Here is a 67,478-nt window from a genome sequence, read left to right on the forward strand (position 1 = left end):
CATCAAGTATTTGGTGTTTCAGGTACGTCGTTCAACCTTCTTCTAAATTAGGGTATGTACATCTTTAAAATGTTTCTAATTCATCTTGTATGGAATTCATGTAGTTGCTTAATGGCCTCGACTATCTACACTCTTCCAACATCATTCATCGGGATTTGAAGCCGGGGAATCTCCTAGTAAACGCTAAGTGGGACCTGAAGATATGCGATTTTGGACTAGCAACAACCACCAAAGGCTCACCCCAATCCCAGCCAGTAACGGAATACGTCGTAACACGTTGGTATAGAGCACCAGAACTACTCCTCCAATGTCAAACCTACGGACCCGCCATAGATATCTGGTCCGTGGGTTGCATATTCGCTGAATTACTTGGCGGAAATCCCCTCTTCCCTGGAAAAAACCAAGTGGACCAGCTGATCAAAATTATCTGTATTTTGGGAACACAAAATAACTCAAATCTGGGGTTCTGAACAAGTTGGGAGGCACTAAATCTACTGAAATCATGGCCTTATACACCAGGGATCACCTTCGAGTCGTTGTTCCCGTATGCCGATCAAGAGGGGTTGGACTTGCTAAACAAAATGTTGCAGTTTGATCCAAGAAAAAGGATAACGGCTGCAGAGGCTTTACAACACCCTTACATGCGAAGTATGTATTATTCCCTTACAAGCCAACCGACTCCATATCCATGTACGGTTGACGTGGACGCTGACGTTGGAGTCGATAAGATCAGGAAAATGATATGGGATGATGATGTTCTTATACCATATTGAGGCTGCTTTTCGATAGTTAATCATCAAAACAATATACTCAGTATTTGCCTGTAATTGTAATTATTCTGTTTGGGTTTCAGTACAATTGGCAGTTAAACTCTATTAATGTACTCCGTAAGGGTTTATTCAGTTTTTTGAGAATTACCATCTGGGGAGTGCAGTCAATTCATTTTATTACCATTTGTTGGTTTCTTTCTTTCTGGAGTGGTTTGTATTTTTTTTTTGTAAGTATGCCAATTACTCGTAAGACTTCTGTAATGATCATTATTTGTAATTAAGTATATTCAAGGTGCCAATTTTTGAGTCCACTGTCATGATTTCCTTCACTATATATGTACATGCCCATTTGCAGATGCCAAGTGCAGTGGAGTATAATGTATATCCACCTGAATTAAACTCTCCCTGACTCCCTCCTACAAACACTGAAACACATGATATGATTTGGTTTATCCGTGATAAATTTGTTTAAAACAGAGGATGTACTTTATCTGTCTTAAGTTTAAGATGGATGATGAAATAGTATTGAATAAGAAAAAAGCATAATGTTTAGAGAAATGCAGAAGATTTGTCTTAAATCTTCATTTCAAATGATATTTGATCCTTTTAATATTAAGACGGATGACTAATTGTATGTTGTATCCCTCCTTATAAGAGTACCCAAATAGAGAGGATTGAGCCTCCTCTTAACCCTCTCTCTCCTCTAAGAGGACATCCTCTCTATTGTGGGAACTATATTGGGTGTCCTCTTGTATAGAGGAAGATGGTGCTTCCTCTACTTTTAGAGGAAAGTAGAGGAAAGAAGACATAGGCCCTTGTGCCCACAAGCTAATGTTTATTTGCCGTATGGATAATATTTTAATTAAAAATTTTTATTTATTATGGAAAAAAAATTACTCAATATACTTTTAATTGTTATGTACATTCATATTTGTTCGTACATATATGGACTATATTTCAAGGCTCGAACATAAACAAAAATATGCATTTACAATTTAATGTTAACTTTCATGTATTTTGTTTTATGAATTTTATATCTTACCTTGTATTATGAATTTGATGTATTTTGTTTTAAGAATTTTGTATGTTATTTAATTTAGCAACCCAAACTTTTTTTAAAATTAGCTTTATTAATTTGTATAATAAGAAAAGTAATATGAGAGGATCCTCTCTATTGTGAAGGAAAAAAGATGTGGTAGAAATGAAGAGGATGTAAATAGTGAAAAACTAGTTTGGATGCCCGTGCGTTGCAACGGGGTAATTAACTTAACAAAAAAAAATTGGTTATAAGGTCTTAATATTTACATTTTATGTCTAATCATTTATTTAGATATGATCAAAAGTCAAAACATCTTATTTAAGAGACGCAAAAGATGTTAGGTTGATACCTAAGTTCCAAGGATGTCTCATGTTTATAATCATAAGAGACGCAAAAGATGTTAGGTTGATACCTAAGTTCCAATGATGCCTCATATTTATAATCATAAGACTGCTACATCTTATGTTAATCTTTCGATGTGGGACAATTCAATTATTTTTATATAATCCTACATTATTTTTCAATGTGGGACATATAACTTACTAAGAAATACACAATTTTATATATGTACAAATTATATGAAATCTATACGCTAATGATATCATTTTTACCACGAATCAAATTATGTTATTTTCATAATTTTCTTAACGATATTTTTTTGCCAAATGAAATGTAAAATTTTTTATATAAAAATTAGAAACATCACTTGAATATAATATAGAAAATAAATATTATAATAATTAAAAGATTCTCCACTTTAGTTTTTACATCAAAAAATATTATTTTTGATACTTTCCTAAATTAATTTTTAAGATCACCCACCTTATGATAATTTTCTGATGTGGGACAATTCAACTATTTATATGTAGTATATTTACCACACCTCCATTATTTTTCAATGTGGGACAAATAACACACGAAAAAGTACACCATCTTTTTTGCACCTATTTCGATATCCAACCCGATTTAATAATGAGAAATATTATACTATCTATTTATATTCGTATGTTTTTTTTCCATTTTTTGTCATAATTAAAATATGTACAAATGATATGATTTAAATTACATTTTTTTTCTAACACGACTTTTAAGATGTAATTGAGGGAGCAATCAAATGTATAAACAAATGCGAGAATATTTTCTTTTTAAGTGCGATTTTGATTAATAGTTAAAAACTATGATGTGTACTTTAGTTACTCAAATTTAATGAGGCATGATAATTACCTATATTTGAAAGTTAAAAAGATTTAATTCTACTATTTATCAAAGTAAAAAAGCTTATTATTGATTTGTTTCTGGATTCAAGATCTTTTTATGCAACACTTGATTGTATTATAATTCATAAATTTTCTATTTTATTGCCGAGATTATCATTATATGACACATTAATAACCAATTTATGTATATTTAGCACCATTTTATTTTTTAATTATGATTTTGTCTTAAATAAAGTTATTATACTATCGATTGTCTTAAAATAAACATTATAATATCACTAATATAGTAATATATAATCGCTTTTATAAATTTTTACGTGGTTAATATTTGTATAGTATTGTTGTAACTAAGGTTTAATTTGCCGCTAATACAAACTCTTATAAGAACTTTCTAAGATAATTTTTAAGCGATTCAAAAGATTTTGGGTTGATACCCCTACGTTTCAAATATAACTCATATTTATAATCATGTGATACCTCACCTCATGATAATCTTCGAATGTGGGATAATTCAACTATTTATATATAATATATTTACCACAGCTACATTATTTTTCAATGTGGGATAAACAATATACTTTGAAATACACTATCTTTTTCGTACCTAATTCGACATCTAACCCAGTTTAATAATAATAAGCAAATATTATACTATTTATTAATATTCGTATAGTATATTTTTTTTAATTTCTTATCGTAATTAAAATACGTGCAAATAATATGATACTATATTCTAATCCTAGCATTTATTTACCACGAATCTAATTATATAATTTTTCAAAAAAAAAAAATATGTTACTTTAATTTGCTAAATGAGATGTATAAGTTTTTATATAAAAATTATAAACATCACTTGGACATAATATAAAAAAATATATATATCATATCGTGGAGATAATGATATAAACTCTTAAGAGTTCTCCATGACAATGCTTAAGATACTCAGAAGGTTATGGGTTTGTTTTTAGGTTCTAAGGATGTCTTCTATTTATAATCATATGATCACCCATCTTATGCTAAACTTTCGATGTGGGACAATTCTATTATTTATATGTAATATATTCACCACACTAACATATTTTTCAATGTGAGACAAATAACATACTTAGAAATACACCATCTTTTTCGCACATAATTCGACATCTAACCCGGGTTAATAATAATGAGCAAATACTATACTCCCTCGATTCAAGACCTAATACAACATTCCTTTTTTTACACTATTTATGAACGAATAGAATCTTTATGATTCCTTGCAATACGTAGGACAAAAATATGGTCATGTGGGATCTTATTTGATTCATCTATAAAGTACAATGAAAATATCAATTTTTTAAATTTTTTATAATGTAAACTTAAAGATATTTACGTTGTAATTTGTGTCTTGGCAAGTGTATAAATGACAATGTTGTATTTGGTCTTGAATGGAGGGAGTACTATTTATTAATATTCGTACGTTTTTTTTTCTAATACTTTTTTGGCAAATGAGATGTATAAGTTTTTATATAAAGATTATAAATATCACTTGAATATAATACATAACATAGAAAAAATATGTATATATCATGCTCTGAAGATAATGATATAAACTCTTATAAGAGCTCTCCAAAACAATACTTAAGAGACTCAATAAGTTTTTGGTTGGTATATAGATTCCAATAATGACTCCTATTTATAATTATAGGATCACCCACCTTATGTTAATCTTTCGATGTGGGACAATTCTATAATTTATACATATTATAATCACCACACTAACATTGTTTTTCAATGTGGGACATATAACATATTAAAAAAAGTACACCATCTTTAATACTCGTATGTGCAAATCATATGAAATCTATACTCTAATGAACGCATTTTTTACCACGAATCTAATTATGTTATCTTCATAATTTTTATAACAACATTTTTTTGCCAAATGAAATGTCAAAGTTTTTATATAAAAATTATAAACTTCTCATGAATATAAAATAGGAAATATAGATATTATAATAATTAAAAGATTCTCCACTTTATTTTTTATGTGGAAAATATTATTTATAAAACTTTCCTAAATAAATTTTTGATGATGTGGACGCTCTAGAATCGCTCGAAAAAACTCTCTTTTATATATATACTAGATGAGGTGGATGAAAGAGGGAATGAGGTGTCAAAATAATACGGAGTAGAAAGAAAGAGAAAAAATAAGAGGATAGATAGATAATGTTAGAGCTGGCCAACAACACGGACCAGCCCGGCCAAGGCCCGACCCGCCCTCAGCCCACCATCCCCAAACGGCCCACTTGGCCTGCCCTTGACCAGCCTAGCCCGCTCCTTCTTCCTGGCCCGGCCCGGGTTCCATTTTCCCAGCCTGGCCCATCTATTTTAGGAAAAATAAAAAAAATTAGGTTAGACTTGCGGCCCGCCCTGCCTCGGGCCTGGGCCCGGGTCATGCATGTCCCGGCCAACCCCTGCATGTCCAAGCCCGCCCCTCCACCTGGCCTGGCTCGGGTCTGACCAGAAGAGCCCGGCCCGGCCCTAGCCCAGCCCGAATACAGGTCTAGATAATGTGAAACAGTATTATATAAGAATTGTTGAACATTTAAATATAACGAATAATAACTTTCCAAATTTACTTTCACGGTTCGCTAATGTACTATTCCGTATATATGTAGCTCAATTGTGGAAGTTGAGTGGATGTACATAATCATTAAACAAAATATTCTAATATTACCAAAAAATACATGTTTCCTAATTCTTATCTGATTCTGCTGTGGTACCAGACTACCAGTATAAGAGTTTCCTATGCGTCTCCCAACTTTTAAGCTACAACAAAATATAAGGAATAATAACCTGCAACGTATCGTCTATAGACTCGAGAATTTGATTTCTAAAAAGATTGTTTTTCTGCAATAATGTATTCAGAAGACGAAGAAGAAATATACCCTGAAGACGAAGATATATATTCTGAAGACGAGGATATATACTCTGAACACGAAGACTGCTACGAAACTGACAGCGAATTCGACACCAGCGATTTAGCAGCGGATGCCATCTTCAAGAAAAGTTACAGAATCTTACAAGAGGCTGATGTCCAAGAGCTCCTAGACAATGTAGTTGGACATGTTTCCTCTACTCTCTGTATCTCCGAAGATGAAGCAATCAAAGTGCTTTACCATTATAAGTGGAAGGATTCGTTGCTACTCGACGAGTGGTTCTCCAATGAAGAAAAGGTTCGAGAGAATGTCGGCTTGCCGATCTCCCATGCCCGGTTCAGCTGTTCAGGACAATTGACTGCTTGTGGGATTTGTCTCGAGTCCTTTCCTATTGATAATCACCACTTTTATCCCATACTGTGTGGGCATCTCTATTGTGTAATGTGTTGGAAAGATTACCTTAGTATATCGATAAAAGACGGCCCTGGATGCTTGTCATTGAGATGCCCGGATCCTGCGTGCCGTGCTGCTGTTGTCGGTCAAGATATGGTTGATAAACTTGCATCAGACGAAGAGAGAAAAAAATATGTGCATTATTTATTTCGGTCATATGTCGAACAAAACAAGAAGATGAAATGGTGTCCAGGTCCCGGATGTGAGAATGCCGTGGAATTTGAGTTTGGAAGCGAGGGCGTTTATAACGTAACCTGCCTTTGTTCACACGCTTTCTGTTGGAACTGTATCGAGGAGGACCACCGGCCTGTGGATTGTGACACGGTGGTAAAGTGGACCCTGAAGAACAAGTCGCAATCTCAAAATACAAACTGGATTGCTGCCAACTCAAAACCGTGTCCAAAGTGCAAGCGCCCGATCCAGAAGAACCAAGGTTGTATGCATATGACATGCAGCAAGCCCTGCCTTTATGAATTCTGCTGGCTATGCCTTGAACCATGGTCGAACCACGGTGAAAATACCGGGGGATACTATCAATGTAATATATACAACTCTGCAAAAAAAAGTGGCAAGTATGATGATGAAGAAGAAAAGAGAAAAACGGCGGAAAAAACTTTACAGAAATACCTGCATCATTATGAAAGATGGATAAGTAACCATAATTCAAGACAAAGGGCTATTGACGATTTGAGCAAGACGAAAACTGATTTAAATAAGCTTAGTGACAAGTTTAAGATTACCGATACTGAACTCGTGTTTATGATAGAAGCTTGGGAACAAATTGTAGAGTGCAGGCGAGTTTTAAAGTGGACTTATGCATATGGTTTTTATTTACAAGACCGTTTAGTTGCCAAGAAAACCTTGTTCGAGTGCTTACAAGGTCAGGCCGAGGCTTGTCTTGAAAGGCTTCATCAATGTGTAGAAGAGGAGCTATCGGTTTTGCTTAAAGATGACGAAGAAGTAAAAAATCAGGAAGAAGAAGACGATTCTAGAAGATTTTTCAAGGGAAATGGAAGGGAAGAGTTAGAAAAGAAGCAGAAGGTAGAAGCGGAAATTAGAGGATTACGACCCAAGCTGAGTAAAATAACCAGTGTAACGCGGTCATATTTTGACAATTTGGTTAAGGCACTGGTGAATGATTTGTCGGAAGTTAAACCAACATATAAGAAGAAGGCGAACGAGCAGGCAAAGGAAAAACAACGATTTAATAAGGATAGGTATTACAATCGAAACGTTAGATCACAAAGGTAATACTACTCTGTCAATCAAAATGTTGTAACAAATGGTTTCAGATTACAATTCTGTCAACATATTTTTAAGCTTATTATCAATAAAATTAGATTTATATGCATACATCATGGAATCGGAAAGAATGGTAAAACTGAGATAGAAACCGTAAATTTTACCTTCAGGGACGGGTAGGCACTGCTGTTCACTTCAGGAATTGCTGATATCTGTCCTCAAACAAAGCACAGAATCTGCTGAGTGAAATAGTCATAGTAAATTCCGTCAATCGAACCGTTTCTGAAATTTAGTTATTGTTAGTTAAAGTTCGACACCTTCCCGCCTATTGCTTTCACAAAACATATAAATAGAAAGGTTTTTGAAAACAGAGAGCTAAATGAATTGGCTATGGAGTCCAATTGAAATGAAGTGTATCTCTCTACTACCGGAAACACCAAAGCGGCCGATCGCTCCTTCAAATCCACAGTTTCATCGTCGGCAACAATCTCAATACTAACCTTAATGAGTTGGCTATGGAGTCCAATTGAACTACCGGAAACACCAAAGCGGCCGATCGCTCCTTCAAATCCACGGTTTTATCGTCCGCAACAATCTCAATACTAACCTTAATGAGTTAATGGGGTTTGTTCGGGATATTTACATGTTTTTGTTCTTGTCGAAATCTTGTTGCTCAAATTTGTACAAATGGGAAGGGAAACAGTTGCATAGTCGGTTAATTAGAAGTGGGTTTTGTTCGGATTTGTTTGTCTCGACGTCGATGGAGGGTATGTATGCTAAAGTGTGTGATATGGGGTCTGCACGGAAGGTGTTTGATGAAATGCCTAACAGAAGTGTGGTGTCGATGTGCTGATGTGGGTATGCTAAATAAGGGATATTTTCAATGCGAGGAAGTGTTTTGATGAGATGCCTGATAAGGATGTAGCAGCACAGTAGTTATCACCCCATTGTTGGACTTGACAAACAGAGAATGGTCAGCATGAGATTTAGAAAAACCAAATTGCATCAAGGACTGAGATAGTTTAGCAAACCCCTAGGAGCCTGTTTAAGGCCATATAGGGACTTTTTAAGCTTACACACTTGATTAAAATGTGTGTTGGAAACAGCTTGATTTAAAGGGGAGATGCTTTGTTGCAGTTAAAAGAACTTCGGAAATGTTTTCTGCCACTTTTGGTCTTATGCCTAATCCCTCCAAAACTAGTACTCCCTCTAATCTCCTATTTTCTTCCCATTTGATGTGGGCACACGGATTAAGGGTGGAGTATTATTATATTGATAAAGGACATAGGTGGGATTTGGTGATAGGAAAGAGGGATAAATAATTAGAAGTTAAATAATGAATTGTGGCCACAAACATTAAAGTAAGTAATAAAATAGGAGTAAAAGAGCCAACCTGCTAAACATTGTCGACATTTTACTAATTATCTTCGACATTTTTTAATGACTTTCATAATCTACCCCCACTCTAAACCTTCCATATTTTAACATCTTTTTTTTCAAATACGACATTTCCGTCACCACCGCTTCAATTCCGCCACCAAATTCAAGGAATCGACGACAACTAATCTAAACTAGTTTAATTTTTTAAAAATTTGTAATTAGTTAGTAATTTTACGTGGTTTAGAATAGAATCGTTATTGTTAGAACGAATTAGTGATTATCGCGACAAAATTTAATCTAAGTTAGAAAATGATGTTTTATTTCGGACTCAAAACATTTTCGTCCAGATGTAGGTCCAGACGAAAATATTTTTAGTCCGGACGAAAATGTATTTTTAAAACCGTTACTAACTTGATTGTTGCTACCGTATGTTTAAAACCGTTTTAATCGAAAAGTTTGTAAATTAAATTACGATTTTTTTCCAAAAAAATCTTTTTTGTTTTTGTTTTAGAAAGATTAGGGAGAGAGACAAGGGGAAGTTAATGGGAGGGCAAAATTGGGAAGATTTGTGGGGTTTGGTGATAGAAGAAAGGCATGAATAAAATAAGAGTAAAAAGTTATCAAAAATAAAAAGAGAAAAAAACTTGAATCATCTGTTTTAGGAAACACAAAATCTCATTGAAGACTGCGATATCCGTCACAAGCTTGTGACGGATACCGTTTCCTCTCACAAAATACCCATGAGAGGTGAGTGGAGAAGCATATGGGGAATACCCCACCTTATCCCCTCTCCCTTTTTGTAAGAGATCTTCCGCTTGTGACGGATTAGCCCGTCACAAGCAAGACGCTTTGTTTAGGAAATAGAGAAGAATATAGAGAATTGGAGGGAGTATGTATTTTGGAGAAGTTTCAGAGGATGTTAAAAGAAACATGTTGAAGTGTACTCTATAATTGAGTGGGAGTTTCCATTTAAATTAGACCTGATTTTGGGGTTTATTCAAAAATAATAATAATAATAATAATAATAATAATAATAATAATAATAATAATAATAATAATAATAATGTATTAGACTCAAACGTTTAAATATTATAATAATAACTTTCCAAATTTAATTCCACGGTTCTCTAATGAGGAACTACATACATAACCAAACAAAATCTTCTAAAATTACCAACGTAAAAACTACTGTATAAAATACGCGTTTCCTAATTCTGACCTGATTCTGCTTTGGTATAGTATAAGGAGTTTCCCTATGCGTGTCCCAACTTTTAACCTACAACAGAATTAGATCTTCCGTTTTCGTGTTAAAGGAGCTACAAGGGCGTTGCAAATACAAGCCGAAAAAAATTCAAACCTGCAATGTATCGTCCACGGTCCACAGACGCGAGAATTTGATTTTGTTTTCCGCAACAATGTATTCTGAAGACGAAGATATATATTCTGAAGACGAAGACAACTATGAAACTGACAGCGAATTTGACACCAGCGATTTTGCAGCGAATGACATGTTTCATAAAAGTTACAGAGTCTTGCAGGAGGCTGATGTCCGAGAGCTCCTAGACAATGTAGTTGGACATGTTTCCTCTGCTCTCTTTATCTCCGAAGATGAAGCAATCAAAGTGCTTTATCACTATTAAGTGGAATGACTCGTTGCTACTCGACGAGTGGTTCTCCAATGAAGAACGGGTTTGAGAGAAGTGGAATTAAGACTTTTTCAAAAACCATTCATTTTATTGTTTTTAGACTTTTTATTGCTTTTGTGTGCGCGAGACTTCGCATTTTAATAAGTTTGCTTAGGATTTTAAATGCTTTAGACTGTTGCTTTGGGTTTTGCGCAATTTTGGGCGCGTTATTATGTGTATTTGCAGGTTTATAGACCATGTTGGCTCAATTTATTGAGCTAATTCGAAGAAATCAGAAGTTACAGCAGGTATTTCAGTCGATCGACTGGCCAGTATGGTCGATCGACTGAGCTGCGAATTTCAGGAGCTTCTGTTCCTGTTCACTCTGGTCGATCGACCATGTTCGCTGCTGTACCTGTTTTCGATCATTCCCCTGCTGTGTTTAATTGATTTGCGGAGTTGAGGGAGTCTTTTCTCCACTTTATTCTCCGCTTCATTTCTGTTTTCTTCTGTTTTTCTCATTTTACACATAATGTTGCGTTTAATTAATTTTTTTCTCGGATTTATGCGTGGTACTTTTGCTTCTTTTCAGGTACCTATGGTAGCACTGCTGGCTACTAAAACCTCCTAGCTCACGCTGGTTTGGGGAGGTTTCCTTTTGCTGCGCTTAAAGTCTTGTGAGTTTCCGAGTTCCTCTTCATGTCTTATTTAGTTAATTTTATCGCAAATTCCCGTTTCCCTTTTATTTCATTAGGGACATTGTGTGATTTGGTTTGGGGAAGGGTTTTGCATTGCATTCACATATTTTATTGCATTTCTGTTTCACGTTTATTGCATTTCAGTTTGCATTGTTTATTTCATTTTCTATATATATACAGAAAATTCAAAAATAAAAATGAAAAATTTCAAAAAAAAAAATTCAAAAAATATCACGTTTATTTTAGCATATAGGTCGAGTCGGAACGGTAGTATTTCAATGATGACATTGCATTTTCATCCGTTTATGCCTAAACCTTGCTAATTGACATGTTATTAGTAGAATTATTTGCATAGTCTACGAATTTTCGTTAATTTACTTGCTGGACTTGAGACTTGACTTAGATTTTTGGCAAACTACATCATTTTCTGAGTTTTAGAGCTTATAACTGGTGTCATTCATGACCAGTTTATCTAGGATTGAGAGTAGTACTCCTTATGAGACATGTTACATAAATTTGCATAAATATGATCTTAATCTGCTTAATACCTGTATGCATTCGGTTTGTGGTTTGTTGACACATGTGGAAGAGGTTTCCTTTATTCTTTTTGCTCATAAGCTCCACACTGCCAAAAATAGCCTTTTTGTCCCGTTACTACATCCTACATTTAGCCTGCCCTTGTCAAACTAGTAGTTTATGTTCTTGGGATTGTTACTTCATTTTTGGTTGCATATGCTCTTTTGAGATGATGTTGGGAAGATGAAAAAGGAAAGAAAGAAAGAAAAAAAATAGAATTGAAAAGAAGAGGAAAAAAAGAAAAAGAAAACGCGTGCTGTACTGTAGAGGGCGGTCGATCGACTGCCCATCTTGGTCGATCGACTGAAGCCCGAGAAAAAAAGAGAAATCAAAATCACATGGTTGGAGTTTTGATTAGTTGGTGATTTTATTCCCATGCTTTATTATCATCATTTGGGGAATTACAATTATATCGGAGATTGTGAGATTTGTCCTTGATAATTAGCACCCGTTTTATTGTTAAACTTGAGCAAGAAGTTGGATGTTGTTATAATTTGGTTCCCTTAGTTACTAGCTTGGTTTTTAACTCTGTTTTTATCCAAATTTATTTTAGCCTCTTCTTACCCATTACCTCACATATCCATATTTACCTCGGCATGTGTCATGGTCATCTGTTTGGTTGGAATGCATATGTACGGTTGTAGAGATTATTTTCATATTAGATTGCAGGCATGTTCTTATAGGTCGTAGTTAGGTGAGTGTCACTACAAAATGAATTCTTTCTATCTTTACATATATTCACCTTGTGCTTATTTGAGTGATTTGAGCGACCCGTGAGAGTCCAATTTGATAAGTCTCTAAAGTTGACGGTTCAGCTGTTTTTAATGACTACATAACTCGTTTGCATGATTCATATTGCTAATTGATTGTTAGTTGTTGCATTAAATTGGTTTAGGCTATTCGGTTTGCATTTCGCTCTGAGATTGAACTCGTTCCATTAGGTTTTAGGATCGAGTCTAGTTCTTGCTTGGGGACAAGCAAGGATTTGGTTTGGGGAAGTTTTATGCGTGTCCTAAATATGATGTTTTACACCTCATTTTACACGCATTTCAGAGCTCATTTATGTAGTTTATGCTACTATTCTCCCTATTTCCGTCTACTTTCGTGTTTTTGTACATTATTGTAGAAATGTGAAGAATCCAGCGGAAATCAAGCCGAATCCGTCCCCGAGTACCTTGCATTGCATTTGACGTGAAGTATTTACTCAAGAAACGAACTTGGTGCGCGTTTCGAGGCCCGAAAGATGAATTCACGAAGCTTTTGGAGCCAAGTACCAGCTACTTCAGTCGATCGACTGACCTCCATGGTCGATCGACCAGAGCGCGACTTACATAAGCTACTGTTCAGTGCAGACCAGTCGATCGACTGCCTTGCATGGTCGATCGACCATCACACGAGGTGGCGCTAAAATTAAAGAAATAGAACGAGAATTCCAAAGCCCATTGTATATTAGGTTTAGGAATAAGGTTACGTTATATTCCTATATAACTTAACCTGACATTATCAAGTTTTTATCATATTTTTATCATAGAAAACTTTAAGGAAATAATTAGGGTTTGCATTCAAGTTTACATTCATTCAATACAATTTACTTTTCGTTCGTGCTTTCCGATTCTCCTTACTTCCATTCGGTATTTTTCTGTTCTTTAGTTCAGTTTCGTTACTTTGTTCGTTCATAGTATAGAATTGCTAGGTTAGATCTCCGGAAGCCAAATTATCGTTTTATGCTAGTCTTTTGTTCAGTTAATTTAAGCATGAATTCGAATGTTTTAATTGTTAAGTTTATTGTTGTTATTATTTCCAGTATGAGTAGCTAAACCCCTTGTGCTAGGATGTAGGGAACCTGTAGTATAGGCGGCATTAGAATAGGAAGACCTAGAACGCGCCATGGCCGATCGACTGGGTTCCCTGGTCGATCGACTGGCCACGTGAGATTAGCTTCGTTTTAATTAATTTGATTGTTATATTTGACGAATCGAGTGCACGCGACTAGTTGAATGCTTAGGAATTGACCGACCCAGTAAGATCGAAAGATAGGGGAGGGAAATAGACTGCCTAATTAAGACGACTAAATTAATAAGATCGAAAGATAAGTTAATTTAGACTTTTAAATCACTTTTCAGGACGAAAGTTAGCATTAGTGATATTAGGAACCCGTAGCGAGATCGAAAGATGCTACCTGTTAAGAATGGACCGAGAGGACTTCTTATTTTCCCGTCTCACGTGTTAGTTTTAGACCTACCTAGTATTGTAACACCCCCATACTCCAAGTGCCTTACCAGGACCACTCAGGTATAAGGATGCTACCATCTCGGTTACCCGAGGCATGATAATCATAAGACAGTGAAGAAACATACTTTACTAAACAGATTAAGTGATTACATAACAAAACCAACTGTAAGCAAAATACAACTGCTCTCAAACTATAAACCAACTGAAAGGAACTGTCTTAACAAACACAGCGGAAGACTAAAGACTCTGATATGTGATGACTCCATCCCCAGCTAGATCCCACGCGTATCCAAGATATACCTGCCAAGCACTGCTCACCACCCCCGAATGGATCACTACAGTTTTTAAAACATTTAAACGGGGTCAGTACTAATCACACAATTCACCATATATATATATATATACAATAAGATAAACAGACAGCTTAACCGTCACACATACACAACCAACCAACTCCAATCATCTCAATCACTGACTGTCCACTGGACCAACCCTGCCAGTGGGGGACCGCAGCCGTACCCACCAAATCCCCGCTCCACATAGTGAGCGATAACCCTGTCCATTAATGTGCACATCCCCTTCCGTGGCGGGTTCCACGAAGGGCGAAACTAGGGCGTGAAGCCACTCCCGCAAGTGACTCCACTCAGCCGAGAACGCATCTCGAGAACCATAGGCAACCAATCACAATCACAATATCAACAACCGTCTGAATCTATCAACAGTTTACAATCATAATCACAGCCGTCACAATACAATTACTATATCAAACAATCTATCTCAACACATCAACAATCATCCCATTATGGGACTAATACTGAGTAGGAAATCCTACCTGGAAAGCAACACAATCATCAGACGATCTAGCAGCTGTCTCAAAACCTCTCCTTTACAAATCCTTCTCCTATCACATAATCACATAATCACAATCTAACCTTAACAAATCATAAAAACCCCCAATCCCAAAATTAGGGTTTAACGAAACTTGACGAAATACTATAAAATTGGTATGCAGATCTTACCCTCGACGCAAGGATCACAAAGGTATAAAGAACGATGGAATCCGACCTCTCAAGCTCCGGGATTTTTCAACAATGCGATTAGGATTAAGAACGTACTTGCCTTCTCTCTTAAACAGTAAATTAGGTTTTGCAAAAGTGATTTAGAAACAATGACGGAAGGTTATATATCTTAATCGAATAATTAACAAAACCCGAGAAAAACTCCCCAGAAGCGGCTACTCGATCGAGTACCCAAGGCTACTCGATCGAGTACCCCTTACTCGATCGAGTACCCTAGTTACTCGATCGAGTACCCAACAGTCGAAACTATTTTATTTCGCAAAACTCCCTTACTCGACAGAGTAAGGCCTACTCGATAGAGTACCCCAGGACTCATAAATACGGAGTATTACAGTCTTCCCTTCTTAAAAAGAACTTCGTCCCCGAAGTTCAACCCATACATAAAAACAAACATACTAACTCGATCAAGACACAACAACGTGGCTAAGAACTCAAAACAAAACTCCAACCCAAACATGAACTCGTAACACCAACTCCACTAACTATTCCTACCTCCACAACATGGCTCACGATATCGTATCAACTCCATTATATCTCTCTCAACACTAACTCCATACCCTACCAAAATACTCATAACATCAAACGGAATGTTACATTCTACCACCCTTAAAAGGAACTTCGTCCTCGAAGTTTACTCACACTCATAAACATCCTCATCCAACTGCCAAGACTATCGAACTCATAACCATCATCATCCAACTGTCAACACTATCCAAATATTCTCACACTCCTAAACATCGAACTACTACCAGTACGGTCATGACCTTTAACAAAATTAACCACAACACGAATCAACCTTTTATTCGACATCAAGACTCAAACTTCCAAATATATTACCATATGCACACCCATCAAAATCTCTTTTATCACATCCTACTCCTCTTAAGATAAATGTTACGTCCTCGTAACTCACTAATACTAAATCCTAGATACATCTCATTACCCTCTTTACCACCACATGTGCAAGATAACCGTTTATAAACCAAACACTCACCATTCTTATATTCAAGGCTCCCATACATAAACATTTCTCATTCCTCAACTCATTCGGCATAGCACCTAACCTATACCATAAACTCGTAGCAAAATCACCATACTAACTCTCCATTATTACTGCAAAACAACATACCTCTCTATGTAAAGCACCTACCTCCCAAACGCATAACTCACGATCCCCACTCGTTACGTACACTCACACTAGATCCTCAAGTTCTTTCATTCATTACCGCAAGACTCATACATAACTTAACACGACACTTATTATTCAACACCCTACACTCACTGTCTCAACAAAGGATTATGAACCACCTGCATATATCAGATCATTACCACACATGTTCTACGAATCACTTGCCATTATCATGTCCACTAAAGCCTTATTTAGAACAAGATCAAAATTATCAGTAACAACCTCTCACAACCGTGTTACATTAATGAGAATATCACTATACCATGACAACAACGAAGACATATACAACTCTATTCCATATCATACTCTACCCTCATTCTCAAACTTAACACGATAAAGAAAACACCAATGATCAAGACGAATGTCTATCTGTCCAAACTGAAACTCACAGGAAACAACAACAAACGAAACAACAATCTATGTATAATTGGTATGTACTTTCGAAACTCGAATCATAATCATCCCGCCTACTCCATCACAACCGGTGACGGCATCACAACACCGCCACCAACAGCCCACACGCAGATGACGAAAATACCCGCATCACAACACTAAATATCGTGCCCGGATCACCACCCGAGGCACCACAACCGCATCGATAGACATCACAACATACACAATCCCATAAGTACTGACTCAACATAACTTCTTGAACAAGAAAAACTTACTCAAATCCACTTTGCTAAATCACAAAGCAACATATTATATGAATTAAACAAATAATAACCTCATGAATATCATCCCCTTACCGCATCACGGAATCAACATATATCATGAATACATACAAGTATAACCAGTCATGCCAGATCAATCAAATTATTACCCTTTTGAATATCATTCAATTAAATTACCGTGTTCAACATATGTTGCAGAACATTCAGATAACAACATTATAACTATCACACCATACCATTTCTTGTGAGGTCAGAACCTCACACAAACATTTATATATAACATAGACCCATAATCACATCCAACCAATCAATCCTGATCACGTAAGTTACCACTCAACAAAGGTTACCTGTCACCCGAGCTTAACTCGCATGCCCCTCATCACATTCTTCCATTCGCATACCCAACACCTTTTGCCATACATAACCATACAGCTAACACTCATTATGAGAAACTTGACCTCCCAAGACTATGTCTTATACTTCCTCACAACCATACTTATCAATGCAGTCTCTACCAAAATCAGCCTCTTTAGAATTACCATCTCTCTAACATACCGTCACCCTTAACCACTAGTCATAAACCATAACACTACCACTTTGTCCAGGACATCAAACCTCTTCACTCATCTCTAAACATCACGATTTCTTTCCTATCTTTGGTTAACATCCCAAACAACGAACATCAAATCCATCAACAAAATTACCTCAACATTATTCCCAATACTATCTTATTTGTATTGTCATCCAACTCTCCACCAAATATCTCGTATCGTTCCAATACTCCACCAACTTCTTACTCCCTTAGTTCCTCGAAACTCATTATCAATCATGTTGTCCTGAAACTCCTATATAACCATTAGCTAACATCCTCGTGATACTATCACCCATTTCGATGATTCCTTACTTTTATATCACATAACTCCGGTGAACATTTTTCTCAGCTTACTTTTATCCTTTCTTTCTCTTTACACCCAATAATACCAATTAATAGTTCAACTCCTTATTCCTTCTACCTAACTCTTTAGTAAACCAGTTACCCCCCCCCCCCCTTTTTTTTTTTGTTGCTCCAAAACTCAATTTCCCTCATTTCATATTAATACCATCTCACTCTTTCTTACCATCAATCTTTTCTTATCCTGCTCTTACTCACACTTAACATAAATCAGTCCAGACCACCTCATGCTATTACTCACCCTGATCTCTCATGACTTACTTGCTCAAGGAAGTCACACATTAGTTTCGTTTCTTAATGAACCAAATCTCCCAAACTCACTCACTATCTCCAAATCTACGTCGCGACATGCCTCCATTAAGTTCGCTATATACCACTCTTCTCAATTCCTCTAAAACGACCTTTCATTACATATATTCTTACTCAACTCTATTTCTAACCATCTCCCTCCATAATTCGTTATACATCTCCGGTTGCTACTATCCACATCCTTTCTTTCAATCTTTTCATTCTCACGTTCCTTAAACTTGCATCACTCTTTGCCCACATTCACTTATTCTTACATTACTCAACACACAATCATATCACTCATCCCGTCTCACAAAACATGCTCTATGCCTCAATTAAGCCATACCAATCTCCCTTTTCTTTTTCCACTATCTATCACAACACATAGAACTCATGTCCTCCCACCGAACTCCTACTCACCACAGGTGCCACTCACTACACCATAAGATTGGGTAACTTACGCATCAGGATCAATATACATATAAAACGGTGCATAAAGAAGCAAAATATTACCTTTGAATTAAACATAATATGCAACAAATGTCAAAAGATAAGCATATGACCCAAAACAGGGGTCACTAGATCGAGTACAGGCCACTCGATCGAGTAAGGGACTTACTCGATCGAGTAGGTGAAGATCAAAAGCACGTAAAACAAATTACCAGGGACACTCGATCGAGTAAGCGACGTACTCGATCGAGTACCCTACTCGATCGAGTACCAAGGCTACTCGATCGAGTACCTACGCATTTCTCAAAGACTTTGTCCGTTTTCGTAGAAACAGTCATAACTCACTCATTACTTGGTCGTTTTGGGCGCGTGACCTATCGTTAGAATCGTAAAAGGACAAGCTATCACCTCCAATTGGAATAACATCAAAATCATTTATGCATCTCAATTTATAACAGTTTAAAGACAACTTTGCTGTAATCAGACGACGTAACTATTTGATTTTTACTTCCAAATAGCTTAAACAACAACCAAGCAAGCAAAACCAGTCCAAAACTCATAAAACCAGTATTCATAATCATATGTTACTATTTTCAAAAGCCAAGCAACAACATTCATCATGCACATAATTTATCTAACTTGCCAATTATGACTTACCCACATGTTTTTATTCTATCACTTTTCCGTAAACAAAATCAGAAATACATGACATCAAGTCCCCTATTCACATGTTACTAGCATAACAACATTATAAAATAACTTTCATTATATAACATGCTTAATCGGAACCATGTTACCATACCACGATGATTCATCTTTTTCCACTAATTCATCCATCATACCACATATTTATCCACCATATTCGTTCAACATATTCACCCATCACATGTTCAATTCACACTCCCAACCTTCTGTACTTTTACTCAACACGACAACAACAACATGTATACTTACACATCGCTTTATATATATATATATAGACAAAACACTTTTCCTTACATAATTATAACATGTCAAATTACATGTATCAATAATTATACTTTCATGCTTTACAATCAACCAACATACAATTCACGTCATTATCATCTTTCATCCATCAATTCATACAACATACTACTACATAGATACACACAGCACACAATAAGCACATAACGATCCCGACACATATCCCATGGTGATCGGTTCAAAATTGTAGGGCGAGTTCGTGACTTTAGGACGTCTCCCAAGTCTTTGCATTAGCTCCTACAACCTTTACCCCGGGTTCATTTTAGTTGACTCCCTAGATTCATTAGATTCATTGGTTACAGGTTTCAGGATCGTCTCTCTGATACCATTTGTAACACCCCCATACTCCAAGTGCCTTACCAGGACCACTCAGGTATAAGGATGCTACCATCTCGGTTACCCGAGGCATGATAATCATAAGACAGTGAAGAAACATACTTTACTAAACAGATTAAGTGATTACATAACAAAACCAACTGTAAGCAAAATACAACTGCTCTCAAACTATAAACCAACTGAAAGGAACTGTCCTAACAAACACAGCGGAAGACTAAAGACTCTGATATGTGATGACTCCATCCCCAGCTAGATCCCACGCGTATCCAAGATATACCTGCCAAGCACTTTCGCTCACCACCCCGAATGGATCACCACAGTTTTTAAAACATTTAAACGGGTCAGTACTAATCACACAATTCACCATATATATATACAATAAGATAAACAGATGCCTTAACCGTCACACATACACAACCAACCAACTCCAATCATCTCAATCACCGATCGTCCACTGGACCAGACCCCACGCGAGTGGGGGACCGTAGCCGTACCCACCAAATCCCCGCTCCACATAGTGAGCGATAACCCTGTCCATTAATGTGCACATCCCCTTCCGTGGCGGGTTCCACGAAGGGCGAAACTAGGGCGTGAAGCCACTCCCGCAAGTGACTCCACTCAGCCGAGAACGCATCTCGAGAACCATAGGCAACCAATCACAATCACAATATCAACAACCTTCTGAATCTATCAACAGTTTACAATCACAATCACAGCCGTCACAATACAATTACTATATCAAACAATCTATCTCAACACATCAACAATCATCCCATTATGGGACTAATACTGAGTAGGAAATCCCCCGGAAAGCAACACAATCATCGACGATCTAGCAAATTTGTCTCAAAACCTCTCCTTTACAAATCCTTCTCCTATCACATAATCACATAATCACAATCTAACCTTAACAAATCATAAAAACCCCCAATCCCAAAATTAGGGTTTAACGAAACTTGACGAAATACTATAAAATTGGTATGCAGATCTTACCCTCGACGCAAGGATCACAAAGGTATAAAGAACGATGGAATCCGACTTCTCAAGCTCCGGGATTTGTCAACAATGCGCTTAGGATTAAGAACGTTCTTGCCTTCTCTCTTAAACAGTAAATTAGGTTTTGCAAAAGTGATTTAGAAACAATGACGGAAGGTTATATATCTTAATCGAATAATTAACAAAACCCGAGAAAAACTCCCCGTAAATTGGCTACTCGATCGAGTACCCAAGGCTACTCGATCGAGTACCCCCTTACTCGATCGAATACCCTAGTTACTCGATCGAGTACCCAACAGGTCAGAAACTATTTTGTTTCGCAAAACTCCCTTACTCGACAGAGTAAGGCCTACTCGATAGAGTACCCCAAGACTCATAAATACGGAGTATTACAAGTATACTGCCGCCGAAACTATAGTGAACCGACCATCTTAGCACCCTTTTAATATTTGTTTTCACCCACCTCTTTTATTAGCTCGTTTATTTTAGTTTTGTTGCCATTAGTATAGACCAACTCAAAACAAACCCCCACACATTTGTTACTTTAGACTTAAATAAAACAACTATTAATTGCATCGCCTCTCCGTGGTTCGACCCTGACTGCCACTAGCTATAGTAGTAGTTTGGACTATAAATATTATTTTTGGTGCACACAACGACAGGCATCAGCAGCAACTAAAGCAATTACTACTACGTCAACGAAAGTTGTTGCACTCAAGCCTGCTTATGATTCTTATTATGACTCATGTGAATATAAGAAAAAAATAAAAACTACTTCGCTGATGGCTTTGCACAACCTGGCTGTAAAGAAGTCACCTAGAGGGGATGTAGTCATGATTAACATTGAAGAGGAAATTTGTAACACCCCCGTCCAAACCGGGTCGGGAGCGGTTACTTATGATAGCTCACCAGGCTTTGTACATGACCCACAGATCAACACGGGTCCTTTATAGCGCATTTTGTCCTCACTCATACGCATCCCGGGAACCTTCCCAGGAGGTCACCCATCCTAAGACTACTCTCAGCCAAGCACGCTTAACTTTGGAGTTCTTTCACATGGATGACCATAAAAGAAAGTGCACTTTGTTGATATGAGTAGTACTTTCAATCCCTTTAAACACTAGTCATTTAAGCTTATAACTGGACCTCTTCAATTACCGTGGGGTGTTACAATCACCCCCACTTGAAGAACGCAACGTCCTCGTTGCGTCAGGGAGCATAACCGCTAACCCAGAATTCTCCCCCACTAGGTGGGTGATCACAATGGAGCGTATAACAACCGCCTCCGGGAGCGTATAACAACTGCCTCCCATCACCACACGGTTGCAGGGTTGCTCTGATACTACTTGTAACACCCCGGCCCAAACCGGGTCGGGAGCGGTTACTTATGATAGCTCACCAGGCTTTGTACATGGCCCACAGATCAACACGGGTCCTTTATAGCGCATTTTTTCCTCACTCATACGCATCTCGGGAACCTTCCCAGGAGGTCACCCATCCTAAGAGTACTCTCAGCCAAGCACGCTTAACTTTGGAGTTCTTTCACATGGATGACCATAAAAGAAAGTGCACTTTATTGATATGAGTAGTACTTTCAATCCCTTTAAACACTAGTCATTTAAGCTTATAACTGGACCTCTTCAATTACCGTGGGGTGTTACAAAATTATAGGCGCAGCTGATATAGCCGTACTGGGCCCGAAGCAACTGATGGAATTTGTCGAACTTGACAATTTAGATGCTGTTCACATTTTGATTTGGATGAGGTAAGTTTTATTAATAAAACTATTTAGTCATTTCCATTTACGAATAATGATGTTTGTTAAAATTATCAATTACAATAACATTTTTCATTCCATGTGGCGTAATAGGTACCTGAATAATCAAATCTCTTAGTGGAAGTTCTCATTTCACGCATACGGATTCTTGACTCCTAAGGCGTTCTCTGTGCACAGAATTTCATACGAAGAACAAATCAATAGTTTCGCTCGTCGGTTGATGTCGTCCAAAAAACTATGGCTTGCCCCCTACAATGAGAATATGTATGTATAGTACGTGATTATTGTAATGAATCATGGTTCTATAAATTTGTTATTAACATGCTTAAATGCGTGTAAATGAACTAACAGTTCAATGTCCCAAATTGAATAGGAAGCATTGGGTGCTACTGAAAATCCAAGTGGAAACAAAAACAGTGTACTGAATTGACTCTCGCAAAGGCAAACCCTCTGACAGTTGTGTAAGGATGATAACTGAGTAAGTTTACAACCTTCAATAATGTCATTTGTTATTGTATGACTTGAGACATATATATATATATATATATATATGCAAATAATAATGGCATGTGTGTATATTTATGATTTAGTGTTTTTGAAGCAAAAAAAAAAAAAAAAAAAGATTATGTCCACTTGGGAAATATAAAAGCGACGCTGTTCCCAATTTTATCACGCCATTAGTAAGTGTATTCTTAATAATTACTCGTATCATTTAATTAATGTTTATGCGAGAGGTTGATTATCTAATTCAGCTGATTTGTGTGTGATTTATATAATAGTCTCCTAAAGCACCAGACGACAAATAACGTGCCTTTTACGTTTGCCAGTCCATGTGGGAGGTTATCAACAGAAAACTATCTACCATTCCGATACGGGTTAGTGTGATTTAAAAACTATTTCAGACGTAAATTGAGTTCAATTATGTATACTTCCATGTATTATATCTATTTTGATTATGTATATTTTGAATTGTAGTTTCCACAAATACTCAACAAAGCCCCGGAATATTCGTCAGAGGACATCAACCAGATGAGAAATATGTGGGCCAGCTATGTTGTTTCATTAGCGAGGTCTCAATAGTTTTCTCATGCTTGAGGTACGAGTGTGTATATATAGATCAATTGTGTATTGGATTCTTTTGTTTTCTCAATAGCAGTTGTGTTTTGGCTGTTGATCATCCTGTTTGAACTGTTTTTAAACTGGGTTTAATTGATTGCGGGGTGTAATATATTGATACAGGGTTGAATTTTTGCACTTGCCGCAATTGCTGGAATGCTATTTTTCGAGTAAATTTGAAAAAATAGCATTTAAAAGCAATCGCTACAAACGTTCTTTGAAAAATAGCATTTCAAAGAAATTTGCTAGAACAAAGCTAAAATCATTTAAAAAAAAAACAAATTAAAAACGATAACGGTTAAAAACAACCCGTTGCAAACAATTATTTCACAACGGTTTTATTTAGATAAATAACCGTTGACATATTTTCCTTTCCATTCAAACCGCCAAAAATATAAGATAACGAACGATAACCGTTGTCGAGTTCAAAACTTTTACAACGGTTTATTTAAGCAGAACCGTTGACAAAATTTCATCAATATAAATAGATAACGGATACATACCGTTGTCAACAAATGAATATAACAACGGTTTTGCATGCAATAAAGCCGTTGTTAAATTTTGACATTCAATTAAATAAGATAACAAAATGAACCGTTATCATATATAATATTTAACAACGGTTTTAGAACGATAAGACGTTGTTAATAGTAAACTACGACAACGGATTTGAAAACGTTCTTAAGATTTAACAACGGTTTCTTAAAAGATTATTTTATAACGGTTCTTGATGTTATATAACGGTCACGTGTTATTTTTACAACCGTGGTATATATTTAACAACCGTCGTTGCAATAACGGTCCCGTATTTCTATTTAAAAACGGTAATTTGCATTATTTGACCGTTATTGAATGTCTTATTTGGCGTAGTGTAATCTTGTTGCTTGTTGTCAGAGTTCAAACACAGTTCTGGTTCGACAACATTATACTAGTAAATTCTTCTGGTACAATAAGGTTGATGGCGGAATTTTCTGGAATCTTCAAGCTTATATGTATAGCAGGAGCCTTGTTGACATCCCTGATGGACAACTGTTTGAGCACTCCCAGGTTGGTAAACGAACTCAAATAAACCGAATAGAACTGTTTTGGTAAATTTCTACCAATTTAGGGTTAAAGTGACCGCTCTTTTTAGCCTCGTATCGGGGGGTTAAATTATATGTGATTTGTGACGAAATATGTATGTAATTAAGACGGAGTAACGATATGAACAAAGTAAAGGACGAAATAAATGAAATAATGACACAAGAGATTTTGGTGACGCGGAAAACCCGATGTGGGAAACAACCGCGGGGGGAGTCGGAATCCCGCCAATATTCCACTATATGATAATCAGAGCACAAGTACAATATATAACGGTTCAGATCTGATGAAGAATATTCTGTTCGGCACGAGTACGGGACAGACGGTACGCCGAATGGACTTCGATGGCTATTCCGTGAGTTGCTAATATGGTGCGTAAGTTTTGTAGGAATAATAAGGTGGAGATAATGATTGATTCATCATTATCCAATGATGATGAATTTTTAGGCCTTGGTGATAAAGGGCAATTAATGGTGATTAGGTCATTGTGATATCACAATAGCTTTTGGTTTGTGGTACGTGAGCTTGGTTATGCCGTCAGATGAATATTTGTGTGTTGGTCTCCGTTGTGTTTCCATGCGTATGAATGTGGGTCCTTTCTCTTGCTTGTCTTCCTTGTATTTATAGTGAATAAACCCTAGTGGGTTTATTAGGGCTTCCCACTTAATTGTCTTGTTCCTCAAGGTAGAGTTTGGTAACAACTTGGACTTTCCTTATTCCGAATATGGCAATAATTAGGATTTCCTTGTCTTACCCGGGATCTTATTAATATCTTAGTCCAAGTCGAACTCTTATTTACCTGCTGTCCTTTCCCGAATTATTCTGCTTCCAGGCCTGCCTCCCCGGCTCGGTCCATGGGCCCGACTCCCAAAGTATGTCATGGGTCCATTGCTCATTAATTAACCATTTATCCCGTGCCACGTAGCCTAGGCAAAATACGGTAATTTTGGTCCTAACAGTTGCCCCCAATTTCGCTTCTCAGCTTTGTTGAGGAGGGAAATTGATTCTTCAAGCTCTGCCTACTGTCGCTATTCTGCTACCGATAAACCGTTGCTATCCTTCCGGATTATCGCTATTCTCACGGGAAGGAGGTGCGGCCAACCTCTGTGATAGACCGATGGAATGATCGTCTGAAGCTCGATGGAGAAGTCTCTTGAAATTCTGCCGGAGCAAGTGTGGTCGCTTCACGGATCGACTCCTACCATATATACTTGAGATAATTCTGTATCCCTACTTTGTACCCCGAATTCTGGTACCCTGGCCTGCTTGATTCTGCTGAATCGTACTCTGTTGTCCTTGTAGACTGATTTCTGGCTCTCCTTGGTTCTGCTGATCGGGAAGTAGATGTAAGCTGATTTTTTACTGATGTAGACTCGTGGACTCTTGTTAACAGACTTTTCAGCAAGCGGACTCCAGGCGGATTTCTGCTGGAGGATGCTCAGAACAATTGGTGGACTCTAGGAACCCGATGGCTGACGTTGGGATCCTGACGGCTGGTGGTGGGAACCAGGTGGGGACATCGGGACCGAAAGGCGATGGTGGGAGCCGGGACGACCGACGCCGGGAGCGACGTCGAAACGGGGAAGCACTTCCCACCTGTCCTTACCATTCTGTTATCTGGTCACCAAGGGTGAATCTGGTGGTTAGAGCATTCGGCATAAGTTTTCTATACACTTGTTATGTAGGTGATACCTGCAAAATGTTAGTAGCAATGTGATGCATGTGCATGGATGGATTCTCTAATGTATGATGCAGACTATATGATGGATTAGACAAGCTGTAGACTATCATATGTCGTGAATGTAATGTCAACCATGACTATATGCTCTGTCTCCGTCATTTCGTTTGTCTTTGTCTGGAGCTTAGTTCCCACTCTTGATTTTCCAGGAGGCTGACCTGGTTCCAGGTGCACAACCCTTGTCTCTGGTGGCAGATGTTTGATAAAATATTTTACCCATGTCGTAAAATATCTTATTAATAGGATAGCTGATTAGAGCGTACCCCCCATTGATTGTTTCTGACTAACAAGGAATGTTGCGTTCCTTGTGGTTCCAGACGTTTGAAATCCGTGCGTGCACCCATTGATCTACGACATAGCTAGCTAAGGAATTACTGAGTTAACGTTAAGGTATGGGTGGTCTTAGTATGCCGAACCCTGCGCGCTACCTCGGCGTATGCTCTCCATGTGGCTTGACTTAAGATAAACGTCTTCGTAGCCTCACATGGCAGGGGCTGGACCCTCAAAGTGTGCCTCATCTGATAAGTAACCAACACTAGTACCAAAGCCTTTCTTCGTAGAAGCGTGAAAGATAACCAAATAATACAAATACCTGGTGCTATCTCATGGTGTTCCAGAGCAACATCTGGATCCAGGAAGCCACAGCGCGTACCACTTGGGTTTTTAGAAAATATTTTATTTTAAATAAAGAGGAATAAATAAAAAGAACACAAAAACAAATTTTGAAACTAAAAAAGGACTCGATAAGAAAAAAGATATTAGTAAAAAGGTTTTTGCTTCATGGACTGTTGAAAGGTACTCTGTACATTAAGGTTTTGGCACTTTGTCAGACAAAGTACAGTCGGGGATTATACAAGATTTGACCTTGCATGGCCATCAATCTGTACACCCTATTACCTGGCGCTTTCAGCCTGTCATTGTCCTTTTTCAGCCTTGTGATTTTTGGTATTTTCAAATACCCTTCATAGCACTAGGTCCTCTACTGCGAGAGTCCTGATCCTGACGTTGTTATCATACGCCCTTGCTTCTGCTTGCTTGTACGATGTCATGCGTATGTTAGCACTTCTTAGTTCAACTGTTGTGGCTCTTTGATTTTGCTACCGTTTCAGGTTCTCAACATTGAGTTTGTTGTTTGACCAAGATTGCTCGATGGGTGTTGGCTTCGATCGTCGCGTGAGGGATGTAGTCTCTGCCCCCTGCATGACTTTCACGGCTTTGCTGTGGATGGCATGCAATATAGAATGAGACTCATGCTTGCTTTTTTAGTTTCTTGCTGAGAGTAGTGTCATTTCTTTTTGTCATTTGTTATTTCATGTTCTGGTGTCCAGGAAACCAGGCTGGTGGCAGCACGTGTTGCTGTGATGTTTTACTTTGGGAAGTTGATGCAAGGATGTCTCCCATATATTCAGGGTGCTAGGAGCTTTTATGTACCAGCGGTACGTTGATTGAATTGCCCCCATGCCATTGATTCATGTCCTGCAAGCTGCTGGTGAAGCTACCTGTCTTGCTGGCCCGACCTGTGCGGCTGTTTCTGTAGGCCGAAAATTTATTGCAGGGAGCGCTCTGCATTCCGCATTCTGCGTCTTGCGTCCTGCATTCTGCATCTTGCATTCTGGATACTGTGTCCTACATCCTGCGTCCTGCATTCTGCGTTCTGCGTCATATGCTGCAGGAGGAGCGATTTGATATGGGGAAGGAGTGGCAGGTTCTGGAGCCTGAGTAACCACTCCTGCTGGTAGGGAGATCTCCTACCAGAAATTATTCTAATAAGGTCAGTAGATGGCATAGCCAACGACCTTCTAATGCTCAAGACAGTAGTTACTCAAAATATAACAGAGTAACAAGATTACGAAGTTACGAATTACTTTAAGAGCGACATATGGACATGAATCTTTTGTCCTTTGTTTACTGATGGTTTTAGCACGTGAATGATAAGCATAAGTGGTGAGATACCTAGCTTGAATGCTACCCCCAGGTTGTAAGGACGTTTGCCTCCAGGTTCTGGGTTATGGCCCCTGGCTGGGGACCTATCTGGTTTCAGATACTTTCAGGTGCCTGACTCTCAGGGTCGCTACAAGCTTGGACGATCAGGTTCCCTCCTGGTCCGACCGTGGGGACCTGGGTACCAGGCCTACTCTTGTCCCTCTTATTGGAAATTTTACTAGTGTGCCATTTACAACTCTGGTTCCTATTTCCCTTTTAGGTCGCTGATGTTTTCATCAACCTAGGTCTGGGGTGCAGGACTAAAGTCAGGTGCAAAGTCTACCGTGGTTATGACTTAACGGTCATTCGAGGTTCGAACTTCAGATTGTGAACACTTAGGCGTATTGACGTATCATTCAATTGGTCATTGTTCATTTATCCTAATAACTTTAGTTTTCTCATATAGGCTTTCAGGAGGTAGTCAATTACCACATGGATATGATGAGACTAAAATAAGAAAGTAATTTACAGAAAGCTATAACAAGTGCAAGAAACAATTTTTCAAGTGATGTGTACCTGGTCTCTGCAGGATGCAGAGACTTATTTGAGATAATATTCTAGGTGTCCGTATGACGTTAACTAAAGCCTTGGTTACCGACAGGTATGTGGACCGGGTGCTGGGACCAGGCACGGTGAATCAGATACAGGGACCGGGTGTGGGATTAGGTACTGGGACTAGGTGCAGTATATCAGATACAGGGACCGGGTGTGGGATCCAGGTACTGCGACTAGGGCTCTTCTGGTTAATTTCAGGCTGGGAGATAGTGGTGGTACCAGGGTTCCCCTGTCTCTGCTCATTTTGGATGATGGCTCCTGCAAATGGGCTACACAGAAGTCTGGCTCACTCTGGGTCCCGCCTTTCATCTGGTCATGTTTCCTGCTTCCTCAGGTTTTCTGCTTCATGTTTCCTGCCTCCTCAGGTTTCGCCTCTGCTTCCGACTTCCTGCTTCCTTGATTTCCGTTTTTGGTTCCTCCTACTTCCAGCCTCCTGGAAGTTAAGAGGAGATAGGCGGTCGAGACTTCTTTATTCTACTAGATCTCAGCGTCTTGGGAACCTGGTTCTGGGTGCTGATGAGATCAGCTCCCCAAAAATGATACTTATTGGGTCAGCCACCCGAAAATACTGCTGGTGAGGTCAGCTCCCCTAAAATGCTTTTGAGGCTGCTGATGTTCCTGAGCCAGAGCTAGTTCCTACAAGAGAAGATCAAACGAAGCAAGGTAGAAAAGATGGTGTAGCTGCTGCCGAGGAGACATGTTAAGAGGACCTCTCCTCCAGCCTGTTTGTACTCTTGTTTATCATTGCCTGGTGACTTAGCCCTTTTGTATTTTGCTTTGTTTCGGGATTTTTCCCTGAGATGTAGACTGGGTATGAAACTCGTTTTAAAAGCTTCTCATGAGCTGTTATCCTATGAGGGTGACAATTTGCTGGAATCAGCATTCAAGCGCCTGGCGGACTGCATGTCGATTGCTGTTGTTGGTTCTTATATTCCGGTTGCTTCTTTGCAAGCTCTGATAATTCAAGCAGAACGCTCATTCCGGTTTGCCACTTGCTAGATTCGATCTGCTTTCTATCATGAAATCGTAGGACAAAGCGAGACATGCCATGTTAGTTTTATAAAATTCAAACAATTGACGATGAAGATTACCTGTGTACTCTGAATCTTTAGCATTGTTCATTCTGGGTCCAGCTTACCCATGTTGACTAAGTTTATTGTATCCACCAGGATTTTTCTTACGGTGTAGTTTCTATGTACGATGTAATGATAAGAGCACCATGACGGTGTATCTGAGTCTTAAGCGATCTCCTTTTGTTTCTGTGGCATGCCTTTTTCGCCTTTGAGTATTTTAGGTTGTAGAGTTTTGATCCACCTGTTATCACGTAAAATATTCTAGCACAAATAGAGGTGTAAAGGGTGGAACCTGACTCGTGGAGTTTATTTTACTAAACCTGCCCCCACGTGATAACAGGTGGTCGCTGCACTAGGCTTTTATGATCCCGCAAGAGGGTTAGGGACATGCGAAATAGTACCAAATATGTTACCATCTAACGACACTTCTGCAGAGGTCTGGCCTCAGGGTCGCTGGCTAGTGGAGTTGTAGCGACACTGGTTCAGTTTGTCAATCTGGTTCCTGCTGGCTGAAAGTTCCTGCATCAGGGAGGAATTTAGCTCCAACAGAACAGAACTACGAGATACGGTGTTACCTGATGCTGCCTCCATTCTGGTCAGCATGAGAGAGTAGTAGGATGCTAGGCATTCAGGGTATAGCCTGGTGTCCTCAACTTACTGCAAGCTCCAGATTGTCTCTCTACAACTTGCTTCTGAATAGCCTGAGTCAGGTTGTGAATTTTCATCTGGAGCACCAGCACGACGTCTAGGGATCTCTGGTCCAAAGATTCTGGAAGTCCTGATCTGCCCCCAGCCTGGTACCTTTGAATCTGTGTGCCTGTACTGAGCATTCCTGCTGGTCCATTTGTTGCTGGTACACTTGTTGCTAGTACGCTTGTTGCTGGTACGCTGCTGGCGGTTTCTGGTGCACTGACCATTCATGCTCTGGTAGCTAGAGGTTGGAGGGACTCTAGCGTCCAGATCTGCTATAAGACTTTAGAGGAACTCTAGGAAGCAGTTCTGCTGCCAGCATCGGGATGAATTTTGGGACCAGATTTGCTGGAGGACTCTGGGAAACTCCATGGACCAGATCTTTGGCTTCGGGGAGCAGATCTACGGTTCCGGAGAGCAAATCTACTGCTGGATTCCGGAGGAATTCCGGGAACCAGACCTGCTGCTGGACTCAGGCTTCTGAAGGAACTTCGGGGACCAGATCTGCTGCCGGAGTATGGGGCCAGATCTGCTGCTAGAGGAACTTCGGGGACCAGATCTGCTGCCGGACTATGGGGCTAGATCTGCTGCTGGAGGAACTTCGGGGACCAGATCTGCTGCCGGACTCTGGGGCCAGATCTGCTGCCGGTCTCTAGTGGGACTTCAGGTAGTAGATCTGATGCATGACTTCTGGAGGAACTCTGGAAGCTGGTCTACTGCTGGCTTCCGGGGAGGGTCCTAGGAAGCAGATCTACTGTTGACTTCTAGCGGAGGATCCTGGGAAGCAGATCTGTTGCTGGCTTCCGAGGAGGGTCCTGGGAAACTCTGACTTCTGGCGGAGGATCCCAGGAAGCAGATCTACTGCTGGCTTCTAGGGAGGATCTCTGGAAGCAGATCTGATGCTGGCTTTCGGGGAGGGTCCCAGGAAGCAGATCTACTGATGGCTTTCGGTTGACTTCATGGATACTGAGGAGATCTTGCTCGCTAGGGGACATGGCACCGAATACCGACTTTATGACAACTTGACTATAGAGATCGATCACCATGCTCCACGGTGGGCGCCAAACTGTTTTGGTAAATTTCTACCAATTTAGGGTTAAAGTGACCGCTCTTTTTAGCCTCGTATCGGGGGGTTAAATTATATGTGATTTGTGACGAAATATGTATGTAATTAAGACGGAGTAACGATATGAACAAAGTAAAGGACGAAATAAATGAAATAATGACACAAGAGATTTTGGTGACGCGGAAAACCCGATGTGGGAAACAACCGCGGGGGGAGTCGGAATCCCGCCAATATTCCACTATATGATAATCAGAGCACAAGTACAATATATAACGGTTCAGATCTGATGAAGAATATTCTGTTCGGCACGAGTACGGGACAGACGGTACGCCGAATGGACTTCGATGGCTATTCCGTGAGTTGCTAATATGGTGCGTAAGTTTTGTAGGAATAATAAGGTGGAGATAATGATTGATTCATCATTATCCTATGATGATGAATTTTTAGGCCTTGGTGATAAAGGGCAATTAATGGTGATTAGGTCATTGTGATATCACAATAGCTTTTGGTTTGTGGTACGTGAGCTTGGTTATGCCGTCAGATGAATATTTGTGTGTTGGTCTCCGTTGTGTTTCCATGCGGATGAATTTTTAGGCCTTGGTGATAAAGGGCAATTAAGGGCTTCCCACTTAATTGTCTTGTTCCTCAAGGTAGAGTTTGGTAACAACTTGGACTTTCCTTATTCCGAATATGGCAATAATTAGGATTTCCTTGTCTTACCCGGAATCTTATTAATATCTTAGTCCAAGTCGAACTCTTATTTACCTGCTGTCCTTTCCCGAATTATTCTGCTTCCAGGCCTGCCTCCCCGGCTCGGTCCATGGGCCTGACTCCCAAAGTATGTCATGGGTCCATTGCTCATTAATTAACCATTTATCTCGTGCCACGTAGCCTAGGCAAAATACGGTAATTTTGGTCCTAACAAGAACTAAGGTCTTTAAATAACCATTACATAAACCAACTAATGCTAATTACCACTTAACTCACTACCATAATCTTATTTACTAGCTTAACCACTAACTTAATTAGTTCCAAATTATTAGGCAACAACATTGTTAATTCGAATGAACCTGTGATCTATATTGACGCAATCATGTGAATGACCTGATAACAAACTAGGTCTAAATTAATAAGACTAAATTGACATTCATTTTAAGTTGTTAAACTTATAATTAAAATTTATAAAAGTGCATGCTCTTATAAAAGATTTAGGCGCTGTTTGGTAAACGACATATCAGCCAATTTTTAGCATATTCAAGGGTTTTAGCATGTTTGACCAATCAATATGCTAATTTTAGTGTTTGGTAAACAACATATTGAAACAACATATTTGGGGTTAATATGCTGTTTTACAATATGGTGCTTACCCCAGCATATTGGTTAACATAATGTAAAATAGGAAATTTTTCTCCCTTTTACAAAGAAAAATAACAATCTACTAATCGTAATCTGCCAATTACCAAACACTCAAATTAATTATGCTAATTATAATATGATAGTCAAACCTTCTGATAAAATCTGTCATTTATAATTTGCTTTTGCAATCTACTTATGCTAAATTTAATCCGCTGTTTACCAAACATAGCCTAATTTGAAATTTGTATACTCCCTCTGTCCCGGTCATTTGTTGTTCTTTTTCCATTTTTGAGTGTCTCAATCATTTGTTGTCCTTTCTATTTTAAGAGTGAAATTGATGAACAATTTAATCATTCACACTCAATTCGTTCCACTTATCATTTGATAATTGACCATCTCCTCTTTCCTTGGTCTTTGTGCCAAAACCAAAGAACAACAATTGACCGGCATAGAGGGAGTAAAATAAAATAAACGTTATTAACCTGGCTTAATAGTGGCCCGAATTGAATTAAAACCAATCCAACTTGTTACACGATAATGACGAGATTATTTGTAATCGATACGAACCTGTCATTAACCCGACCCGAACCGACCTGAACTCGATATAAATTGCACACTTTAACCAACCCATAAACAACCCAAGTGACTCGATTACCGCTCTAAATTTACTTAAGCCTAAGAATAATCAAAACTTTATACTCCACAATATCTATGTGGACCAAGGGAATAAACCCTAATCCGCTTTTGAAAGAAATTCGGGTTTATCAATTATCAGCACCAAATTGATGGTTGATAAACCCTAATCCGCTTCAAACTCGACCAAAGGCCCTTGCCAGTCACGCATCGAATTCTATTATCAATGACGAGCCTCGAGGGTCTCGACATGGACGTTATCATCGTAGATATCCTTCCTAGGTTACCTGCCAAAAGCCTAATCCGTTTCAAATCCGTCTGCAGATCCTTGAATTCCGTAATTTCATCCCGGGATTTCACCCGAATTTACCTCCGTCACCAGTCTCTCTCGTCCTCCGGAGCAGACAAACGCCTCATCCTCGCTGGGGACGGTCGCATTAACTGCTACCACCTTGACCCATACGCAACAACCACCACAACAACCTTCGTTTACAGCAAAACGAGTCGATATATGTCCGTCATCGGGACATCCAACGGCTTGCTATGTATTTGCCTATTTAGGGACAACTTCAGCGAGTACTGCATTCTCAACCCGACAACCCGAATTTGCCGGTGTATCCGTAGTACCCTTTATAAAGAACTTTGGGTTAGACACAGTCATGGGTTCGGGTTTGATCATGAAAACCTCGATTACGTAATAGTTGTTATATCCGAGTATCACAACAATTCCGCCGTTTTCACCCGAAGAACTAGTGTGTACAGCTTGAATACAAACTCCTGGAGTGTAGTTGATGAAGTAACGTTTCCTGCAGATAATATGAACGCACTTAGGAAGTATGGCGTCCTCATTGGTAACAATTTGTTGCATTGGATGTTTTGGATGCCCGCATTGCGCAAATATAGGATCGGTTGTTTCGACATTTGTAAGAAGAAGTGGACAGACGATGTTTTATTGCCTCGGTTCTATTACGACCCAACCTGCAACAAGGAAACCTACCTAGTTGATATTGGGCTTAATGATGAGTGTTTGTTTTCGATATTTAAGGATATAATTGAGAATGGTTACGATGTGTGGGTAATGAAGGAATATGGGGTACAAGACTCATGGGTCATGTTGTTGAGAATTCCTGATTCAAGTTGTTTTGATGGTAAAGTTACAACACTTGTTGCTACTTGTCGGAGCTCAGAGATGGTTTTACTTCAAGAGCGTTATACTAGTAAATTGTTCTGGTACAATAAGGTTGATGGCGGAATTAGCAAGGCTAAATTTGATGGAGCTCCGAATTCATGGAATATTCAAGCTTATATTTGTAGCAGGAGCCTTGTTCACCTTCCTGGTGGACAACTGTTTGAGCATTCTGAGGCTGTTCGCAAAAGTTGGACCTGTCATTTGGCATGATTATTTGGTTGGTTCCAAATTATTCTTTGACGAATATATAACTTGTTGCTTAATTAATTTTATGGATACGGTCTCAAAGCTTGGTTGCAAAGTAGTCCGTAATTACTATGCCATATCAGACCAAAGCGTGCTTGCTAACTACTATGCCATAAAAAAAATGGACACGGTTGCGCTTGTATGTATATAACTATATAAGTTAATATATTGATGATACGAAGTAGTTTTAATTTGAAAATTTAAGTAAATTATAAATGTTCCATGGTCTGTGTTTGATTTTTGAAACCAAAGTCATGAGGCAACCCAATGTTTCATAGGTAAATCCGAGTTCATACCAGAATAAATCTTCCATGGTGTGATTCCAGAATTAAGTATTGAGTGCACTTGCAAACGAGTATTTGGATTAATTTATTAATCAAAGGTAATACGATTCTCCCGATCCTTTTAATTATTATATATTGTTCGGGGTTAATTGATTATGTGCTGATTGTTTGTATTCATCAAGTTCGATGATCAAGGTGACTGTTTATGACAATTATTTGTGGTAATTGTGATTACTTAATTTTATCAGTAGTTATAATATTGTGTTTTTTATACTGCTATTATAATAGGTGAGATGAGATAAAGGTTGTATATACGTTGATTAGGTTTTAAGAAAAGGCTTACTGGGTTTGATCTACTTTATGAGCTAGTTTTTATTGTAGACGGGTTGTTGCGTTTACCCCTGAAAATTAGATAGTTTGCTCATAATGGAGAATCTTGTACACACCATGATCATAAATAAAGTAGATGAGAGTTGGAATTTATCAGCCACTTCAAATATTATGTTGTTATATGCAGCAGTGGTTATTTGTCTAATATTGATGGAGATTTAAGATGTTATTTGATTTTAGCCATGTACGAGAATTGGATTTGGTAACTTGAGCAATGAATATTTCATGGATTGTTTTGGTAGTGTGTTCGATTTGCCGATTCCTTTGACCTTGACTTGAATATGTACTTTCTATGAGATGGATAAGTCTAGAATCAGATGAGTATTGATTTTGTTCTTTGTTAGAGGGTAGGCTGAATGTGTATGCTAGAGTACTTATAATTGTTAAGTAATTAAGAAAGTGTAGCTAATAACACTAAGAGATTCCATAAACTTGTTATAGTTGGCCTGGTGGAGTACTTGAATTATGAGATATGGACATATTGACATAAAATGTAGAGTTAGACTCTTAATGTGGTTGACATCTAAGCTAAGTCTTGGCATTGTTGGGATTTATTTTGGTATTTAGTTTGAAATGTCATTTCTTTTGTCTTTGACTCGTAGGTGAGTAGTTTGGAATTTTACTCCGAGTGTTGAGGAGTCTTTTAAAAGAGACATTTGACGATATGGATAATGTAATTGAGATTGGTATTGAGTTATGGAGCTTTTATGCCATATTATGTTATACGGTGCTTGTGCAACCTTGGTTAATGAGTTTTTTATTATTGAGTTTTGTATTGATAATTAGGTAGAAAGTATTGTCTCCCGGGTTGTACTTGGATTAAGGACAACTAGTATTGGTGCCCGGCTTCGCCCGGGCTACCTCTACTTACCATTATTTTTTTTTCATTAAATAAAATTACTTAAAGTTGCATAACCCATAAATTTATCATTAATATATTTTTCTATGACATATCCTAAAATTACGATGAAATAAATTTTGAGACAAATTCACTACTCCCGCTAATTTTTTACTCTTATTAATGAAACAATAATAACATTTCACTACTTGCCCGTAATCATTGTTAATTTCACTACTCCCGCCGTAATTATTGTTACTGTCACTACTGCCGCATTAATATTGATAATTTCACTACTCCCGCCGTAATTATTGTTACTTTCACTTACGTCTCTATACATCTAATAAACTATAAAGTTTAATAAAATTGCATGAATTTTAAATTTAATATACAATTTTATGATAATAATAATTAATACCATAAGTGTGCATGTTTATACTAATTAATTATTTTATTTTAAGGAAATTGACATCTTCTAGTGTTCTATAAATATTTAGGAAAATTACCATGCATCTTCTCTCTTTTAGTCTCCTTGAAATTAACCATTTTAATTAATTATTTTATTTTAAGGAAATTGACCATCTTAATTAATTATTTTATTTTAAGGAAATTGACCATGTTTAGGAAAATTATCAAGCTTCTATATAATTTAATTTTAGCCCAAACTATATAATATTTGCATTGAGATCCCTTAATCGGGTCATCACACGGTGCTATTGATTTAAAACTATATAGTATAATTAATTTGTATAACTTTCTTTAATTACATTGAAGTCCCTTGGTTTCTGGAATTAATATATAGTATTGATAACTAAAAATACATTCTACATCGATCAACCTTGCTGCTTTGATCACTGCAACATGCATAGAGTTTGGATCACATTAACTTGTTCTGTTGTACATTTAATTGTGTAGTTTTTACCACCTTAGCCATTTCTAAAATGAATTCTGGTACAAGCTTCGTTCTTATGAAACAGGCTATGAGCCGCTTGTACATAATCCGGTACAATACCATCATTATTTGTGCTCAAAATTTGTTTGGAAAATTGGGTTGCATCGAGTGTAGTAGCATTCAAAATTTATAGATACTATATGCACAAGTGACAAAGAATTTACGATTCTACTTGAACATACACAAAGAATAGTAGATTTGGAAACGGGTGATTCAGTTAATCAATATTCAATATGATTGGGTGAGCTGTGAAAAGGTTGCTATAAGTTTTGTAGTCTTTTAGCCACTATATAAGCTTCCTTCTACATTAAGGGATTACTGAATATAAAATGAACTAGATGTCTATATCATTAATTTATATTTATATTGATTTAGCATGTAACGTAATCTGTATGTATGATATTAGTTCTGTTAGTAGCAGGGGCGGAGGGAGGTAATGGGCTCCCTAGGCTATAGCCCTACATACAATTAAGTGGCAAAAAAATATAGTAGAAGTATTGAGTGCTCTTCTCTAGAAAATACCGATGAATTGTTGAAATAGAGTAGTTAGTTAACTGACATCCACGCATGCATTATAAACGAGGGAAATCTTGATATTCCTCATTTCGAAGTTTTATTACACCACTTTATTTAAGCATTAAAATTTTAGAAACGGTCTTTTACTAAATTATTGAGACATCACTATTTCGTACGCTTTTATTGGTAATAATGACCAAAAGTAGCACATTAATTTTGTACTTATTTACATGATAAGCGTAAGTGATTATCATTAATCACGATTCGTACCTATTTTATAACCTAGTTATATAATATTCCCCGGTCATTTGTTTACCAATTCCAACTTGGGGTGTCTAAATCAATTGTTTAGCCTTTCTATTTAGAGAATGCTTTAACAATTTGACCTTCCCCACTCAATTTAGTCCACTTGTCATCAAATAATTTGTCCTCTCTCTTTCTCTAATCTTTGAAATCAAAGGTAAACAAATGACCGGACGTAGGCCAAGGAGTACCACTTTTTCTTTAAATTATAAAATAGTCTCCAATAAACTTATTAAGAGATTGTTTTTCAAAAGACTTACTCGTTAAGAGTATTAATAATCCAAGGATTTAAAAACTAAAAATTTTCCGACGTAATTTCTACACGTCAAATTTAGATATAATGATAATCTTGGTGAAATTTTATATAATGATAATCTTGGCGAAATTTCCATTAAGTATTTATTTTAGCACTGGAACTTATAAGTGGAAATTATAAGCTTATAAGCTAATCACATGTTAACGAATTACTCCTTTCGATCTTAAAAATTTCTCCATTTGATAAAAATAGTTTTCACAAATCTTAAAAAATTGGGCAGTTCGAAATAATCAAAAGGTTTCTCCGCCCCGATCAATAGTTATCGTTGTGAAATAACAATTCTCTTTTATAAGAGGTGTATCATGTATATATATGGTATACATTACTATTTCGGTCAATAATTATTTAAAATTCCTCTCATATTTCAAATAATAATAACTCTTGAGTAGAACGGGCCGTGAGTAATAAGAACTCTTTTTAATTTATCGTTTAAATTTACACTCCAAACGCGAGCTTTAGCCCTAAATAGATATTGAAATCCCGTGAGTAATAAGAACTCTTTTTAATTTATCGTTTAAATTTACACTCCAAATGTGAGCTTTAGCCCTACATAGTTTTAATTTCTGGCTCCGCCCCTGGTTAGTAGTATAATTAAGGAATATGGGGCACAAGAGTCATGGGTCATGAAGGAATATGGGGTACAAGAGTCATGGGTCATGAAGGAATATGGGGTACAAGAGTCATGGGTTATGTTGTGGAGCATTTCTGATTTTAATTGTTTCCAAAGGAGCATTTTTCTTAGGTATTGTCAGAAGTGTCATTTTGCATGAACAATAACTTAGATTATTAATAACATTCTCATCTCAAAACTTGCTTTCTAATAAACATCGTAAATCTTGATTAATTATTTTTATGCATACCGTCTCAATGCTTGCTTGCTAATTAATTACTATGCCATATCAAAGCCCGCTTCCTAATTACTTGGCCATATAAAAAATGAATGCGATTGTGCTTGTATATAAGCCATAATCTCTCAAAGATGATAGTATCTAACATTAAGTAAATTAATCTTTACACGTTTTGAGCTTGAGTTTCGAAATCAAAGTGATCATGAGGCATCAACGACTTCTTGTGTTATTCTTCATCCTTACCTTGACAACCCAATGTTTCAAAGGTAAAACCCGAGTTCTTTGTGTTTTCCTTTTGCGCCTTTTGTAATCGGAATTTTGAACAAATTTCGTTTGCTTATGTTTATTCGGTTTATAAATGCAGCAGGAAGTGAATCAACAAAGTTTATAATACAAAACAGATGCCCTGACACGATTTGGCCAGCGACATTAGCAGGATCAGGAACCCCTCAATTAGCCTCAACCGGTTTCCAATTAAGCCCCGGCTCAACAACCTCTCTCGACCTCCCTACCGGTTGGTCTGGCCGACTTTGGGCTCGAACCCTATGCTCAACTGATCCCACTGGAAAATTTAATTGTGACACAGGCGATTGTGGTTCGTCGACAATTACATGCAATGGGGCCGGAGGGGCCCACCAGCAAGCCTAATAGAATTCACCTTATCAGGACATAATGGCAATGACCAAGACTTTTACGACATTAGTCTTGTTGACGGGTTCAACTTGCCAATATCGGTCACGCCACAAGGCGGGTCCGGTACCAAGTGTAACACGATAAGTTGTCCTGTGAACTTGAACTCGGGTTGTCTAGTAGAATTGGCACTTGTGGGGACGGGAGGGCGTGCTATTGGGTGTAAAAGCCCGTGTTTTGCACTCGGACAACCTCAACATTGTTGTACGGGTGGGTATGGATCGCCTAGTACTTGTCCTCCGACCGTGTATTCGAAGTATTTTAAGGGTGCTTGTCCTCAAGCTTATAGTTATGCTTATGATGATGGGTCTAGTACGTTTACTTGTAGTGGACAGCCTGATTACTTGATCACATTTTGTCCTTGATTTTAACTGTAAGTCTCGTGGAAATTCGTGTTATACAATACAATATTGCAATAATACTCGTTTATGGATTTACCGCGGCTATCTTGGTCATCGCGAACCTTGAGTTATTCAGAAGAGACTCCTGTTATATGCGCAATGATTCATTATTTGTCATACTGGATGGTATTCAAAAATTCGAAGTTTAATGAATTAATTCGAAATTGTAGATAGTTAATTGATATGAAAATAATATTACTCTTTTTCAAACTGAATCAATTGCTAAGAACAACATACATATCAACGACGACCACCAAAATTTAGCACAGTTCTAAAACTGCCCACATGTAAGCTGTAACTCGATCTAACCGTAATCTAAAATATTTATTTAACAGTAATTAAAATATTTATTTAACCAATACCCCTAATGTAAGTACAGAAATTTCTAAAAATTAATTTAGAATTGTTGGCAAATAAGGAGGTGTTTCATTTATTTATTTACCTTTTTAGTTTTTATATTAGGAATATAGGTAAAGATTGTAAAAGTAAAATAAAGAGTTGGGTTAAAAATGATACCTATACATATAGATGTCTTTGCCCTTTTCAAATTCCATCTTACAGTAGAAACACTTCTCTAGGAAACCAACATCTTTCGAATTAACCGGCTCCCGTACAGGTGAATATATGCTGAATATACTTGGCTGCTGCTGTCGAGTGTCCGGTACCAACTCTTTCTCAAACAGTACCACTGGTTTCGGACGGGTGTTGGATTCCCCGGATAAAATAAATGTTATTAATAACCTGGCTTAATAGCGACCCGAATTAAAACCAATCCAACTTGCTACCCGATAATGACGAGATTATTTGTAATCGACACAAACCTGTCATTAACCCGACCCAACCCGAACTCGATATAAATTGACACACTTTAACCGACCCATAAACAACCCAAGCGACTCGAATACCCCTCTAAATTTACATATTGCTTGGAATTGAAGTAATTATTAAGGGAATAATAGAGCTAAAATAAACTAAATATAGTGTAGTAGTCACTATATTAAGGGAGTAATTGTTCCTTACCTCTCCCCCCAAGTAATGCATTACCTCATATGGAGATTACAACCACTACAAAATCTCCTCCTATTTATTTTTATTTTAGCTCTCATTACCCCGTTCATAATAACTATCATTCCAAGCAAACTCTAAGCCTAGGAATAATCAAAACTTTATACTCGGCAATATCTATGTGGACCAAGGGAATAAAAGTACTAGTATATTTTTTCTAATATTTCGTCTTTTGTTTATAAGGCCACGATTTCCAACATACAATTTTCATGGTTTTTTTTAAGATTTTAATTCCTATTCAATGCGATATAAGTAAAAACATGGGCGGCAAAAACCACTACCTTAATTAAAACTAGTGATTTTTTGAAAGAAATTTTGGTTTATCAATTATCACCACCAAATTTATGGTTGATAAACCCTAATCCGCTTCAAACTCGACCAAATTGAGGCCCTTGCCAGTCACGCATCATCGAATTCTATTATCAATGAGGACTCACAAGAGCCTCGACATGGACGTTATCATCGTAGAAATCCTTCCAAGGTTACCTGCCAAAACCCTAATCCGCTTCAAATCCGTTTGCAAATCCTTGAATTCCGTAATCTCATCCCGGGATTTCGTCCGACTTTACCTCCGCCACCAGACCATCTCGTCTTCTGCAGCTGACAAACGCCTCGTCGTCGCTGGAGACCAGCGCATTAACTGCTACCACCTTGACCCACACGCAACAAGCAGTACAAAGACCTTCGTTATGGGTCCATATATGTCCGTCATCGGGACATCCAATGGCTTGCTATGTATTCGCCTAATTAAGGGCAACTTCTGCGAGTACTGTATTCTCAACCCGACAACCCGAATTTACCTATGTATCTATACCCTCGATGAAGAAATTGGGGTGAAACACAGTCATGGGTTCGGGTTTGATCCTGAAAACCTCGATTATATAATAGTTGTTTTTTCCGATTTTCGCAACAATTCGGCCGTGAAAACGCGAATAACTAGTGTGTACAGCTTGAATAAGAACTCCTGGAGGGTAATAAATGAAATAGCGGTTGCTACAGATAATATTCTGCCTTTTAGGAAGAATGGTGTCCTCATTGGTAACAACTTGTTGCATTGGATGTTTTGGAATCCCACATTGGACAATTATACGATCGGTTGTTTCGACATTTGTAAGAAGAAGTGGACAGACGATGTGGTAATGCCTCGGTTATATTACGACCCAACCTGCAGCAAGGAAACCTACGTAGCTGATTTTGGGGTTTTTGATGATTGTTTGTTTTCGACATTCAAAAATGGAATTAAGAATGGATACGATGTGTGGGTAATGAAGGAATATGGTGTACAAGAGTCATGGGTCATGTTTTTGAGCATTCCTGTTTCAAGTTGTTTCAAAGGGTCAGTTATTACTCCTGTTGCTAGTTGTCAGAGCTCAGACACAGTTCTGGTTCGACTGCGTTATTCTAGTAGATTGTTCTGGTACAATAAGGTTGATGGCGGACTTTGCGATGCTAAATTTGATGGAGCTCCGAATTATTTGTGGGATCTTCAAGCTTATATGTGCAGCAGGAGCCTTGTTCATCTTCAAGCTTATGAATCCCCCTTTGTTAGTAATAATAATAAATTTGGGTTATTTTGCTCTAGGGAGCGAGTTGATTAATAACAGGGTACGTACATCGAATGCTATCTGAAAACAGCTTCTCTAAAGGCGCAACTACTGTCCGAATCCCAACTAGATCAAGTAACCCTTCATTACCGTCAAACAACAGCAACATTGGAGCCTCAGTCTCAATACGACATAAACCACATCCCGAAACTCAAAACAACATATTATTATTATTACTAACAAAGGGGGATTCATAAAAAGGTCTCCATCCAAAATTCAACATAACTCAAAGACGCAACAAAATAACATCGACACATTACTAAATAACCTCGACACAAAGGCCGATGAACTAGCAGGCAGAACACTCTTTAATTACCTTGCATCTCAAAGCTTGCTTACTAATTACTCGTAATCATCTTAAATAGTTAAATCGTGCTAATGAAGTAATCCGTAGTTACTATGCCATAACTAAAAAATGGACATGATATAATTAACTTGCCATATCAAAGAGTGCTTGCTCCCTGTATCAACATGACAACATCAGGTGCGATTCGAGAATTAAGTATAATCGATTATCTCTAATTAGTCATCCAATTTTAGAGAGAACCGTACCCTTGCACAGCTGCCACTAATTTCGCCATATTCACAAGCCAAATAATTCACAGACAGCTCTCATATAGTTTGATGCAACACGGGGATTGATTTCCTAATATATATTGTTACCATAATTTTACTAGGATTTTATTTCCTTGTCAAATTCTTAATAGTTATATATATACAGATGAGGTATATAATATTTTTGTTTAATATCGGAGGGTTATAAAAGTTAGATGAGCAATATCGCTCGAAATTTCAACTTTTAATAATAGCCCTTTCAAAGCGAAGCCAGTCATCCAAGTTTATTATCAATGACGACCCTCGAGATGGAGTTTATTGTCGTAGAAATCCTTACTAGGTTACCCGTCAAAACCCTAATTCGCTTAAAATCCGTCTGCAAATCCTTGAATTCATTAATCTCATCCCGGGATTTCACCCGACTTTACCTGAGTCACCAGTCTCTCACCTCGTCCGCAGCTGACAACCGCCTCATCCTCGCTGGAAACGGTCGCATTAACTGTTACCAACTTGACCCACACGCAACAACCAGCACAACAACCTTCGTTTACGACGAAACAAGTGCATCAATATCGTCCATCATCGGGACATCCAATGGCTTGCTATGTATTCGCCTAACTAGGGGCAACTTCAGTGAGTACTGTATTCTCAACCCGACAACCAGAATTAACCGATGTATCCCTGCCCTTCATGAAAAACATGGGGTCGTACACAATTATGGGTTCGGGTTTGATCATGAAAACCTCGATTACATAATAGTTGTTGTTTTCGATTATCGCAACAATTGCGCCGTGAAAACGCGAATAACTAGTGTGTACAGCTTGAATAAGAATTCCTGGAGGGTAGTAAATGAAATAGCGGTTGCTACAGATTCAATGCAGGCATTTAGGAGGTATGGTGTCCTCATCGATAACAATTTGTTGCATTGGATGTTTTTGATTCCCGCATTGCACAAACATAGGATCGGTTGTTTCGACATTTGTAAGAAGAAGTGGACAGACGGTGTTTTATTGCCTCGGTTCTATTACGACCCAACCTGGAGGAAGAAGAGCTACCTAGTTGATTTCGGGCTTGTTGATGATTGTTTGTTTTCGACATTCAAAGATGAAATTGAGAATCGATACCATGTGTGGGTAATGAAGGAATATGGGGTACAAGACTCATGGGTTATGTTGTTGAGCATTCCTATTTCGAATTGTATCGATGGGGAAGTTATTAATCCTGTTGCTTGTTGTCAGAGCTCCGACATGGTTTTACTTCGACAGCGTTATACTAGTAGATTCTTCTGGTACAATAAGGTTGATGGCGGAATTAGCGAGGCTAAATTTGATGGAGCTCCGAATTCCCAGAATATTCAAGTTTATATATATATATGTGTAGCTGGAGTCTTGTTCACCTTCCTGGTGGACAACAGTTTGAGCACTTCCCGGTCAAGTCTCTAGTATAGTTCGATTGATAGTATGGCATATAAAATTGATCTCTCAAAGATGATACTCCCTCCATTCAACTCCACTTTACAAGTATTCTATTTCCGTCCATTTAACTCCACTTTACAGGTTTCCTTATTTGGACATGTAAAAGACCTTTCTATCCTTATTGAAAATCTATATTTACAAAAAATGCCATTCATACCCCACACAAATCCACCATAAAACTCACCTTTATATTTTTTTAATATCTTTAACCCCACCATTCCCTTTCCCTATGTACTTTTAATAGTTTTTTTAATCCGTTTCTTAATACCCGCGCAAAAAGCAATGTTGCAAAGTGGAGTTGAATGGAGGGAGTAGTATTGAAAATTAAGTAAATTAATTAGTAGCGCCATCGGGTAGTACCGAATATCGCAGCTTAGACTATAGATCAAATGTAGTACATCCTTTTGAGTTCTACTATACAATTTCTGAGTTTTGCTTGAAATATTATGAGTTTTAGTATAAATATACATTATTGCTTAAAAAACTATATACATAAATTCAAGTATGCTCAGAAAAAATACATGTATGCTCAATAACTAAAAAGGTCTGAATTAATACATCAGATGTGTAATCCTTTTTCTTCGAATCTCGGTGCCACCATGATTAAAGAAAAAGAAAAGGAAAAAAATAAAATGTTTATTTTCATTTTTGCGCCAAAATTTTAAGAGTATGTATGTAATTTATATCAATTCAATTATAGTTAAACTCTTAATTAAACTAGATATTATTTATTACAACATTTTCCATTAAAACAATTTATTTAATATTAACCTAATTGGCACTAAATTATCTTCACCGATAATTACATTTTGTCATCTTTCTATTCTGTTTTTCATCTACTTCACTTTTCATATACTGGGTTCTTCATCTATCGGCCGACAAAAGAAAAATTAGAAACGACCCGTCAGTGAAGAAAAAAATGTTTATAGGATTAGGAAGGTGACCTAGACGACGAGTAAAAAAGACACCTACATACAGTCGACGAGTAAAATAAAATGTTTATTTTCATTTTTGCGCCAATCCAAGGGTCGGTTCCGCACATCGACATAGGGAGTGAAGCCCAAGATATTTCGCAAAGCCAGGCAGCAAGTCGACGAGTAAAAAAGATACCTACAAGTCTATTATAGGATTAGGAAGGCGAGCTAGACGACATTATAGAGTTAAAATACACGACGATGTCCCATGTATTTAGGACGGACTTGTGATATAGCAAGAGTAGTGGTTTATTCATTACTTTCTTCCATCCTATGCAATTCTAGTTTTGAAGATTTGATTCACTTGTCAGCACTAGCTGTTTAAAAATCGAGCAAACTAAACGAACTCGTCGATATATAGCTAGCGTCAAATCGAAATATGTCAACTCCTAACCTTGTCTAGGTGCCGATATCATTGTTCTCATATACAGTACAAGGATCATATTCAACTCCCAAGTCACCAGGTATGTCAAACACAGACAATAGGAGTATAGGACACTCTATACCAAATTTTATCCTTGTAGGACACTCTATACCAAATTTGGCAAGAGAATAACCTCTAAAGTATGATACTCTCTCATCTTTTGACCATGTTAAATACACGAATGTGAAAATATATGAGTTTCTTCACAATGTTAAGCATCTTATACTTCTACACACAAACAAATCCATGATGGCCATCCCAAAATCACGAAACTTTGATATCTAGTCAAAAATGGCAAAGCTCTAAATCCATGATGGCCTTCTTTGAAATATTCTTATATTTATCCATGATGGCAAAGTTCTAGGAGGATCATTAATGTGTCCACCCTAAGTAATAAGAAGCCTTCATGACTAGATTGTCCTTATATTTATCTTTATATTTATTGAATAGGGAGGTCACATTAATAGTCCTCCTGAAACACCTACAAATTATTGCCTTATTTTTATCAATATGTCTTTGATTTTACATCTAATTCAGATTCCTATATTTTGTTATTTAATTATAAGCTTGTCTATATTGGAATGATTTTGCATTCAAGCGGACAAAAGTCGTTCCACTTCGAACCACACGAAACCCAACTCCATAGAACCTGAAACTTTGATGAACCGGAACTGACTAACCTAACCCGATCGAGGTTGAACCGATAACCGACAGCAGTTTTATGTGCCTTAGCCTGAACCCGGCCTGAACCAACTCGAACCGACCCATGATATGATATTGACGCAATCATGTGAATGACCCGATAACAAATTAGGTCTAAAAAAGACAAAATTTACATTCATTTTAAGTTGTTAAACTTAGAATTAAAATTTATAAAAGTGCTCCTATAAATGATTTAATTTGAAATTATCAACCTAAGCTTAGATATATAAAAGATAAAATAAACGTTATTAACCTAGCTTAATAGTGACCCGAATTAAAACCGATCCAACTTGTTGCCTGATAATGACAAGAGATTATTTGTAATCGACGCGAACCGGTCATTAACCCGACACAACCCGAACTCGATATAACTTGACACACTTTAACCGATTCATAAACAACCCAAGTGACTCGATTACCGCTCTTAATTTACTTACGCCTAAGAGAATAAGCACACAATCAAAACTTTATACTCCGCAATATCTATGTGGACCAAGGGAATCTTATTTATTAAAGCACAAGTATATATTTTCCTATTATTTCGTCTATTTTGCATAATCTTCTCAAGTGATTGCCATGATTTCTTAACATACTATTTTCATGGTTTTTGAAGATTTTAATTCCTATTCAATACGATATCAATGAGGACTCACAAGGGCCTCGACATGGACGTTATCCTCGTAGAAATCCTTCCAAGGTTACCTGCCAAAACCCTAATCCGCTTCAAATCCGTTTGCAAATCCTTGAATTCCGTAATCTCATCCCGGGATTTCGTCCGACTTTACCTCCGCCACCAGTCCCTCTCGCCCTCCGCAACAGACAAATGCCTCATCCTCGCTGGACACCATCGCATTAACTGCTACCAATTTGACCAACACGCAACAACCACCCCAACGACCTTCGTTTACAGCAAAACGAGTCGTCATGAAGAACTTGCGGTCATCGGGACATCCAATGGCTTGCTATGTATTCGCCTAATTAAGGAAAACTTCAGCGAATTCAGTATTCTCAACCCGACAACCCGAAATTACCGATGTATCCGTACCCTTCATGAAGAACTTGGGGTCGGACACAGTTATGGGTTCGGGTTTGATCATGTAAACCTGGATTACATAATAGTTGTTGTTTCAGATCATCACAACAATTCGGCCGTGAAAACGCGAATAACTAGTGTGTACAGCTTGAATAAGAATTCCTGGAGTGTAGTAAATGAAATAGCGGTTGCTGCTACAGATACAGTGGAGGCAGTAAGAAGGTATGGTGTCCTCATCGATAACAATTTGTTGCATTGGATGTCTTGGATTCCCGAACTGCGCAAACATAGGATCGGTTGTTTCGACATTTGTAAGAATAAGTGGACAGACGATGTGTTATTGCCTCAGTTCTATTACGATCTAACCTGGCAGAAGAAAATCCGCATAGTTGATTTTGGGGTTGTTGATGATTGTTTGTTTTTGACATTCATGGATAGAATTGAGAAACGAGACGATGTGTGGGTAATGAAGGAATATGGGGTACAAGAGTCATGGGTGAGGTTGTTGAGCATTCCGGATTTTAATTGTTTCCAAATAAGGGGAGGTATTAATCTTGTTGCTTGTTGTCAGAGCTCAGACACAGTTCTGGTTCGACTGCGTTATTCTAGTAGATTGTTCTGGCACAATAAGGTTGATGGCGGACATAGCGAGGCCAAATTTGATGTAGCTCCGGATTTCTGGGATAATATTCATGCTTACATGTGTAGCAGAAGCCTTGTTCATCTTCCTGGTGGACAACTTTTTGAGCACTCTGAGGCTCTTTGCAAAAGTTCGACCGATTCTTTATAATCGTTTAAAGTATATCGATTGATTGATGTCGTATTAGTTTTAACCGATGTTTCTGTCAACAAGATTAACTTATCATACTTCGTAACTCATAAGATTATATGGTTCGTTCTACATGATATTTCTTTCAAGAAGGATACAATACAACTAACTGTATGCTACAACAATATATCTTGTTGTTTAATTATCTTATCATACTCCGTAACTCATAAGATTACCTTGCTTACTAATGACTCCCTCTGTCCCGGTCATTTATTGTCCTATTCCATTTTGGAGTGTCTCGGTCAATTGTTGTCCTTAAAACATGGTCAATCAATCATTCAGACTTCGTCTTATAGAGAATATATCTTATTCCTAATTCTAGTTACTGTAATATATTTAGCTAGGTCGTTTATCATAAATATTTCCTATGTATATTTCGATTTTCATATTCTCTAATTATGTAACCCTAAAATCATAGCCCTGCACTCTAGTATATAAGTTGTATTCATGAATCGTAAACAATGCAATGCAATTCAATAATATTCAACCGTTCATAATTCTATCACATCTTCTAATCATATTGTTTGTCGACTTTGTGAGGCATGTTGTGTGAAACTGTGAATGTTGGTAACCATTAAAGAGTGATCCTAGAATTGCGACAAAATGCATTTTATTCGTACTACCAATGATGACTAAGTCCTGGAAGTGTGAGTTCCCTAATGTACCCAATTTTGGAAAACTATTGTTGCTTGTGAATAAAATGAGCATCCTCGACAGCGGAGATGGGCTCATAATCAATCACCTTGAATAAATTCTACATTTTTTGCAGTTTGAGCGATATATTCGATAAAATCTAGAAATCAGCTTGACGCCTTGACATGGTTAATTGTGTAGTTTTTGCGGCCTTAGCCATTTCTAAAATGAATTCCGGTACAAGGTTCTTGTACATAATTGTGGAGTTAATCAATGTCATTCAATACATACACTATGGTCATTACCAATTACTGTTTGTGCTCAAAATTTGTTTGGAAAATTGGGTTGCATCGAGTGTAGTAGCGTTCAAAGTACTTGTAATCGGAGATCTTTTCACATCATTATTGTTGCTGACATGCGTAGTAGAGAGACGACGCCCGGATAGTTCGACAATGTTATACTAGTAGATATTTCTGTTACAATAAGGTTGATGGTGGAATTAGAGAGGCTAAATTTGATGGAACTCCTAAATGGGGTCTTCAATCTTATATTTGTAGCAGGAGCCTTGTTCACCTTCCTGGTGGACAACTATTTGAGCACTTCTAGGTTGCCTTCTAAGAAAAGATGAGTCTTTAGCTAGTATTGTTTGGAAGTGGTTCGCAAAAGTTGTACTTTCTATAATCGTTTTAAGAAAAAAGTGCTGATCAATTATTTGATATTGATACCGATGTTACATTTTACATCCAATACATGAATATCAAAATTATGATATTTCTTCGGTATTGTTAGAACTGTCATTTTGTATGAACAATAACTTAGATTATTAATAACATTGCCATCTCAAAACTTGCTTTCTAATAAACATGGTTAAACTTGATTAATTAATTTTATGCATAGCGTCTCAAAGCATGCTTGCTAATTAACTACTATGCCATATAAAAAAATGAATGCAATGGTGCTTGTATATAAGCCATATTCTCTCAAAGATGATACTCCGTATCTAACACTAAGTAAATTAATCTTTACACCTTTTGAGCTTGAGTTTCGAAATCAAAGTCATGAGGCATCAACGACTTCTTGTGTTATTCTTCATCCTTACCTTGACAACCCAATGTTTCATAGGTAAAACCCGAGTTTTTTATGTTTTCCTTTTTCACCTTTTGTAAGCGGAATTCTGAACAAATTTAAAACGTCGAAAAATCAAGAGTAGTTGGTTCTAAAATATACAGTATACTCCTATATATGTAATTCGCTTAGAGATCGTATCGTTTATATTTCTTAAAGACGTTTATATTTGGTTTATAAATGCATCAGGAAGTGAATCAACAAAGTTTATAATACAAAACAGATGCCCTGACACGATTTGGCCAGCGACATTAGCAGGATCAGGAACCCCTCAATTAGCCTCAACCGGTTTCCAATTAAGCCCCGGCTCAACAACCTCTCTCGACCTCCCTACCGGTTGGTCCGGTCGACTTTGGGCTCGAACCCTATGCTCAACTGATCCCACTGGAAAATTTAATTGTGACACAGGCGATTGTGATTCGGGTACAATTACATGCAATGGGGCCGGAGGGGCCCACCAACAAGCCTAATAGAATTCACCTTATCAGGACATAATGGCAATGACCAAGACTTTTACGACATTAGTCTTGTTGACGGGTTCAACTTGCCAATATCGGTCACACCACAAGGCGGGTCCGGTACCAAGTGTAACACGATAAGTTGTCCTGTGAACTTGAACTCGGGTTGTCCAGGAGAATTGGCACTCGTGGGGGTGGAAGGGCGTGCTATTGGGTGTAAAAGCGCGTGTTTTGCGCTTGGACAACCTCAATATTGTTGTACGGGTGGTTATGGATCGCCTAGTACTTGTCCTCCGACGGTGTATTCTAAGTATTTTAAGGGTGCTTGTCCTCAAGCTTATAGTTATGCTTATGATGATGGGTCTAGTACGTTTACTTGTAGTGGACAGCCTGACTACTTGATCACATTTTGTCCTTGATTTTAACTGTAAGTCTTGTAGAAAACCGTGTTAGAATACGATATTGCAATAATACTCGTTTATGGATTTACCGTGGCTATCTTGGCCATCGCGAACCTTCAGTTATTCAGAAGAGAGTCCGGTTGGATCGTATTCTTAAATTCGAAGTTAATGAATTAATTCAAAATTGTTGATAGTTAATTAATACATAAATAGTATTACTCTTTTTTCAAAGTGAATTAATTGCTAAGAACAACATATCAACGACGACAACCAAAATTTAGCACTGTTCTAACTAACTCGATCTAACCCCGACCCGACCTACCAATTAACCTGGCCCATGAAAAACATATACGAGACGCGAGCTAATTAAACATTGACGTGGACGACAATAAATATTTTACGTAAAATATTAAAATCTGTGATTTTACAGAGGAATTAGCATAATGTTATGTTGCCCAATGAAATATAACATGACTATAAGAGTTGTCACCTGTACAAAATCTAATGTTGACTGTCTAAGAGAAAAATAAAACATGACTATCCGTCACAAGTTTGTGACGGACAATTAAAAAACACTCGGGAATGCATCCATGAACAGAAGAACCTTTTTCTATCATTGAAAATTGTCTTGATCCATTTGATAATGACGGCATTCTACAGAGCAAAAGCGAAGGTCCCTGCAATTGATTTCGAAAGCAAACATGATCAGTCGATGATAGACGTAAAATTTAATTTACTTGTTAATGAAGATGATGCATATCTGTAGGCTCGAAAGTAGGGGAACAAAATCCAATATATAATTGGACGTTATATAAATACACACAAAAATATCCGCATCTTGGGTACTCCGGTCTCCAGGACTCCGGGAGGACCGGACCCCCTTCACCTATTCCCTTTCTAATACTCCCTTTGGTATACTCAATTTAGGTGAACGGGTACGGTCCTTCAGGAGGACCCAAAAATCTCTCTTACTAGTACAGAAATTTCTAAAAATTAATTTAGAATTGTTGTCAAATTAAATTATGGAAGGTGTCTCATTTATTTATTTACCTTTTAGTTTCTATATTAGGAATATTTTTAAAGGATAATTTTTTTTGATATATATATAGGTGAAGATTGTAAAAGTAAAAAATAAGGAGTTGGGTTAAAAAAATACCTATACATATAGATGTCTTTGCCCTTTTCAAATTCCATCTTACAGTAGAAACATTTCTCTAGGAAACCAACATCTTTTCGATTAACCGGCTCCCGTACAGGTGAAGATATGCCGAATATACTCGGCTTCTGCTGTCGAGTCTCCGGTACCAACTCTTTCCCAAACAATACCACTGGTTTCGGACGGGCGTTGGATTCCTCGGATTTCAACGTCTGACGATACATGCGTGGTCGCTTCACATTCGTCATCGTCTTAGTAGTCGTAAATGACATCTAGGAAGTGTATGTATGTTAAACTTAGAAAATTAAAAGAGGAGAAGGAGAGTTTTGAAGGAGTGAGGAGTGTGTGTGTGTATATATAGGTTAGTGTGGGGTTCCCGAGGTTGTTTAGGAGTTTGGATAACTTGCATGTTAAGACGTTAATTATGGATTAACTTGTGTAATTAGAATTAGGATGGGATTAGTAAATAGTAATTGTGGGTTATTTGAGTTTGAGTTTGTATTGAAGTGGGTTATCTTGGATTGATAAACCTCATGTAAAACGATTTTACGATAATACATTTGAAAACTATATTACAGACTTTAATGTCCTTTACATGGAATAGGAGTGGTGAGTTCACTTAATTTTATAATAACACTTGGTAAAACGGTTTATACAAAAATTATTAATCTTGGATTTATTTGAGATTGTTTCCAAAGAATTTTATTCAAACTAAAAAACAAATATTTGATTCACTCAATTTTATCAGAAGGCCGGCGGCAGAAACGTCACCTTGACGGCCTAGACCGCCTCCTCGACCCCAATGCCGGAGACATCAAATCATGAGAGAGACCTTGTTTGATAGTTAGTTGGGTGGTTGTTATTTTCTGTTAGTCTAGTTTAATTATTTGTTTAGAAATGAAGATAGTGAGTGATGTTTCTGTTTTGGGAGAGTGGGTTAGTTTTAGTTTGTCACAAGAACTTTATTTTGGTTAAATAAATGTTTTTTTAGATGGGTAATTTTTATTTTTGGATTCGTCACAAGAACTTTATTTAGGTGAGTTAGTCCATAAAAAATTGTCCTTTATTTGACAAACTTGGTTTGGAAATAAAAACAAGTTTGTGCTAAAAACTAAAAAAGTTAACCATGAATACATATATTTATTTTGAATTTGTCCATTACCAATGCTCTAAAAAACTTTATTTAAAGTTTTTACATTATGTGTCAAAGTTTTAAGTTTATGGAATTTGTCAAAAGATAACATGTAAAGGAAGAACTTTATTTTAGAGTGAATTGATAAAAACACCCCTTTATGTATCAAAAATTCAAAAGTACACCCCTTAATGTTTTTTTTACAAAATTACACCCAAAAACTGCCATTTCCTTAAAATTTGATACCCGTCTAATTATCCGGCCAAATAATTTATAAACTGACCATTTTGCCCTTAACTCATGTACACCCCTATCATTTACCCTTTTTTATTTTACAGTGTCATTTCTCGGTGTCCCCAAACTAAGGATCTGTTTGGCAAAACTACCTGAAAAGGTAGCTGAAACCTGAAAAGGTAACTGAAAACTTGAAAAGCTAACTGAAACCTGAAAAGGTAACTGATAAGGTAGCTGAAAAGGAGGAGATGATAAGTTAACTGATTATATACAAATGTGTTTGGCAAACTAGCTGAAAAGGTAGCTGATTTTGGTAAAATGACGTAAAAAGATATGAAAATTATTTAATATTATAGAATAAAGGAGTACCAAATGGAAAATAAGTCATTTCAGGTACCTGATTTCTCAAATGCTACCTGAGGTAGCATTTCATTTCAGGTACCTTATTTGACCAAATAAGCTACTTGTCAAACACTTGTAAAAAAATCAGGTAGCTGAAATTTTGGTCAAATAAGCTACTTTGGTCAAATAAGCTACCTGAAATGTCGTGCCGGAGCCTAAAACTAGGTTAAATCCCTAAAATTTCTCCTAAATTAATTCAAAATCTTTTATCTCAAATCAGCCAAAATCATCTTAAATCAACCAATATCAACAACAAGGAGCTCTAATGCATAATCTCTATTTTCCCCCTAAATTAATTCAATATCTTTATGCACTTATCTTTTGCATAAACATTTCCCAATCAATGTGTTCATGTGTGTTGATCAGTAAACAAAGTCAATGTGCCACAACAATTAATTTGCCACGACAATCAATTTCACTCATAAAATTTCAACAATACAACATGACTCACTAATTCAACAAACACTTCGATCCAATTCTTAACTACAATTCTTAATGACAAGAAGAAAAACACAAAAGAATGCACCAAATGCAATTGTACTGCCTCTACACTTTGGCATTTTCTTAATTGGATGAGGATGAACAATAAGTCAATAACTACATCTTGCTTCTTCATCTCCTCTTGCTTCTTCATCTCATTCTTCAAGCATTTCACCTCCTTCAACAGTCCATTAATTATATCTTTTTGCTAATCATTTTGTTGCGTGTCAACTCAACAAAAAAATTTGCAACCCAATAGTAGGGAGAGATAGGAACAGAGTATAATTACCTGTATTCCCAGATTAATGGCTGAAATTGAAGGGAAAAAATCACACTAAAAATGAAGAACAATGAGAGAAGGATGTGTTGGGTTTGTGCCTTGATTCTGTTAACCGCCGCTTCGAATAACTATGCGGGGGTTATTGGGCTAGGTCTGTGTTGGGCCTTTATTAGGTCATTCTGTATTAGATTTAGAGAGTATTATATAAACTCTTTAATCCTCTACCTAGCAGTTATGCTTATCATACCGTCTGAATCTGTAATCTGAAAACTCCTCACATATCAATAAAACTCTCTCCCTTCTGCTCTGTGGACGTAGCTAACACACCGTTAGTGAACCACGTAAATCTGTGCGTTTGTCTCTTTATTGTTTTTATCAGTTCTTTCTTGCTTCTGTTATAACAAACTGGTATCAGAGACTTCGGGTTCCTGACGAGCGAGAAAGATATCGGCGATGAACATAAAGATCGATCGCTTCACCGGGAGGAATAGTTTTAGTCTGTGGCAGATCAAGATGCGGGCTCTGTTAAAGCAGCAAGGGTTGTGGGCGCCGCTTTCAGATAAGAAGACGGAAAGCGCAATCGCTGCACGCTCATCCGCATTACTACCGCCGAGATGGCGGTCGGGAGGAGAAGGCACATTCAACGATTATGTTGTGTCTTCTTGATGATATCATCACCAAGTCGCGGAGGAAACTACCGCAATGGTCGTGGAAAAAGCTTGAGAGTCTTTATATGACCAAGTCTTTGACCAATAAGTTGTTTCAAGCAACGTCTCGTTTAGTCTGAGAATGCAGGAAGGTATGCCTCTTCGAGATCATTTAGATCAGTTAAACACAATTTTACTAGAATTACGTAATATTGATGTTAAGGTGGAAGATGAGGATGCCGCATTAATTCTGTTAGTTTCTTTACCGTTATCGTATGAGAATTTCGTACAGTCTTTTATTGTGGTAAAGATACTGTTACTCTAGAAGATGTTAGGTCGTCTCTTCATACTAGAGAACTGCGCCATAAGGCGGCCTGGTACAGTACAGACAATCAGTGCGGGGTTAGCGGCCGGTGGGGGTTATGGACAGAGAAATTCGGGAAGAAAAAGTATAAGAGGCCTTCTTATTCGGGTTCTTCTAATTCTGCTGGTACTTACGGTAATTGCAGTAACTGGTTCTTATGTTTCTAGAGGTCCTAAACCTAGTGATGTCTGTAACTACTGTAAAGGGAAGGGGCATTGGAAATTCGATTGTCCCAAGAAAGATAAACAGAACAAGTCTAGTACTGCTACTGCTGGTGTAGCAGATGCAGGTTCCGAGGAAGATGATTATGCTCTAGTTACGGGTAGGGTCACGCATCACACTGATGTGTGGATTCTAGATTCTGGAGCATCTTACCATATATGTCCGCGCAGGGAGTGGTTTACAACTTATGAACAGGTAGATGGAGGCACTATTTCTATGGCGAATAGTGCTGTTTGCAGGATAGTTGGAATCGGCTCAGTCAGGGTAAGGACACATGATGGTAAATTCTGTACATTGAACGAGGTTAGACATGTTCCACTAATGACAAAGAATCTGATCTCCTTAAGCACGTTAGACAGTAAGGGTTTCAGCTTTCAAGGTGTAGGTGGAGTTCTGAACGTCTGCAAAGGTTCGAATGTAGTTCTGAGGGGTATCAAGCATGGTACTCTATATTATCTTCAGGGATCTACTCTGTCAGGTTCATTCTTTGTTGCATCCTCAGATGTTGATAAAGAAGATTTGACTAAGTTGTGGCATATGAGACTTGGTCATATGAGTGAAAGGGGGATGCAGACTCTGTCAAAAGAAGATCTTCTGTGTGGTCACAAGGTCAAGAATCTGGATTTCTGTGAGCATTGTGTATTTGGGAAGCTACATCGCAGCAAGTTTCCTAAAGCAGTGCATAGGACCAAGGGCACACTTGATTACATCCATTCTGATTGTTGGGGTCCTTCTAAGGTGGAGTCTTTGGGAGGTCACAGGTATTTTGTGTCTATTATTGATGATTATTCCAGGAAGACTTGGATTTATTTGATGAAGCACAAAAACGAAGCCTTTACTCACTTTAAGCAGTGGAAGGCATTAATGGAGAATCAAACTGGGAAGAAGGTCAAGAGGCTGCGAACTGATAACGGCCTAGAGTTTTGTTGTTCTGAGTTCGACGAGTTCTGCAAGAATGAAGGGATTGCTAGACATCGTACAGTCCGAGATACACCTCAGCAAAATGGTGTAGCAGAGCGAATGAACCAGACACTTCTGGAGAGGGCAAGGTGCATGCTCTCTAATGCTGGACTAACAAGAAGATTTTGGGCAGAAGCAGTTAGTACAGCATGCTATCTGATAAATCGGGGACCTCACACGAGTCCGAATCTCAAAACTCCATTTGAGATGTGGTCCAGTAAGTCTGTGACTATTCTATTTTAAGGGCTTTTGGTAGTATCGCTTATTATCATGTTAGTGAAGGTAAGCTTGAGCCACGAGCTAAAAAGGGAGTATTCGTGGGCTATGGGGATGGTGTCAAGGGATACCGTATCCGGTCTCCATCCGAGGGTAGGGTTATTTTGAGTAGAAATGTTGTCTTTGATGAAAATTCTATGGTTAATCCTCTTTGTGAAGTCTTATATGTTGTCGAGATAGTAGTAGTAGTGTTGATAAACAGGTGGAGCGCAGCAAGACACTCTTGATGAGAGTGTACCACGGGAAGAAGATCAACCACTACAGTCCGAATCCGAATCTGTTCCATCAGATTCTTCATTACCAGTTCCGAATCAGCAGAGTTTGGCCCGTGAACGGTCAATCAGGCCTAATTTTGGGAAGCCTCCGAATAGACTTGGTTTTGAAGATATGGTGGGTTATGCACTTCAGGTTGCTGAGGAGGTGGATCCTGACTTACATGAGCCATCCACTTTCAAAGAAGCAAACAACATGTTGAATTTGCCCGGTGGCTTGCTTTGCCATGGGAGATGAGATGGAGTCTCTTCAAAAGAATCGACTCCGGGAATTATCCAAGAAGCCTCAAGGGAGAAAGATTGTTACTTGTAAATGGGTCTTCAAGAAGAAAGAGGGAGAGACTGCTGCTGAGGGTATAAGGTATAAAGCTCGATTGGTAGCTCGTGGGTTCAGTCAGAAAGAGGGGTAGACTACAATGAAATATTTTCGCCAGTGGTCAGACATACTTCCATCAGAGTGTTGCTAGCAATAGTTGCACATCAGGATTTAGAACTCGAACAGTTAGATGTGAAGACCGCTTTCCTACATGGAGAGTTGGAAGAAGAGATATACATGACTCAGCCAGACGGTTTCAGTTCGGGTAAAGAAGACTATGTTTGCAAGTGAAGAAGTCCTTATATGGGCTAAAAACAGTCTCGAGGCGAGTGGTATAAAAGGTTTGTGACTACATGTTGGAGATTGGCTACACTAGGAGTCCGTATGATTGTTGTGTTTATTACAACAAGTCAAGAACGAGTCTCTCATTTATCCGATCCTATATGTAGACGATATGTTGATAGTTTGTAGAGAGCAAGTCGATGTTCGAGAAATTGAAGGGTCTTCTCGATGTCTTTGAATTTGAGATGAAAGATTTGGGTGTGCAAAGAAAAAATTTGGGAATGGAGATCTACGGGGATAGGAGCAAGAAGAAGCTTTTCTTATCTCAGAAAGGCTATATTCGAGGAAGGTGCTAGCAAGGTTTGGCATGTCTCTTGCTAAATCCATAGATACTCCTAGTGCATCGAATGCACATCATCTGTTACTTTCTCACCCAAGTCACGGTGAAGAAAGGGAGTACATGTCCCGAGTTCCGTAATCTAGTGCAGTGGGTAGTTTGATGTATGCTATGGTCCGCACTAGACCGATTTAGCACTGATCGGTCAGTGTGGTGAGCCGGTTTATGGGTGATCCGGGTAAAGAGCATTGGCAAAGCGTGAAGAGAATTTTTCGGTACCTTAAGGGTACATCGATGTTGGTCTCATTTATGGAGGTGATAGAGAGTGCCTTGTGTCAGGGTACTCAGATTCGATTATGCGGGAGATGTTGACAAGCAGACGATCAATGATCGGTTATGTTTTCACTCTTGGTGGTTCGGTTGTCGGTTAGAAGGCTACATTGCGGCCTACGATTACTTTTGTCTACTACCGAAGCGAGTATATGAGGTTGACCGCAGCAGACTAAAGAGGGAATCGGTTAAAAGGATTGGTCGTGATTTGGGTCTACATCGGGAGCAAGCTATTGTATTCTGTGATCTTAGTGCAATATGCTTGGCTAAAGATCAAGTCCATCATGAGAGGACTAAGCATATAGATGTGAGATATCACTTTCTGAGAAATGAGAAGGGGATTAAGGTGAACAAAGTGGGTACTGGCGATAACCCGGTGACATGTTCACTAAGCCGATTCCGCATAGCAAGTTCCAACATTGTTTGGACTTGCTAAATATCTAACGATCTGTAATTGCCCTCTTGGGGGCAATATACGAGGGGAAGGGAGAAGAGCTTTCTGGTACATCTGGCATTTATGGGAATGCATCTGGTACATCTGTCTGTTTGTGAGAGAATTCAAGTCAAGGTGGAGATTTGTTGGGTTTGTGCCTTGATTCGGTATCCGTATCTGTTATTGTGCTAGGTCTGTGTTGGGCCTTTATTAGGTCATTCTGTATTAGGTTTAGAGAGTATTATATAAACTCTCTAATCCTCTACCTAGCAGTTATGCTTATCATACCGTCTCGAATCAGAATCAAAACTCCTCACATATCAATAAAACTCTCTCCCTTCTGCCCTGTGGACGTAGCTAACACACCGTTAGTGAACCACGTAAATCTGTGCGTTTGTCTCTTTATTGTTTTTATCAGTTCTTTCTTGCTTCTGTTATAACAGGATGAAAGTGTGAAAATAGAAACAAATTGGTGAACATATAATAGACAATAGGTTAGTGATATAATGAAGGGTATAACAGGAAATGTATGCTAAAATTTAAAGGAATCTTACATTATTTTATCGGAAAATTCTTTCTTTGCTACCGGAGTAAGAATTGGTATCAAATTTTAAGGAAATGACAGTTTTTGGGTGTAATTTTGTAAAAAAAAAACATTAAAGGGTGTAATTTTGAAATTTTGGTACATTGCTAATATGTGCATTTTGATGGAATTTGCGTTTTTCAATTACTAAATTTAATATGTGCATTTTGATGCTACTAATCAATCTCTCATCTACGAAAATAATAGGTGTAACTAAAAGTTTTCTCGCTCAAATCATTTAACATATAAGTTGGGCCTAATATTTCTGGACAATGTATATAAATGTGGGCCTTACATACATATGCTCTGTAACTCTTATGCTTTAATCTTTGTAGAAAAATATATTCTACTAATTATTTTAGATTACTATACATTTTATTTGTAATGTATTGTATCATATACTGTTAGACTACTATATATTTCATTAATATTTACTATCAAATTTTAACCATAATTTATTTAATATTTAAGAATTGTAGACTAGAACGTTACATTTAAAAAGTTACTATAATTTTTACCTCTTAGGACTTGTTTGAAATGGGAGTAATTATTAAAGGAGTGATAGAGCTTAAATGAACTAGAAAATGGAGAAAAGTGATGGAGGTTGGAGATAGACATGGAGGAAGATAGTGTAATAGTCTATCCTTTAAGGGCTAATAATTACCCACCTCCCCCCTCAAGTAATGCATTACCTCCATATGGAAGTAATAATTCCTCCCTCACCACATCTTTCCACCCTCCACAATCACCACTAACCACCAATCTCCTTCCATTTCCTCTTATTTTAGCCTCTATTACCCTCTTAATAATTATTCTCATTCCAAGCGAGCCCTTAACAATAATCATTAATTTTTACCTTTTTTTTTGATGATTTTTTTTTCTCTCTTAATACAACACGAAAATATAAATTAATATAATTCTTATCTCTTAATATTAATACTAATCATTAATAATTGTAGACTATTATATTAAATTTAATGTTTAGTTGCTAAATTTTAATCTCTACATATTTACATCTAAAAGACCGTGCATTTGAACGGGATTTAAACTAGTTAATAAATAAACCACTGCTCTGAATTATATGAAAATCGACCAAAGACTAAGTCTAATGTAAAACGGTTTTACATTATCGTATTTTGATATTTTGATGATTGGAGATAATAATAAAGAAAATCAAAGTCTTGAAAGTCTGAACAAAGAAGGGAGGGAGTATAACACTAATACACTATATAGGAAATATACAAACGGAAACCAAATTACAGCGTTTTGTGAAATTAACTCTCTTCCAGTTATAAACTAGAATTGTATTAGGAGTAGAAATTGAACAATAAACTTGGACACCAAGCTAAGTCATTTTAGGTTTAATCATACGGTATAATACACTTGTATAAATACAATACAACATCATCCACCCTTTCTACTCTCTTTCTTTATTTCTTACCTACATACACAAAACACATAAATAATCTCTAAAAACATTACTATTAACCCTAAATTATTATTCAAGATAACAATGATGATGATGATGCAACAGCACCGTAATAACGTTGGTGTAATAAACAACAATTTTCGCAACACTCACACAAACAACGGCTGGCACAAATTTTTTAAAGTTTGGGATACCGTGTTTCAGGTTGAAGCTAAGTACGAGCCTAAAGATCCGATAGGCAGGGGTGCCTATGGTGTCGTATGTTCTTGTATTAATACCCTCACTAAGGAAAAAGTTGCTATCAAGAAGATTAACGTTCTTGATAATTCCGTCGAAGCTTTGAAGGCCTTGAGGGAGTTGAAAATCTTGCGTCATGTTCGCCATAAAAACATTATTGCATTGAAAGATGTTATGATTCCCTCAGCTAAGTGTGAGGATGTTTACTTGGTTTTTGAGCTTATGGATGCGGATCTTGGCACCCAGATTCGCCCTTCTCTACGGTTGCCAAATAACACCATCAAGTATTTGATGTTTCAGGTACGTGTCAAATTTTCTTTTATCATCTTCTATTCTTTGTAATGCTTTGATGATTAAGCTCTTTCAGACCTTTTGTAATCAGTTAATATACTATTCAATATAGTCGAGCTATCTTCTAAATTAGGGTACATACAATAATTGTATGTACATCTTTAAAATGTTTCTAATTCACCTTGTATGGAATTCATGCAGTTGCTTAATGGCCTCGACTATCTACACTCTTCCAACATAATTCATCGGGATTTGAAGCCGGGGAATCTCTTAGTGAACGCTAAGTGGGACCTGAAGATATGCGATTTTGGACTAGCAACAACCACCAAAGGCTCACCCCAATCCCAGCCAGCAACGGAGTATGTCGTAACACGTTGGTATAGAGCACCAGAACTACTCCTCCAATGTCACACCTACGGACCCGCCATAGATATCTGGTCCGTAGGTTGCATATTCGCTGAACTACTTGGCGGAAATCCCCTCTTCCCTGGAAAGAACCAAGTGGACCAGCTGATGAAAATTATCTGTATTTTGGGAACACAAAATAACTCAAATCTGGGGTTCTTAACAAGTTGGGAGGCACTAAATCTACTGAAATCATGGCCTTATACACCAGGGATCAACTTCGAGTCGTTATTCCCGTATGCAGATCAAGAGGGGTTGGACTTGCTAAACAAAATGTTGCAGTTTGATCCAAGAAAAAGGATAACGGCTGCAGAGGCATTGCAACACCCCTACATGCGAAGTATGTATTATTCCCTTACAAGCCAACCGACGACTCCATATCCATGTACGGTTGACGTGACCGCTGACGTTGGAGTCGATAAGATCAGGAAAATGATATGGGATGAGATGTTCTTATACCATATTGAGGCTGCTTTTCAATAGTTAATTATCAGAACAATATAGTATTTCTCTGTAATTGTAATTATTCTGTTTGGGTTTCAGTACAATTGGTAGTACATTAACTCTATTAATGTAATGGTTATTCAGTTTTTTTGAGAATTACCATTTGGGGAGTGCAGTTAATTCATTTTATTACCATTTGTTGGTTTCTTTCTTTCTGCAGTGATCATTATTTGTAAGTATGGAAAGCAGATTATTAGTAAGACTTCTGTAATGATCATTATTTGTAAGTATGGAAAGCAGAGCTGTTTTCTCGTCTCTTTCTCTAACTAAGCCAATTCTTGAGTCCACTGTCATGATTTCCTTGACTATATGTACATGCCCATTTGCAGATGCTAAGTGCAGTACGTATATCCACCTGAATTCAACTCTCCCTCCTACAAACACTGAAATACATGATAATATGATATGATTTGGTTTATCCCTCTTGATAAATTTGTTTAAGACGGAGGATGTACTCTATCTGTCTTAAGTTTAAGATGGATTAATTAGTATTGAATAAGACAAAAGCATAATGTTTAGAGGAATGCCGAATATTTGTCTTAAATCTTCATTTCAAATGATATTTGATCCTTTTAATATTAAGACGGATGACGAAATGTATGTCTATATGACTGTATCCCTCCTTATAAGCAAAATTGTATGTCTGTATTATCCCTCCTTATAAGCATCTTCGCTCTATTTGTATTTAATTGTCATCTTTAGCGTTGGTATGTAGGTTAGATTATGATGCGAAAATTGAATCCCTTCTCTTTAATCGCTCGAAAAAACTTCATTTATTAATATAGATAGATTGATAATATTATAGCTGGCCAACAGCACGGCCAGCCCGACCCACCCTCAACCCGCCATCCTCACACGACCCGCATCTTGACCAGCCCAGCCCGCTCCTTCCTCTGGGCCTGGCCCGGGGTCCATTTTCCTACCCCAACCCATCTATTTTAGGAAAAATAAAAAAAATTATGTTAGGCTCCCGGCCCGCCTCGGGACTAGGCCTGGGTCATGCATGTCCCAGCCCAGCCTGACACGGCCCGGCCAAGCCCGCCCTTCCCCCTGGCCTGACTCGGGTCTGACCAGAAGAGCCCGGCCCTAGCCCAGCCCGAGTACAGATCTAGATAATGTGAAACGGTTTTATATAAGAATTGTTGAATTAAATATAAGGAATAATAACTTTCCAAATTTACTTCCACGGTTCGCTAATGTACTATTCCGTATATATGTAGGTCAATTGTGGAAGTTGAGTGGAACTACATAATCATCAAACAAAATCTTCTAATATTACCCAAAAAAGGACATGTTTCCTAATCTTCTAGTATAAGTTTCCTATGCGTCTCCCAACTTTTAAGCTACAGCAGAATTGGGTCTTTTATTTTTGTGTTAAAGGAGCTACAAGGGCGTTGCATATACAAGGTGAAAAAATTCAAACCTGCAACGTATTGTCCATAGACTCGAGAATTTGATTTCTAAAAGATTGTTTTCCGCAATAATGTATTCAGAAGACGAAGAAGAAATATACCCTAAAGACGAAGATATATATTCTGAAGACGAGGATATATACTCTGAACACGAAGACTGCTACGAAACTGACAGCGAATTCGACACCAGCGATTTGGCAGCGGATGCCATCTTCAAGAAAAGTTACAGAATCTTACAGGAGGCTGATGTCCAAGAGCTCCTAGACAATGTAGTTGGACATGTTTCGTCTGCTCTCTGTATATCCGAAGATGAAGCAATCAAAGTGCTTTACCACTATAAGTGGAAGGACTCGTTGCTACTCGACGAGTGGTTCTCCAATGAAGAAAAAGTTCGAGAGAATGTCGGCTTGCCAACCACCCATGCCCCGTTCAGCTGTTCAGAACAATTGACTGCTTGTGGGATTTGTCTCGAGTCGTTTCCTCTTGATAATCACCACTTTTATCCCACTGTGTGTGGGCATCTCTATTGTGTAACATGTTGGAAACATTACCTTAGTATATCAATAAAAGACGGTCCTGGATGCTTGTCATTGAGATGCCCGGATCCTGCGTGCCATGCTGCTGTTGTCGGTCAGGACATGGTTGATAAACTTGCATTAGATGAAGAGAGAAAAAAATATGTTCATTATTTATTTCGGTCATATGTCGAACAAAACAAGAAGATGAAGTGGTGTCCAGGTCCCGGATGTGAGAATGCCGTGGAATTTGAGATTGGAAGCGAGGGCGTTTATGACGTTACCTGCCTTTGTTCACACGCTTTCTGTTGGAACTGTATCGAGGAGGACCACCGGCCTGTGGATTGTGACACGGTGGTAAAGTGGACCCTGAAGAACAAGTCGCAATCTCAAAATACAAACTGGATTGCTGCCAACTCAAAACCGTGTCCAAAGTGCAAGCGCCCGATCCAGAAGAACCAAGGTTGTATGCATATGACATGCAGCAAGCCCTGCCTCTATGAATTCTGCTGGCTATGCCTTGAACCATGGTCGAACCACGGTGAAAATACCGGGGGATACTATCAATGTAATATATACAACTCTGCAAAAAAAAGTGGCAAGTATGATGATGAAGAAGAAAAGAGAAAAACCGCGGAAAAAACATTACAGAAATACCTGCATCATTATGAAAGATGGATAAGTAACCATAATTCAAGACAAAGGGCTATTGACGATTTGCGCAAGACGAAAACTGATTTAAATAAGCTTAGTGACAAGTTTAAGATTACCGATACTGAACTCGTGTTTATGATAGAAGCTTGGGAACAAATTATAGAGTGCAGGCGAGTTTTAAAGTGGACTTATGCATATGGCTTTTATTTACAAGACCGTTTAGTTGCCAAGAAAAGCTTGTTCGAGTGCTTACAAGGTCAGGCCGAGGCTTGTCTTGAGAGGCTTCATCAATGTGTAGAAGAGGAGCTATCGGTTTTGCTTAAAGACGACGAAGAAGTAGAAAACCAGGAAGAAGAAGAAGATTCCAGAACATTGTGCAAGGGAGATGGAAGGGAAGAGTTAGAAAAGAAACAGAAGGTAGAAGCGGAAATTAGAGCATTACGACCCAAGCTGAGTAAAATAACCAGTGTAACACGGTCATATTTTGACAATTTGGTTAAGGCACTGGTGAATGATTTGTCGGAAGTTAAACCAACATATAAGAAGAAGGCGAACGAGCAGGCAAAGGAAAAACAAGTATTTAATAAGGATAGGTATTACAATCGAAACGTTAGATCACAAAGGTAATAATACTTCATCAATCAAAATGTTGTAACAAATGGTTTCAGATTACAATTCTGTCAAAATATTTTTAAGCTTATTATCAATAAAATTAGATTTATAAGCATACATCATTGAATCGGAAAGGATGGTAAAACTGAAATTGAAACCGTAAATTTTACCTTCAGGGACGGGTAGGCACTGTTGTTCATGCCCAAATTCTTGTACACTTCAGGAATTGCTGATATCTGTCCTCAAACAAAGCACAGAATCTGCTGAGTGAAATAG

At 37.8% G+C, this 67,478-nt stretch overlaps 7 protein-coding genes and 3 pseudogenes across 7 annotated transcripts; all 10 read left to right on the top strand.

Moving 5' to 3' along the window:
* Positions 1-863, top strand: part of LOC141594945 (mitogen-activated protein kinase 4-like) — a 1,294-nt pseudogene extending 431 nt beyond the window's left edge.
* Positions 864-5,923: 5,060 nt separating this feature from the next.
* LOC141594946 (putative E3 ubiquitin-protein ligase ARI5) lies at positions 5,924-7,648 on the top strand. The gene has a single exon (XM_074414926.1). It carries the CDS (start codon positions 5,924-5,926, stop codon positions 7,646-7,648), a length of 1,725 nt encoding a protein of 574 aa, XP_074271027.1.
* A 26,764-nt stretch (positions 7,649-34,412) lies between these two features.
* On the top strand, positions 34,413-35,585 carry LOC141594947 (F-box protein CPR1-like). Its single transcript, XM_074414927.1, has one exon. It carries the CDS (start codon positions 34,413-34,415, stop codon positions 35,583-35,585), a length of 1,173 nt encoding a protein of 390 aa, XP_074271028.1.
* A 4,430-nt stretch (positions 35,586-40,015) lies between these two features.
* LOC141594256 (thaumatin-like protein 1) lies at positions 40,016-41,274 on the top strand (annotated as a pseudogene).
* Positions 41,275-42,649: 1,375 nt separating this feature from the next.
* On the top strand, positions 42,650-43,822 carry LOC141594948 (F-box/kelch-repeat protein At3g23880-like). Its single transcript, XM_074414928.1, has one exon. The coding sequence runs from the start codon at positions 42,650-42,652 to the stop codon at positions 43,820-43,822; it is 1,173 nt and encodes a 390-aa protein (XP_074271029.1).
* Positions 43,823-44,676: 854 nt separating this feature from the next.
* On the top strand, positions 44,677-45,825 carry LOC141594949 (F-box protein CPR1-like). Its single transcript, XM_074414929.1, has one exon. The coding sequence runs from the start codon at positions 44,677-44,679 to the stop codon at positions 45,823-45,825; it is 1,149 nt and encodes a 382-aa protein (XP_074271030.1).
* A 2,774-nt stretch (positions 45,826-48,599) lies between these two features.
* LOC141594950 (F-box protein CPR1-like) lies at positions 48,600-49,781 on the top strand. Its single transcript, XM_074414930.1, has one exon. The coding sequence runs from the start codon at positions 48,600-48,602 to the stop codon at positions 49,779-49,781; it is 1,182 nt and encodes a 393-aa protein (XP_074271031.1).
* A 1,674-nt stretch (positions 49,782-51,455) lies between these two features.
* On the top strand, positions 51,456-52,532 carry LOC141594257 (thaumatin-like protein 1b; annotated as a pseudogene).
* Positions 52,533-62,589: 10,057 nt separating this feature from the next.
* Positions 62,590-63,989, top strand: LOC141594258 (mitogen-activated protein kinase 4-like). Its single transcript, XM_074414387.1, has 2 exons — positions 62,590-63,109; positions 63,302-63,989. Exons 1-2 carry the CDS (start codon positions 62,657-62,659, stop codon positions 63,986-63,988), a joined length of 1,140 nt encoding a protein of 379 aa, XP_074270488.1. The 5' UTR covers positions 62,590-62,656; the 3' UTR covers position 63,989.
* A 1,374-nt stretch (positions 63,990-65,363) lies between these two features.
* LOC141594951 (putative E3 ubiquitin-protein ligase ARI5) lies at positions 65,364-67,217 on the top strand. The gene has a single exon (XM_074414931.1). It carries the CDS (start codon positions 65,493-65,495, stop codon positions 67,215-67,217), a length of 1,725 nt encoding a protein of 574 aa, XP_074271032.1. The 5' UTR covers positions 65,364-65,492.
* The last annotated feature ends 261 nt before the right edge of the window (positions 67,218-67,478 follow it).

This window comes from Silene latifolia, chromosome 8, assembly GCF_048544455.1.
Source record: "Silene latifolia isolate original U9 population chromosome 8, ASM4854445v1, whole genome shotgun sequence".
In the NCBI taxonomy this organism is placed as follows: domain Eukaryota; kingdom Viridiplantae; phylum Streptophyta; class Magnoliopsida; order Caryophyllales; family Caryophyllaceae; genus Silene; species Silene latifolia.

What these genes read in the sequence shown, in the direction of transcription:
- LOC141594946 (XM_074414926.1), top strand. Translation starts at nt 5,924, where the DNA reads ATGTATTCAGAAGACGAAGAAGAAATATACCCTGAAGACGAAGATATA.
- LOC141594947 (XM_074414927.1), top strand. Translation starts at nt 34,413, where the DNA reads ATGACGAGCCTCGAGGGTCTCGACATGGACGTTATCATCGTAGATATC.
- LOC141594948 (XM_074414928.1), top strand. Translation starts at nt 42,650, where the DNA reads ATGAGGACTCACAAGAGCCTCGACATGGACGTTATCATCGTAGAAATC.
- LOC141594949 (XM_074414929.1), top strand. Translation starts at nt 44,677, where the DNA reads ATGACGACCCTCGAGATGGAGTTTATTGTCGTAGAAATCCTTACTAGG.
- LOC141594950 (XM_074414930.1), top strand. Translation starts at nt 48,600, where the DNA reads ATGAGGACTCACAAGGGCCTCGACATGGACGTTATCCTCGTAGAAATC.
- LOC141594258 (XM_074414387.1), top strand. Translation starts at nt 62,657, where the DNA reads ATGATGATGATGATGCAACAGCACCGTAATAACGTTGGTGTAATAAAC. An exon ending in TCAAGTATTTGATGTTTCAG is followed by an intron (nt 63,110 to 63,301) that starts GTACGTGTCAAA and finishes GAATTCATGCAG; the next exon opens with TTGCTTAATGGCCTCGACTA.
- LOC141594951 (XM_074414931.1), top strand. Translation starts at nt 65,493, where the DNA reads ATGTATTCAGAAGACGAAGAAGAAATATACCCTAAAGACGAAGATATA.